The sequence below is a fragment of the Salmo trutta genome, unplaced genomic scaffold, assembly GCF_901001165.1.
Source record: "Salmo trutta unplaced genomic scaffold, fSalTru1.1, whole genome shotgun sequence".
NCBI classification, from domain to species: domain Eukaryota; kingdom Metazoa; phylum Chordata; class Actinopteri; order Salmoniformes; family Salmonidae; genus Salmo; species Salmo trutta.
The window spans coordinates 51,551-103,363 of NW_021822861.1; the positions used below are offsets into that span (position 1 = coordinate 51,551).

A 51,813-nucleotide genomic window follows, 5' to 3' on the forward strand; every position below is an offset into this window, starting at 1 on the left:
TTCCAAACTTCTTCCTTTTAAGAATGATGGAAGCCACTGTGTTCTTGGGTACCTTCAATGCTGCAGAAATGTATCGGTACCCTTCCCCACGTCTGTGCCTCGACACAATCCTGTCTCGGAGCTCTAGGGACAATTCCTTCCACCTCATGGCTTAGTTTATGCACTGTCAACTGTGGAACCTTATATAGATAGACAGGTGTGTGCCTTTTCAAATCATGACCAATCCATTGACTTTACCACAGGTGGACTCCAATCAAGTTGTAGAAACATCTCAAGGATGATCAATGGAAACAGGATGGACCTGAGCTCAATTTCCAGCCTCATAGCAAAGGGTCTGAAAACGTATGTAAATAAGGTATTTTTTAAATCTTTTTTTATGAATTAAAAATGATATGTTATCGCTTTGTCATTATGGGGTATTGTGTGTAGATAGATTTTATTTGACTTAATCCATTTTCAGAATAAGGCTGTAACGTAACAAAATGTGGAAAAAAGTAAGGGGTCTGAATACTTTCCGAATGCACCGTAGCTATGCAGGCTAGCTACTTTTCCTTTGCTAGCCAGCCAACTAAGTCTATCACACAATCACATCAAGCAGCTGAAATGACAGAAAACTGTCTGCACTTTTGTTTGTTTTACCTTGGATTATATTGCCATTTCTTTGGATATATCCATTATAATGACCCTGATAAATTAATTTGCCTGGCTCAGAGAAGCTGTCATTCTGGTCACATTCATACACATCGCACGGTGGAGGTCACCAAAAAAACGGCAACATTGATCCACAGGTCGGAGAGGCAGACAGCAAGGTTTAGACAAACCTCAACTGTTTCAAACCATATGCTAGCCTAGGGGCATTGGGAAATATTGTCTAGACCAGTGATATTTAAAGTCGGGGTCGGAGGGACTGCAGTGGGGATATATATATTCATTATTTAGGAACAAAAAATTATGAGTACAGATTATTGTATGAGACAATATAGAAACGTTTTTGAGAAAGTTAATTAAAAAAAAGTATTTGATTGGGTAATTGAAGGTTATTTGTTGATGTAAAAAAAAATGTAACGTACCGATTTTAAAGTTGTATTTGGGGTGGGATCACAAGAAATGATTGCAAAAAAATGGGGACCCCAGAAATTCTGTAGGAAAAAATGGTGTCCCTGCTGAAAAGGTTTGAATACCATTGGTCTAGACACATTTTTCCAGGGGAGATGACGTTTATAAATTGACTGGCTGGGCCGTGGGACAGTGGATGCGCATTTATAAATCTAATGGAACCGCTAACAGGCACTACCCGCAGATTGCTGGGATGGTGGTGCTTCAACTCCCTGCTATTAACCAATTAGCATCCAGGATCCAAACAACCTGTTTTATAACATTGCATTGCCTCCGGTTATTGAAAGACATGTCTAAGACTGGTCTATTCATGTATTCTGTAGGCCTATGTATTTGTTTCGTTTTTTTTCAGTTATCACTATCTGCCTCTGGTTATTGAAAGACAGGTCTAAGACTGGTCTATTCATGTATTCTGCAGGCCTATGTATTTGTTTCGTTTTTTTCAGTTATGACCCTGTTTCTGTCATCACTATCTGTTTTGTTAAAATTTGTTTCCGCGCGGTTTCGAACCGGGGACCTTTCACAAGTGAGGCGAACGTGATAACCACTACACTACGGAAACTACAAGAAAAAGAGTGGAAGTCATGGAAAATGTTAGGAATGCACACAAGTCTACCGCCCATAATATCCCAAATAGAGTACCACAGTAGGAGTCATAATACCCATAAGAACTAGCGGTCGAACAGGGAAATGGTTCCAATCGTTTTTCCACCATTCATATTCCCCACAGGGGATTTTAAAAACACTTAAAAAAGGCCTGTGTTTCTTGTTGGCTTACCCTGGCATGGTAACCGTGTAATTCTCTCTAGGACAAGGTGACTTTTATAAAAAATATTCGCCTGTATTTACCCCCCCAAAATTAAATGCTAATTAACTGCTAATGTGGCTATCATAAAGAACTACAAATGTATTATTTTTTGTGTTTCTAAAATCCCCTATGGGAAAAATGAATGGTGGAAAAATGGTTGGAACCATTTCCCTGTTTGACCGCTAGCTTTTATGGGTATTATGACACCTCCACTGTGGGGCTTTTCCCAGTTTTATTTGACAATTTGTATCATGTTAAATATTAGCCACTATCGGGAGCCACTGTCAGTAACAGCCACATTCATTTATTTTGGCATACTTTCATTCCGTTGACCTTTAATCTGTCACATCCTTGTGAATTGTTCCTGAGGGTTGCTAGCATTAGTGAATCATATTAAGCTAAAGTATTGCAATAATTTGGGACATGTAGCCTATTTGAATCATTATGGAACTCAGACCACACGTAGCAGGAATTTATTCAGAGCGCCCAAGCTAGCCACCCCAGCAGAGTGCGTTACGCGACTTAAAAGGGTAAGTCTGAATAGCAAATACTGAGAAGTGCGTAGGAAAAGAATGAATTCCTAAATTGGGATCGAGCCCTAAGTGAATAGGCTTACTGTCTAATTTGTTATAATGTGTTTCCGCCCGGTCTCGAACCGGGGACCTTTCGCGTGTTAGGCGAACGTGATAACCACTACACTACAGAAACTGCATGAGTAGGATACTAAGGGTGTGACTTTGGCTGGGTGGGTGGCTGGGTGGGTGGGGCATTTATCGCTCTCAGAACCTAATGAAGTCAGAAATGACTTAGTCCATTAACTAAGCAATAAGGCTTGAGATCCCGGGAATTATCGTGTGAATAACTCCTGAATAAGGGCTGATTCACCGTAGGGATGGTTTGGCTGAGCAGCTGGCTCTTGGAAGAGTCTTGGTGGTTCCAAACTTCTTCCTTTTAAGAATGATGGAAGCCACTGTGTTCTTGGGTACCTTCAATGCTGCAGAAATGTATCGGTACCCTTCCCCACGTCTGTGCCTCGACACAATCCTGTCTCGGAGCTCTAGGGACAATTCCTTCCACCTCATGGCTTAGTTTATGCACTGTCAACTGTGGAACCTTATATAGATAGACAGGTGTGTGCCTTTTCAAATCATGACCAATCCATTGACTTTACCACAGGTGGACTCCAATCAAGTTGTAGAAACATCTCAAGGATGATCAATGGAAACAGGATGGACCTGAGCTCAATTTCCAGCCTCATAGCAAAGGGTCTGAAAACGTATGTAAATAAGGTATTTTTTAAATCTTTTTTTATGAATTAAAAATGATATGTTATCGCTTTGTCATTATGGGGTATTGTGTGTAGATAGATTTTATTTGACTTAATCCATTTTCAGAATAAGGCTGTAACGTAACAAAATGTGGAAAAAAGTAAGGGGTCTGAATACTTTCCGAATGCACCGTAGCTATGCAGGCTAGCTACTTTTCCTTTGCTAGCCAGCCAACTAAGTCTATCACACAATCACATCAAGCAGCTGAAATGACAGAAAACTGTCTGCACTTTTGTTTGTTTTACCTTGGATTATATTGCCATTTCTTTGGATATATCCATTATAATGACCCTGATAAATTAATTTGCCTGGCTCAGAGAAGCTGTCATTCTGGTCACATTCATACACATCGCACGGTGGAGGTCACCAAAAAAACGGCAACATTGATCCACAGGTCGGAGAGGCAGACAGCAAGGTTTAGACAAACCTCAACTGTTTCAAACCATATGCTAGCCTAGGGGCATTGGGAAATATTGTCAAGACCAGTGATATTTAAAGTCGGGGTCGGAGGGACTGCAGTGGGGATATATATTCATTATTTAGGAACAAAAAATTATGAGTACAGATTATTGTATGAGACAATATAGAAACGTTTTTGAGAAAGTTAATAAAAAAAAGTATTTGATTGGGTAATTGAAGGTTATTTGTTGATGTAAAAAAAAATGTAACGTACCGATTTTAAAGTTGTATTTGGGGTGGGATCACAAGAAATGATTGCAAAAAAATGGGGACCCCAGAAATTCTGTAGGAAAAAATGGTGTCCCTGCTGAAAAGGTTTGAATACCATTGGTCTAGACACATTTTTCCAGGGGAGATGACGTTTATAAATTGACTGGCTGGGCCGTGGGACAGTGGATGCGCATTTATAAATCTAATGGAACCGCTAACAGGCACTACCCGCAGATTGCTGGGATGGTGGTGCTTCAACTCCCTGCTATTAACCAATTAGCATCCAGGATCCAAACAACCTTTTTTATAACATTGCATTGCCTCTGGTTATTGAAAGACATGTCTAAGACTGGTCTATTCATGTATTCTGTAGGCCTATGTATTTGTTTCGTTTTTTTTCAGTTATCACTATCTGCCTCTGGTTATTGAAAGACATGTCTAAGACTGGTCTATTCATGTATTCTGCAGGCCTATGTATTTGTTTAGTTTTTTTCAGTTATGACCCTGTTTCTGTCATCACTATCTGTTTTGTTAAAATTAGTTTCCACCCGGTTTCGAACCGGGGACCTTTCGCGTGTGAGGCGAACTTGATAACCACTACACTACGGAAACTACAAGAAAAAGAGTGGAAGTCATGGAAAATGTTAGGAATGCACACAAGTCTACCGCCCATAATATCCCAAATAGAGCACCACAGTAGGAGTCATAATACCCATAAGAACTAGCGGTCGAACAGGGAAATGGTTCCAATCGTTTTTCCACCATTCATATTCCCCACAGGGGATTTTAAAAACACTTAAAAAAGGCCTGTGTTTCTTGTTGGCTTACCCTGGCATGGTAACCGTGTAATTCTCTCTAGGACAAGGTGACTTTTATAAAAAATATTCGCCTGTATTTACCCCCCCAAAATTAAATGCTAATTAACTGCTAATGTGGCTATCATAAAGAACTACAAATGTATTATTTTTTGTGTTTCTAAAATCCCCTATGGGAAAAATGAATGGTGGAAAAATGGTTGGAACCATTTCCCTGTTTGACCGCTAGGTTTTATGGGTATTATGACACCTCCACTGTGGGGCTTTTCCCAGTTTTATTTGACAATTTGTATCATGTTAAATATTAGCCACTATCGGGAGCCACTGTCAGTAACAGCCACATACATTTATTTTGGCATACTTTCATTCCGTTGACCTTTAATCTGTCACATCCTTGTGAATTGTTCCTGAGGGTTGCTAGCATTAGTGAATCATATTAAGCTAAAGTATTGCAATAATTTGGGACACGTAGCCTATTTGAATCATTATGGAACTCAGACCACACGTAGCAGGAATTTATTCAGAGCGCCCAAGCTAGCCACCCCAGCAGAGTGCGTTACGCGACTTAAAAGGGTAAGTCTGAATAGCAAATACTGAGAAGTGCGTAGGAAAAGAATGAATTCCTAAATTGGGATCGAGCCCTAAGTGAATAGGCTTACTGTCTAATTTGTTAAAATGTGTTTCTGCCCGGTCTCGAACCAGGGACCTTTCACGTGTTAGGCGAACGTGATAACCGCTACACTACAGAAACTTCATGAGTAAGATACTAAGGGTGTGACTTTGGCTGGGTGGGTGGCTGGGTGGGTGGGCATTTATCGCTCTCAGAACCTAATGAAGTCAGAAATGACTTAGTCCATTAACTAAGCAATAAGGCTTGAGATCCCGGGAATTATCGTGTGAATAACTCCTGAATAAGGGCTGATTCACCGTAGGGATGGTTTGGCTGAGCAGCTGGCTCTTGGAAGAGTCTTGGTGGTTCCAAACTTCTTCCTTTTAAGAATGATGGAAGCCACTGTGTTCTTGGGTACCTTCAATGCTGCAGAAATGTATCGGTACCCTTCCCCACGTCTGTGCCTCGACACAATCCTGTCTCGGAGCTCTAGGGACAATTCCTTCCACCTCATGGCTTAGTTTATAATCTGACATGCACTGTCAACTGTGGAACCTTATATAGACAGACAGGTGTGTGCCTTTTCAAATCATGACCAATCCATTGAATTTACCACAGGTGGACTCCAATCAAGTTGTAGAAACATCTCAAGGATGATCAATGGAAACAGGATGGACCTGAGCTCAATTTCCAGCCTCATAGCAAAGGGTCTGAAAACGTATGTAAATAAGGTATTTTTTAAATCTTTTTTTATGAATTAAAAATGATATGTTATCGCTTTGTCATTATGGGGTATTGTGTGAAGATAGATTTTATTTGACTTAATCCATTTTCAGAATAAGGCTGTAACGTAACAAAATGTGGAAAAAAGTAAGGGGTCTGAATACTTTCCGAATGCACTGTAGCTATGCAGGCTAGCTACTTTTCCTTTGCTAGCCAGCCAACTAAATCTATCACACAATCACATCAAGCAGCTGAAATGACAGAAAACTGTCTGCACTTTTGTTTGTTTTACCTTGGATTATATTGCCATTTCTTTGGATATATCCATTATAATGACCCTGATAAATTAATTTGCCTGTCTCAGGGAAGCTGTCATTCTGGTCACATTCATACACATCGCACGGTGGAGGTCACCAAAAAAACGGCAACATTGATCCACAGGTCGGAGAGGCAGACAGCAAGGTTTAGACAAACCTCAACTGTTTCAAACCATATGCTAGCCTAGGGGCATTGGGAAATATTGTCTAGACCAGTGATATTTAAAGTCGGGGTCGGGGGGACTGCAGTGGGGATATATATATTCATTATTTAGGAACAAAAAATTATGAGTACAGATTATTGTATGAGACAATATAGAAACGTTTTTGAGAAAGTTAATTAGAAAAAAAGTATTTGATTGGGTAATTGAAGGTTATTTGTTGATGTAAAAAAAAATGTAACGTACCGATTTTAAAGTTGTATTTAGGGTGGGATCACAAGAAATGATTGCAAAAAAATGGGCACCCCAGAAATTCTGTAGGAAAAAATGGTGTCCCTGCTGAAAAGGTTTGAATACCATTGGTCTAGACACATTTTTCCAGGGGAGATGAAGTTTATAAATTGACTGGCTGGGCCGTGGGACAGTGGATGCGCATTTATAAATCTAATGGAACCGCTAACAGGCACTACACGCAGAATGCTGGGATGGTGGTGCTTCAACTCCCTGCTATTAACCAATTAGCATCCAGGATCCAAACAACCTGTTTAATAACATTGCATTGCCTCTGGTTATTGAAAGACATGTCTAAGACTGGTCTATTCATGTATTCTGTAGGCCTATGTATTTGTTTCGTTTTTTTTCAGTTATCACTATCTGCCTCTGGTTATTGAAAGACATGTCTAAGACTGGTCTATTCATGTATTCTGCAGGCCTATGTATTTGTTTCGTTTTTTTCAGTTATGACCCTGTTTCTGTCATCACTATCTGTTTTGTTAAAATTAGTTTCCACCCGGTTTCGAACCGGGGACCTTTCGCGTGTGAGGCGAACGTGATAACCACTACACTACGGAAACTACAAGAAAAAGAGTGGAAGTCATGGAAAATGTTAGGAATGCACACAAGTCTACCGCCCATAATATCCCAAATAGAGTACCACAGTAGGAGTCATAATACCCATAAGAACTAGCGGTCGAACAGGGAAATGGTTCCAATCGTTTTTCCACCATTCATATTCCCCACAGGGGATTTTAAAAACAATTAAAAAAGGCCTGTGTTTCTTGTTGGCTTACCCTGGCATGGTAACCGTGTAATTCTCTCTAGGACAAGGTGACTTTTATAAAAAATATTCGCCTGTATTTACCCCCCCAAAATTAAATGCTAATTAACTGCTAATGTGGCTATCATAAAGAACTACAAATGTATTATTTTTTGTGTTTCTAAAATCCCCTATGGGAAAAATGAATGGTGGAAAAATGGTTGGAACCATTTCCCTGTTTGACCGCTAGGTTTTATGGGTATTATGACACCTCCACTGTGGGGCTTTTCCCAGTTTTATTTGACAATTTGTATCATGTTAAATATTAGCCACTATCGGGAGCCACTGTCAGTAACAGCCACATTCATTTATTTTGGCATACTTTCATTCCGTTGACCTTTAATCTGTCACATCCTTGTGAATTGTTCCTGAGGGTTGCTAGCATTAGTGAATCATATTAAGCTAAAGTATTGCAATAATTTGGGACATGTAGCCTATTTGAATCATTATGGAACTCAGACCACACGTAGCAGGAATTTATTCAGAGCGCCCAAGCTAGCCACCCCAGCAGAGTGCGTTACGCGACTTAAAAGGGTAAGTCTGAATAGCAAATACTGAGAAGTGCGTAGGAAAAGAATGAATTCCTAAATTGGGATCGAGCCCTAAGTGAATAGGCTTACTGTCTAATTTGTTATAATGTGTTTCTGCCCGGTCTCGAACCGGGGACCTTTCGCGTGTTAGGCGAACGTGATAACCACTACACTACAGAAACTGCATGAGTAGGATACTAAGGGTGTGACTTTGGCTGGGTGGGTGGCTGGGTGGGTGGGGCATTTATCGCTCTCAGAACCTAATGAAGTCAGAAATGACTTAGTCCATTAACTAAGCAATAAGGCTTGAGATCCCGGGAATTATCGTGTGAATAACTCCTGAATAAGGGCTGATTCACCGTAGGGATGGTTTGGCTGAGCAGCTGGCTCTTGGAAGAGTCTTGGTGGTTCCAAACTTCTTCCTTTTAAGAATGATGGAAGCCACTGTGTTCTTGGGTACCTTCAATGCTGCAGAAATGTATCGGTACCCTTCCCCACGTCTGTGCCTCGACACAATCCTGTCTCGGAGCTCTAGGGACAATTCCTTCCACCTCATGGCTTAGTTTATGCACTGTCAACTGTGGAACCTTATATAGATAGACAGGTGTGTGCCTTTTCAAATCATGACCAATCCATTGACTTTACCACAGGTGGACTCCAATCAAGTTGTAGAAACATCTCAAGGATGATCAATGGAAACAGGATGGACCTGAGCTCAATTTCCAGCCTCATAGCAAAGGGTCTGAAAACGTATGTAAATAAGGTATTTTTTTAATTTTTTTTTTATGAATTAAAAATGATATGTTATCGCTTTGTCATTATGGGGTATTGTGTGTAGATAGATTTTATTTGACTTAATCCATTTTCAGAATAAGGCTGTAACGTAACAAAATGTGGAAAAAAGTAAGGGGTCTGAATACTTTCCGAATGCACCGTAGCTATGCAGGCTAGCTACTTTTCCTTTGCTAGCCAGCCAACTAAGTCTATCACACAATCACATCAAGCAGCTGAAATGACAGAAAACTGTCTGCACTTTTGTTTGTTTTACCTTGGATTATATTGCCATTTCTTTGGATATATCCATTATAATGACCCTGATAAATTAATTTGCCTGGCTCAGAGAAGCTGTCATTCTGGTCACATTCATACACATCGCACGGTGGAGGTCACCAAAAAAACGGCAACATTGATCCACAGGTCGGAGAGGCAGACAGCAAGGTTTAGACAAACCTCAACTGTTTCAAACCATATGCTAGCCTAGGGGCATTGGGAAATATTGTCTAGACCAGTGATATTTAAAGTCGGGGTCGGAGGGACTGCAGTGGGGATATATATATTCATTATTTAGGAACAAAAAATTATGAGTACAGATTATTGTATGAGACAATATAGAAACGTTTTTGAGAAAGTTAATAAAAAAAAGTATTTGATTGGGTAATTGAAGGTTATTTGTTGATGTAAAAAAAAATGTAACGTACCGATTTTAAAGTTGTATTTGGGGTGGGATCACAAGAAATGATTGCAAAAAAATGGGGACCCCAGAAATTCTGTAGGAAAAAATGGTGTCCCTGCTGAAAAGGTTTGAATACCATTGGTCTAGACACATTTTTCCAGGGGAGATGACGTTTATAAATTGACTGGCTGGGCCGTGGGACAGTGGATGCGCATTTATAAATCTAATGGAACCGCTAACAGGCACTACCCGCAGATTGCTGGGATGGTGGTGCTTCAACTCCCTGCTATTAACCAATTAGCATCCAGGATCCAAACAACCTGTTTTATAACATTGCATTGCCTCCGGTTATTGAAAGACATGTCTAAGACTGGTCTATTCATGTATTCTGTAGGCCTATGTATTTGTTTCGTTTTTTTTCAGTTATCACTATCTGCCTCTGGTTATTGAAAGACAGGTCTAAGACTGGTCTATTCATGTATTCTGCAGGCCTATGTATTTGTTTCGTTTTTTTCAGTTATGACCCTGTTTCTGTCATCACTATCTGTTTTGTTAAAATTTGTTTCCGCGCGGTTTCGAACCGGGGACCTTTCACGTGTGAGGCGAACGTGATAACCACTACACTACGGAAACTACAAGAAAAAGAGTGGAAGTCATGGAAAATGTTAGGAATGCACACAAGTCTACCGCCCATAATATCCCAAATAGAGTACCACAGTAGGAGTCATAATACCCATAAGAACTAGCGGTCGAACAGGGAAATGGTTCCAATCGTTTTTCCACCATTCATATTCCCCACAGGGGATTTTAAAAACACTTAAAAAAGGCCTGTGTTTCTTGTTGGCTTACCCTGGCATGGTAACCGTGTAATTCTCTCTAGGACAAGGTGACTTTTATAAAAAATATTCGCCTGTATTTACCCCCCCAAAATTAAATGCTAATTAACTGCTAATGTGGCTATCATAAAGAACTACAAATGTATTATTTTTTGTGTTTCTAAAATCCCCTATGGGAAAAATGAATGGTGGAAAAATGGTTGGAACCATTTCCCTGTTTGACCGCTAGGTTTTATGGGTATTATGACACCTCCACTGTGGGGCTTTTCCCAGTTTTATTTGACAATTTGTATCATGTTAAATATTAGCCACTATCGGGAGCCACTGTCAGTAACAGCCACATTCATTTATTTTGGCATACTTTCATTCCGTTGACCTTTAATCTGTCACATCCTTGTGAATTGTTCCTGAGGGTTGCTAGCATTAGTGAATCATATTAAGCTAAAGTATTGCAATAATTTGGGACATGTAGCCTATTTGAATCATTATGGAACTCAGACCACACGTAGCAGGAATTTATTCAGAGCGCCCAAGCTAGCCACCCCAGCAGAGTGCGTTACGCGACTTAAAAGGGTAAGTCTGAATAGCAAATACTGAGAAGTGCGTATGAAAAGCATGAATTCCTAAATTGGGATCGAGCCCTAAGTGAATAGGCTTACTGTCTAATTTGTTATAATGTGTTTCTGCCCGGTCTCGAACCGGGGACCTTTCGCGTGTTAGGCGAACGTGATAACCACTACACTACAGAAACTGCATGAGTAGGATACTAAGGGTGTGACTTTGGCTGGGTGGGTGGCTGGGTGGGTGGGGCATTTATCGCTCTCAGAACCTAATGAAGTCAGAAATGACTTAGTCCATTAACTAAGCAATAAGGCTTGAGATCCCGGGAATTATCGTGTGAATAACTCCTGAATAAGGGCTGATTCACCGTAGGGATGGTTTGGCTGAGCAGCTGGCTCTTGGAAGAGTCTTGGTGGTTCCAAACTTCTTCCTTTTAAGAATGATGGAAGCCACTGTGTTCTTGGGTACCTTCAATGCTGCAGAAATGTATCGGTACCCTTCCCCACGTCTGTGCCTCGACACAATCCTGTCTCGGAGCTCTAGGGACAATTCCTTCCACCTCATGGCTTAGTTTATGCACTGTCAACTGTGGAACCTTATATAGATAGACAGGTGTGTGCCTTTTCAAATCATGACCAATCCATTGACTTTACCACAGGTGGACTCCAATCAAGTTGTAGAAACATCTCAAGGATGATCAATGGAAACAGGATGGACCTGAGCTCAATTTCCAGCCTCATAGCAAAGGGTCTGAAAACGTATGTAAATAAGGTATTTTTTAAATCTTTTTTTATGAATTAAAAATGATATGTTATCGCTTTGTCATTATGGGGTATTGTGTGTAGATAGATTTTATTTGACTTAATCCATTTTCAGAATAAGGCTGTAACGTAACAAAATGTGGAAAAAAGTAAGGGGTCTGAATACTTTCCGAATGCACCGTAGCTATGCAGGCTAGCTACTTTTCCTTTGCTAGCCAGCCAACTAAGTCTATCACACAATCACATCAAGCAGCTGAAATGACAGAAAACTGTCTGCACTTTTGTTTGTTTTACCTTGGATTATATTGCCATTTCTTTGGATATATCCATTATAATGACCCTGATAAATTAATTTGCCTGGCTCAGAGAAGCTGTCATTCTGGTCACATTCATACACATCGCACGGTGGAGGTCACCAAAAAAACGGCAACATTGATCCACAGGTCGGAGAGGCAGACAGCAAGGTTTAGACAAACCTCAACTGTTTCAAACCATATGCTAGCCTAGGGGCATTGGGAAATATTGTCAAGACCAGTGATATTTAAAGTCGGGGTCGGAGGGACTGCAGTGGGGATATATATATTCATTATTTAGGAACAAAAAATTATGAGTACAGATTATTGTATGAGACAATATAGAAACGTTTTTGAGAAAGTTAATAAAAAAAAGTATTTGATTGGGTAATTGAAGGTTATTTGTTGATGTAAAAAAAAATGTGACGTACCGATTTTAAAGTTGTATTTGGGGTGGGATCACAAGAAATGATTGCAAAAAAATGGGGACCCCAGAAATTCTGTAGGAAAAAATGGTGTCCCTGCTGAAAAGGTTTGAATACCATTGGTCTAGACACATTTTTCCAGGGGAGATGACGTTTATAAATTGACTGGCTGGGCCGTGGGACAGTGGATGCGCATTTATAAATCTAATGGAACCGCTAACAGGCACTACCCGCAGATTGCTGGGATGGTGGTGCTTCAACTCCCTGCTATTAACCAATTAGCATCCAGGATCCAAACAACCTGTTTTATAACATTGCATTGCCTCCGGTTATTGAAAGACATGTCTAAGACTGGTCTATTCATGTATTCTGTAGGCCTATGTATTTGTTTCGTTTTTTTTCAGTTATCACTATCTGCCTCTGGTTATTGAAAGACAGGTCTAAGACTGGTCTATTCATGTATTCTGCAGGCCTATGTATTTGTTTCGTTTTTTTCAGTTATGACCCTGTTTCTGTCATCACTATCTGTTTTGTTAAAATTTGTTTCCGCGCGGTTTCGAACCGGGGACCTTTCAGCGTGTGAGGCGAACGTGATAACCACTACACTACGGAAACTACAAGAAAAAGAGTGGAAGTCATGGAAAATGTTAGGAATGCACACAAGTCTACCGCCCATAATATCCCAAATAGAGTACCACAGTAGGAGTCATAATACCCATAAGAACTAGCGGTCGAACAGGGAAATGGTTCCAATCGTTTTTCCACCATTCATATTCCCCACAGGGGATTTTAAAAACACTTAAAAAAGGCCTGTGTTTCTTGTTGGCTTACCCTGGCATGGTAACCGTGTAATTCTCTCTAGGACAAGGTGACTTTTATAAAAAATATTCGCCTGTATTTACCCCCCCAAAATTAAATGCTAATTAACTGCTAATGTGGCTATCATAAAGAACTACAAATGTATTATTTTTTGTGTTTCTAAAATCCCCTATGGGAAAAATGAATGGTGGAAAAATGGTTGGAACCATTTCCCTGTTTGACCGCTAGGTTTTATGGGTATTATGACACCTCCACTGTGGGGCTTTTCCCAGTTTTATTTGACAATTTGTATCATGTTAAATATTAGCCACTATCGGGAGCCACTGTCAGTAACAGCCACATTCATTTATTTTGGCATACTTTCATTCCGTTGACCTTTAATCTGTCACATCCTTGTGAATTGTTCCTGAGGGTTGCTAGCATTAGTGAATCATATTAAGCTAAAGTATTGCAATAATTTGGGACATGTAGCCTATTTGAATCATTATGGAACTCAGACCACACGTAGCAGGAATTTATTCAGAGCGCCCAAGCTAGCCACCCCAGCAGAGTGCGTTACGCGACTTAAAAGGGTAAGTCTGAATAGCAAATACTGAGAAGTGCGTAGGAAAAGAATGAATTCCTAAATTGGGATCGAGCCCTAAGTGAATAGGCTTACTGTCTAATTTGTTATAATGTGTTTCCGCCCGGTCTCGAACCGGGGACCTTTCGCGTGTTAGGCGAACGTGATAACCACTACACTACAGAAACTGCATGAGTAGGATACTAAGGGTGTGACTTTGGCTGGGTGGGTGGCTGGGTGGGTGGGGCATTTATCGCTCTCAGAACCTAATGAAGTCAGAAATGACTTAGTCCATTAACTAAGCAATAAGGCTTGAGATCCCGGGAATTATCGTGTGAATAACTCCTGAATAAGGGCTGATTCACCGTAGGGATGGTTTGGCTGAGCAGCTGGCTCTTGGAAGAGTCTTGGTGGTTCCAAACTTCTTCCTTTTAAGAATGATGGAAGCCACTGTGTTCTTGGGTACCTTCAATGCTGCAGAAATGTATCGGTACCCTTCCCCACGTCTGTGCCTCGACACAATCCTGTCTCGGAGCTCTAGGGACAATTCCTTCCACCTCATGGCTTAGTTTATGCACTGTCAACTGTGGAACCTTATATAGATAGACAGGTGTGTGCCTTTTCAAATCATGACCAATCCATTGACTTTACCACAGGTGGACTCCAATCAAGTTGTAGAAACATCTCAAGGATGATCAATGGAAACAGGATGGACCTGAGCTCAATTTCCAGCCTCATAGCAAAGGGTCTGAAAACGTATGTAAATAAGGTATTTTTTAAATCTTTTTTTATGAATTAAAAATGATATGTTATCGCTTTGTCATTATGGGGTATTGTGTGTAGATAGATTTTATTTGACTTAATCCATTTTCAGAATAAGGCTGTAACGTAACAAAATGTGGAAAAAAGTAAGGGGTCTGAATACTTTCCGAATGCACCGTAGCTATGCAGGCTAGCTACTTTTCCTTTGCTAGCCAGCCAACTAAGTCTATCACACAATCACATCAAGCAGCTGAAATGACAGAAAACTGTCTGCACTTTTGTTTGTTTTACCTTGGATTATATTGCCATTTCTTTGGATATATCCATTATAATGACCCTGATAAATTAATTTGCCTGGCTCAGAGAAGCTGTCATTCTGGTCACATTCATACACATCGCACGGTGGAGGTCACCAAAAAAACGGCAACATTGATCCACAGGTCGGAGAGGCAGACAGCAAGGTTTAGACAAACCTCAACTGTTTCAAACCATATGCTAGCCTAGGGGCATTGGGAAATATTGTCAAGACCAGTGATATTTAAAGTCGGGGTCGGAGGGACTGCAGTGGGGATATATATATTCATTATTTAGGAACAAAAAATTATGAGTACAGATTATTGTATGAGACAATATAGAAACGTTTTTGAGAAAGTTAATAAAAAAAAAGTATTTGATTGGGTAATTGAAGGTTATTTGTTGATGTAAAAAAAAATGTGACGTACCGATTTTAAAGTTGTATTTGGGGTGGGATCACAAGAAATGATTGCAAAAAAATGGGGACCCCAGAAATTCTGTAGGAAAAAATGGTGTCCCTGCTGAAAAGGTTTGAATACCATTGGTCTAGACACATTTTTCCAGGGGAGATGACGTTTATAAATTGACTGGCTGGGCCGTGGGACAGTGGATGCGCATTTATAAATCTAATGGAACCGCTAACAGGCACTACCCGCAGATTGCTGGGATGGTGGTGCTTCAACTCCCTGCTATTAACCAATTAGCATCCAGGATCCAAACAACCTTTTTTATAACATTGCATTGCCTCTGGTTATTGAAAGACATGTCTAAGACTGGTCTATTCATGTATTCTGTAGGCCTATGTATTTGTTTCGTTTTTTTTCAGTTATCACTATCTGCCTCTGGTTATTGAAAGACATGTCTAAGACTGGTCTATTCATGTATTCTGCAGGCCTATGTATTTGTTTAGTTTTTTTCAGTTATGACCCTGTTTCTGTCATCACTATCTGTTTTGTTAAAATTAGTTTCCACCCGGTTTCGAACCGGGGACCTTTCGCGTGTGAGGCGAACGTGATAACCACTACACTACGGAAACTACAAGAAAAAGAGTGGAAGTCATGGAAAATGTTAGGAATGCACACAAGTCTACCGCCCATAATATCCCAAATAGAGTACCACAGTAGGAGTCATAATACCCATAAGAACTAGCGGTCGAACAGGGAAATGGTTCCAATCGTTTTTCCACCATTCATATTCCCCACAGGGGATTTTAAAAACACTTAAAAAAGGCCTGTGTTTCTTGTTGGCTTACCCTGGCATGGTAACCGTGTAATTCTCTCTAGGACAAGGTGACTTTTATAAAAAATATTCGCCTGTATTTACCCCCCCAAAATTAAATGCTAATTAACTGCTAATGTGGCTATCATAAAGAACTACAAATGTATTATTTTTTGTGTTTCTAAAATCCCCTATGGGAAAAATGAATGGTGGAAAAATGGTTGGAACCATTTCCCTGTTTGACCGCTAGGTTTTATGGGTATTATGACACCTCCACTGTGGGGCTTTTCCCAGTTTTATTTGACAATTTGTATCATGTTAAATATTAGCCACTATCGGGAGCCACTGTCAGTAACAGCCACATACATTTATTTTGGCATACTTTCATTCCGTTGACCTTTAATCTGTCACATCCTTGTGAATTGTTCCTGAGGGTTGCTAGCATTAGTGAATCATATTAAGCTAAAGTATTGCAATAATTTGGGACATGTAGCCTATTTGAATCATTACGGAACTCAGACCACACGTAGCAGGAATTTATTCAGAGCGCCCAAGCTAGCCACCCCAGCAGAGTGCGTTACGCGACTTAAAAGGGTAAGTCTGAATAGCAAATACTGAGAAGTGCGTAGGAAAAGAATGAATTCCTAAATTGGGATCGAGCCCTAAGTGAATAGGCTTACTGTCTAATTTGTTATAATGTGTTTCCGCCCGGTCTCGAACCGGGGACCTTTCGCGTGTTAGGCGAACGTGATAAACACTACACTACAGAAACTGCATGAGTAGGATACTAAGGGTGTGACTTTGGCTGGGTGGGTGGCTGGGTGGGTGGGGCATTTATCGCTCTCAGAACCTAATGAAGTCAGAAATGACTTAGTCCATTAACTAAGCAATAAGGCTTGAGATCCCGGGAATTATCGTGTGAATAAGTCCTGAATAAGGGCTGATTCACCGTAGGGATGGTTTGGCTGAGCAGCTGGCTCTTGGAAGAGTCTTGGTGGTTCCAAACTTCTTCCTTTTAAGAATGATGGAAGCCACTGTGTTCTTGGGTACCTTCAATGCTGCAGAAATGTATCGGTACCCTTCCCCACGTCTGTGCCTCGACACAATCCTGTCTCGGAGCTCTAGGGACAATTCCTTCCACCTCATGGCTTAGTTTATGCTCTGACATGCACTGTCAACTGTGGAACCTTATATAGACAGACAGGTGTGTGCCTTTTCAAATCATGACCAATCCATTGAATTTACCACAGGTGGACTCCAATCAAGTTGTAGAAACATCTCAAGGATGATCAATGGAAACAGGATGGACCTGAGCTCAATTTCCAGCCTCATAGCAAAGGGTCTGAAAACGTATGTAAATAAGGTATTTTTTAAATCTTTTTTTATGAATTAAAAATGATATGTTATCGCTTTGTCATTATGGGGTATTGTGTGAAGATAGATTTTATTTGACTTAATCCATTTTCAGAATAAGGCTGTAACGTAACAAAATGTGGAAAAAAGTAAGGGGTCTGAATACTTTCCGAATGCACTGTAGCTATGCAGGCTAGCTACTTTTCCTTTGCTAGCCAGCCAACTAAGTCTATCACACAATCACATCAAGCAGCTGAAATGACAGAAAACTGTCTGCACTTTTGTTTGTTTTACCTTGGATTATATTGCCATTTCTTTGGATATATCCATTATAATGACCCTGATAAATTAATTTGCCTGTCTCAGGGAAGCTGTCATTCTGGTCACATTCATACACATCGCACGGTGGAGGTCACCAAAAAAACGGCAACATTGATCCACAGGTCGGAGAGGCAGACAGCAAGGTTTAGACAAACCTCAACTGTTTCAAACCATATGCTAGCCTAGGGGCATTGGGAAATATTGTCTAGACCAGTGATATTTAAAGTCGGGGTCGGGGGGACTGCAGTGGGGATATATATATTCATTATTTAGGAACAAAAAATTATGAGTACAGATTATTGTATGAGACAATATAGAAACGTTTTTGAGAAAGTTAATTAGAAAAAAAGTATTTGATTGGGTAATTGAAGGTTATTTGTTGATGTAAAAAAAAATGTAACGTACCGATTTTAAAGTTGTATTTAGGGTGGGATCACAAGAAATGATTGCAAAAAAATGGGCACCCCAGAAATTCTGTAGGAAAAAATGGTGTCCCTGCTGAAAAGGTTTGAATACCATTGGTCTAGACACATTTTTCCAGGGGAGATGAAGTTTATAAATTGACTGGCTGGGCCGTGGGACAGTGGATGCGCATTTATAAATCTAATGGAACCGCTAACAGGCACTACACGCAGAATGCTGGGATGGTGGTGCTTCAACTCCCTGCTATTAACCAATTAGCATCCAGGATCCAAACAACCTGTTTAATAACATTGCATTGCCTCTGGTTATTGAAAGACATGTCTAAGACTGGTCTATTCATGTATTCTGTAGGCCTATGTATTTGTTTCGTTTTTTTTCAGTTATCACTATCTGCCTCTGGTTATTGAAAGACATGTCTAAGACTGGTCTATTCATGTATTCTGCAGGCCTATGTATTTGTTTCGTTTTTTTCAGTTATGACCCTGTTTCTGTCATCACTATCTGTTTTGTTAAAATTAGTTTCCACCCGGTTTCGAACAGGGGACCTTCCACATGTGAGGCGAACGTGATAACCACTACACTACGGAAACTACAAGAAAAAGAGTGGAAGTCATGGAAAATGTTAGGAATGCCCACAAGTCTACCGCCCATAATATCCCAAATAGAGTACCACAGTAGGAGTCATAATACCCATAAGAACTAGCGGTCGAACAGGGAAATGGTTCCAATCTTTTTTCCACCATTCATATTCCCCACAGGGGATTTTAAAAACAATTAAAAAAGGCCTGTGTTTCTTGTTGGCTTACCCTGGCATGGTAACCGTGTAATTCTCTCTAGGACAAGGTGACTTTTATAAAAAATATTCGCCTGTATTTACCCCCCCAAAATTAAATGCTAATTAACTGCTAATGTGGCTATCATAAAGAACTACAAATGTATTATTTTAAGTGTTTCTAAAATCCCCTGTGGGAAAAATGAATGGTGGAAAAATGGTTGGAACTATTTCCCTGTTTGACCGCTAGGTTTTATGGGTATTATGACACCTCAACTGTGGGGCTTTTCCCAGTTTTATTTGACAATTTGTATCATGTTAAATATTAGCCACTATCGGGAGCCACTGTCAGTAACAGCCACATACATTTATTTTGGCATACTTTCATTCTGTTGACCTTTCTTTAATCTGTCACATCCTTGTGAATTGTTCCTGAGGGTTGCTAGCATTAGTGAATCATATTAAGCTAAAGTATTGCAATAATTTGGGACATGTAGCCTATTTGAATCATTATGGAACTCAGACCACACGTAGCAGGAATTTATTCAGAGCGCCCAAGCTAGCCACCCCAGCAGAGTGCGTTACGCGACTTAAAAGGGTAAGTCTGAATAGCAAATACTGAGAAGTGCGTAGGAAAAGCATGAATTCCTAAATTGGGATCGAGCCCTAAGTGAATAGGCTTACTGTCTAATTTGTTAAAATGTGCTTCCGCCCGGTCTCCTTTCGCGTGTTAGGCGAACGTGATAACCGCTACACTACGGAAACTGCATGAGTAGGATACTAAGGGTGTGACTTTGGCTGGGTGGGTGGGTGGGTGGGGCATTTATCGCTCTCAGAACCTAATGAAGTCAGAAATGACTTAGCTCATTAACTAAGCAATAAGGCTTGAGATCCTGGGAATTATCGTGTGAATAACTCCTGAATAAGCTCTCAGAACCTAATGAAGTCAGAAATGACTTAGTCCATTAACTAAGCAATAAGGCTTGAGATCCCGGGAATTATCGTGTGAATAACTCCTGAATAAGGGCTGATTCACCGTAGGGATGGTTTGGCTGAGCAGCCGGCTCTTGGAAGAGTCTTGGTGGTTCCAAACTTCTTCCTTTTAAGAATGATGGAAGCCACTGTGTTCTTGGGTACCTTCAATGCTGCAGAAATGTATCGGTACCCTTCCCCACGTCTGTGCCTCGACACAATCCTGTCTCGGAGCTCTAGGGACAATTCCTTCCACCTCATGGCTTAGTTTATGCTCTGACATGCACTGTCAACTGTGGAACCTTATATAGACAGACAGGTGTGTGCCTTTTCAAATCATGACCAATCCATTGAATTTACCACAGGTGGACTCCAATCAAGTTGTAGAAACATCTCAAGGATGATCAATGGAAACAGGATGGACCTGAGCTCAATTTCCAGCCTCATAGCAAAGGGTCTGAAAACGTATGTAAATAAGGTATTTTTTAAATATTTTTTTATGAATTAAAAATGATATGTTATCGCTTTGTCATTATGGGGTATTGTGTGTAGATAGATTTTATTTGACTTAATCCATTTTCAGAATAAGGCTGTAACGTAACAAAATGTGGAAAAAAGTAAGGGGTCTGAATACTTTCCGAATGCACTGTAGCTATGCAGGCTAGCTACTTTTCCTTTGCTAGCCAGCCAACTAAATCTATCACACAATCACATCAAGCAGCTGAAATGACAGAAAACTGTCTGCACTTTTGTTTGTTTTACCTTGGATTATATTGCCATTTCTTTGGATATATCCATTATAATGACCCTGATCAATTAATTTGCCTGGCTCAGAGAATCAAATCAAATCAAATCAAATCAAATCAAATTTATTTATATAGCCCTTCGTACATCAGCTGAAATCTCAAAGTGCTGTACAGAAACCCAGCCTAAAACCCCAAACAGCAAGCAATGCATGTGAAAGAAGCACGGTGGCTGGGAAAAACTCCCTAGGAAAAACTCCTGAGAAAGGCCAAAAACCTAGGAAGAAACCTAGAGAGGAACCAGGCTATGAGGGGTGGCCAGTCCTCTTCTGGCTGTGCCGGGTGGATATTATAACAGAACATAGTCAAGATGTTAAAATGTTCGTAAATGACCAGCATGGTCAAATAATAATAATCATAGTAATTGTCGAGGGTGCAACAAGCACGTCCGGTGAACAGGTCAGGGTTCCGTAGCCGCAGGCAGAACAGTTGAAACTGGAGCAGCAGCATGGCCAGGTGGACTGGGGACAGCAAGGAGTCATCGTGCCAGGTAGTCCTAGGGCTCAGGTCCTCCGAGAGAAAGAAAGAAAGAAAGAAAGAGAGAATTAGAGAGAGCATATTTACATTCACACAGGACACCGGATAAGACAAGAGAATACTCCAGATGTAACAGACTGACCCTAGCCCCCCGACACATAAACTACTGCAGCATAAATACTGGAGGCTGAGAGAAGCTGTCATTCTGGTCACATTCATACACATCGCAAGGTGGAGGTCACCAAAAAAACGGCAACATTGATCCACAGGTCGGAGAGGCAGACAGCAAGGTTTAGACAAACCTCAACTGTTTCAAACCATATGCTAGCCTAGGGGCATTGGGAAATATTGTCTAGACCAGTGATATTTAAAGTCGGGGTCGGGGGGACTGCAGTGGGGATATATATATTCATTATTTAGGAACAAAAAATTATGAGTACAGATTATTGTATGAGACAATATAGAAACGTTTTTGAGAAAGTTAATTAGAAAAAAAGTATTTGATTGGGTAATTGAAGGTTATTTGTTGATGTAAAAAAAAATGTAACGTACCGATTTTAAAGTTGTATTTAGGGTGGGATCACAAGAAATGATTGCAAAAAAATGGGCACCCCAGAAATTCTGTAGGAAAAAATGGTGTCCCTGCTGAAAAGGTTTGAATACCATTGGTCTAGACACATTTTTCCAGGGGAGATGAAGTTTATAAATTGACTGGCTGGGCCGTGGGACAGTGGATGCGCATTTATAAATCTAATGGATCCGCTAACAGGCACTACCCGCAGAATGCTGGGATGGTGGTGCTTCAACTCCCTGCTCTTAACCAATTAGCATCCAGGATCCAAACAACCTGTTTTATAACTTTGCATTACCTCTGGTTATTGAAAGACATGTCTAAGACTGGTCTATTCATGTATTCTGTAGGCCTATGTATTTGTTTCGTTTTTTTTCAGTTATCACTATCTGCCTCTGGTTATTGAAAGACATGTCTAAGACTGGTCTATTCATGTATTCTGCAGGCCTATGTATTTGTTTCGTTTTTTTCAGTTATGACCCTGTTTCTGTCATCACTATCTGTTTTGTTAAAATTTGTTTCCGCCCGGTTTCGAACCGGGGACCTTTCGCGTGTGAGGCGAACGTGATAACTACTACACTACAGAAACTACAAGAAAAAAATTGGAAGTCATGGAAAATGTTAGGAATGCCCACAAGTCTACCGCCCATAATATCCCAAATAGAGTACCACAGTAGGAGTCATAATACCCAGAAGAACTAGCGGTCGAACAGGGAAATGGTTCCAATCGTTTTTCCACCATTCATATTCCCCACAGGGGATTTTAAAAACAATTAAAAAAGGCCTGTGTTTCTTGTTGGCTTACCCTGGCATGGTAACCGTGTAATTCTCTCTAGGACAAGGTGACTTTTATAAAAAATATTCGCCTGTATTTACCCCCCCAAAATTAAATGCTAATTAACTGCTAATGTGGCTATCATAAAGAACTACAAATGTATTATTTTAAGTGTTTCTAAAATCCCCTGTGGGAAAAATGAATGGTGGAAAAATGGTTGGAACTATTTCCCTGTTTGACCGCTAGGTTTTATGGGTATTATGACACCTCAACTGTGGGGCTTTTCCCAGTTTTATTTGACAATTTGTATCATGTTAAATATTAGCCACTATCGGGAGCCACTGTCAGTAACAGCCACATACATTTATTTTGGCATACTTTCATTCTGTTGACCTTTCTTTAATCTGTCACATCCTTGTGAATTGTTCCTGAGGGTTGCTAGCATTAGTGAATCATATTAAGCTAAAGTATTGCAATAATTTGGGACATGTAGCCTATTTGAATCATTATGGAACTCAGACCACACGTAGCAGGAATTTATTCAGAGCGCCCAAGCTAGCCACCCCAGCAGAGTGCGTTACGCGACTTAAAAGGGTAAGTCTGAATAGCAAATACTGAGAAGTGCGTAGGAAAAGCATGAATTCCTAAATTGGGATCGAGCCCTAAGTGAATAGGCTTACTGTCTAATTTGTTAAAATGTGCTTCCGCCCGGTCTCCTTTCGCGTGTTAGGCGAACGTGATAACCGCTACACTACGGAAACTGCATGAGTAGGATACTAAGGGTGTGACTTTGGCTGGGTGGGTGGGTGGGGCATTTATCGCTCTCAGAACCTAATGAAGTCAGAAATGACTTAGCTCATTAACTAAGCAATAAGGCTTGAGATCCTGGGAATTATCGTGTGAATAACTCCTGAATAAGCTCTCAGAACCTAATGAAGTCAGAAATGACTTAGTCCATTAACTAAGCAATAAGGCTTGAGATCCCGGGAATTATCGTGTGAATAACTCCTGAATAAGGGCTGATTCACCGTAGGGATGGTTTGGCTGAGCAGCCGGCTCTTGGAAGAGTCTTGGTGGTTCCAAACTTCTTCCTTTTAAGAATGATGGAAGCCACTGTGTTCTTGGGTACCTTCAATGCTGCAGAAATGTATCGGTACCCTTCCCCACGTCTGTGCCTCGACACAATCCTGTCTCGGAGCTCTAGGGACAATTCCTTCCACCTCATGGCTTAGTTTATGCTCTGACATGCACTGTCAACTGTGGAACCTTATATAGACAGACAGGTGTGTGCCTTTTCAAATCATGACCAATCCATTGAATTTACCACAGGTGGACTCCAATCAAGTTGTAGAAACATCTCAAGGATGATCAATGGAAACAGGATGGACCTGAGCTCAATTTCCAGCCTCATAGCAAAGGGTCTGAAAACGTATGTAAATAAGGTATTTTTTAAATATTTTTTTATGAATTAAAAATGATATGTTATCGCTTTGTCATTATGGGGTATTGTGTGTAGATAGATTTTATTTGACTTAATCCATTTTCAGAATAAGGCTGTAACGTAACAAAATGTGGAAAAAAGTAAGGGGTCTGAATACTTTCCGAATGCACTATAGCTATGCAGGCTAGCTACTTTTCCTTTGCTAGCCAGCCAACTAAATCTATCACACAATCACATCAAGAAGCTGAAATGACAGAAAACTGTCTGCACTTTTGTTTGTTTTACCTTGGATTATATTGCCATTTCTTTGGATATATCCATTATAATGACCCTGATAAATTAATTTGCCTGTCTCAGGGAAGCTGTCATTCTGGTCACATTCATACACATCGCACGGTGGAGGTCACCAAAAAAACGGCAACATTGATCCACAGGTCGGAGAGGCAGACAGCAAGGTTTAGACAAACCTCAACTGTTTCAAACCATATGCTAGCCTAGGGGCATTGGGAAATATTGTCTAGACCAGTGATATTTAAAGTCGGGGTCGGGGGGACTGCAGTGGGGATATATATATTCATTATTTAGGAACAAAAAATTAATAGTACAGATTATTGTATGAGACAATATAGAAACGTTTTTGAGAAAGTTAATTAGAAAAAAAGTATTTGATTGGGTAATTGAAGGTTATTTGTTGATGTAAAAAAAAATGTAACGTACCGATTTTAAAGTTGTATTTAGGGTGGGATCACAAGAAATGATTGCAAAAAAATGGGCACCCCAGAAATTCTGTAGGAAAAAATGGTGTCCCTGCTGAAAAGGTTTGAATACCATTGGTCTAGACACATTTTTCCAGGGGAGATGAAGTTTATAAATTGACTGGCTGGGCCGTGGGACAGTGGATGCGCATTTATAAATCTAATGGAACCGCTAACAGGCACTACACGCAGAATGCTGGGATGGTGGTGCTTCAACTCCCTGCTATTAACCAATTAGCATCCAGGATCCAAACAACCTGTTTAATAACATTGCATTACCTCTGGTTATTGAAAGACATGTCTAAGACTGGTCTATTCATGTATTCTGTAGGCCTATGTATTTGTTTCGTTTTTTTTCAGTTATCACTATCTGCCTCTGGTTATTGAAAGACATGTCTAAGACTGGTCTATTCATGTATTCTGCAGGCCTATGTATTTGTTTCGTTTTTTTCAGTTATGACCCTGTTTCTGTCATCACTATCTGTTTTGTTAAAATTTGTTTCCGCCCGGTTTCGAACCGGGGACCTTTCGCGTGTGAGGCGAACGTGATAACCACTACACTACAGAAACTACAAGAAAAAAATTGGAAGTCATGGAAAATGTTAGGAATGCCCACAAGTCTACCGCCCATAATATCCCAAATAGAGTACCACAGTAGGAGTCATAATACCCAGAAGAACTAGCGGTCGAACAGGGAAATGGTTCCAATCGTTTTTCCACCATTCATATTCCCCACAGGGGATTTTAAAAACAATTAAAAAAGGCCTGTGTTTCTTGTTGGCTTACCCTGGCATGGTAACCGTGTAATTCTCTCTAGGACAAGGTGACTTTTATAAAAAATATTCGCCTGTATTTACCCCCCCAAAATTAAATGCTAATTAACTGCTAATGTGGCTATCATAAAGAACTACAAATGTATTATTTTAAGTGTTTCTAAAATCCCCTATGGGAAAAATGAATGGTGGAAAAATGGTTGGAACCATTTCCCTGTTTGACCGCTAGGTTTTATGGGTATTATGACACCTCCACTGTGGGGCTTTTCCCAGTTTTATTTGACAATTTGTATCATGTTAAATATTAGCCACTATCGGGAGCCACTGTCAGTAACAGCCACATACATTTATTTTGGCATACTTTCATTCCGTTGACCTTTCTTTAATCTGTCACATCCTTGTGAATTGTTCCTGAGGGTTGCTAGCATTAGTGAATCATATTAAGCTAAAGTATTGCAATAATTTGGGACATGTAGCCTTTTTGAATCATTATGGAACTCAGACCACACGTAGCAGGAATTTATTCAGAGCGCCCAAGCTAGCCACCCCAGCAGAGTGCGTTACGCGACTTAAAAGGGTAAGTCTGAATAGCAAATACTGAGAAGTGCGTAGGAAAAGCATGAATTCCTAAATTGGGATCGAGCCCTAAGTGAATAGGCTTACTGTCTAATTTGTTAAAATGTGCTTCCGCCCGGTCTCCTTTCGCGTGTTAGGCGAACGTGATAACCGCTACACTACGGAAACTGCATGAGTAGGATACTAAGGGTGTGACTTTGGCTGGGTGGGTGGGTGGGTGGGGCATTTATCGCTCTCAGAACCTAATGAAGTCAGAAATGACTTAGCTCATTAACTAAGCAATAAGGCTTGAGATCCTGGGAATTATCGTGTGAATAACTCCTGAATAAGCTCTCAGAACCTAATGAAGTCAGAAATGACTTAGTCCATTAACTAAGCAATAAGGCTTGAGATCCCGGGAATTATCGTGTGAATAACTCCTGAATAAGGGCTGATTCACCGTAGGGATGGTTTGGCTGAGCAGCCGGCTCTTGGAAGAGTCTTGGTGGTTCCAAACTTCTTCCTTTTAAGAATGATGGAAGCCACTGTGTTCTTGGGTACCTTCAATGCTGCAGAAATGTATCGGTACCCTTCCCCACGTCTGTGCCTCGACACAATCCTGTCTCGGAGCTCTAGGGACAATTCCTTCCACCTCATGGCTTAGTTTATGCTCTGACATGCACTGTCAACTGTGGAACCTTATATAGACAGACAGGTGTGTGCCTTTTCAAATCATGACCAATCCATTGAATTTACCACAGGTGGACTCCAATCAAGTTGTAGAAACATCTCAAGGATGATCAATGGAAACAGGATGGACCTGAGCTCAATTTCCAGCCTCATAGCAAAGGGTCTGAAAACGTATGTAAATAAGGTATTTTTTAAATATTTTTTTATGAATTAAAAATGATATGTTATCGCTTTGTCATTATGGGGTATTGTGTGTAGATAGATTTTATTTGACTTAATCCATTTTCAGAATAAGGCTGTAACGTAACAAAATGTGGAAAAAAGTAAGGGGTCTGAATACTTTCCGAATGCACTGTAGCTATGCAGGCTAGCTACTTTTCCTTTGCTAGCCAGCCAACTAAATCTATCACACAATCACATCAAGCAGCTGAAATGACAGAAAACTGTCTGCACTTTTGTTTGTTTTACCTTGGATTATATTGCCATTTCTTTGGATATATCCATTATAATGACCCTGATCAATTAATTTGCCTGGCTCAGAGAAGCTGTCATTCTGGTCACATTCATACACATCGCAAGGTGGAGGTCACCAAAAAAACGGCAACATTGATCCACAGGTCGGAGAGGCAGACAGCAAGGTTTAGACAAACCTCAACTGTTTCAAACCATATGCTAGCCTAGGGGCATTGGGAAATATTGTCTAGACCAGTGATATTTAAAGTCGGGGTCGGGGGGACTGCAGTGGGGATATATATATTCATTATTTAGGAACAAAAAATTATGAGTACAGATTATTGTATGAGACAATATAGAAACGTTTTTGAGAAAGTTAATTAGAAAAAAAGTATTTGATTGGGTAATTGAAGGTTATTTGTTGATGTAAAAAAAAATGTAACGTACCGATTTTAAAGTTGTATTTAGGGTGGGATCACAAGAAATGATTGCAAAAAAATGGGCACCCCAGAAATTCTGTAGGAAAAAATGGTGTCCCTGCTGAAAAGGTTTGAATACCATTGGTCTAGACACATTTTTCCAGGGGAGATGAAGTTTATAAATTGACTGGCTGGGCCGTGGGACAGTGGATGCGCATTTATAAATCTAATGGAACCGCTAACAGGCACTACACGCAGAATGCTGGGATGGTGGTGCTTCAACTCCCTGCTATTAACCAATTAGCATCCAGGATCCAAACAACCTGTTTATAACATTGCATTGCCTCTGGTTATTGAAAGACATGTCTAAGACTGGTCTATTCATGTATTCTGTAGGCCTATGTATTTGTTTCGTTTTTTTTCAGTTATCACTATCTGCCTCTGGTTATTGAAAGACATGTCTAAGACTGGTCTATTCATGTATTCTGCAGGCCTATGTATTTGTTTCGTTTTTTTCAGTTATGACCCTGTTTCTGTCATCACTATCTGTTTTGTTAAAATTAGTTTCCGCCCGGTTTCGAACAGGGGACCTTTCGCAGTGTGAGGCGAACGTGATAACCACTACACTACGGAAACTACAAGAAAAAGAGTGGAAGTCATGGAAAATGTTAGGAATGCCCACAAGTCTACCGCCCATAATATCCCAAATAGAGTACCACAGTAGGAGTCATAATACCCAGAAGAACTAGCGGTCGAACAGGGAAATGGTTCCAATCGTTTTTCCACCATTCATATTCCCCACAGGGGATTTTAAAAACAATTAAAAAAGGCCTGTGTTTCTTGTTGGCTTACCCTGGCATGGTAACCGTGTAATTCTCTCTAGGACAAGGTGACTTTTATAAAAAATATTCGCCTGTATTTACCCCCCCAAAATTAAATGCTAATTAACTGCTAATGTGGCTATCATAAAGAACTACAAATGTATTATTTTAAGTGTTTCTAAAATCCCCTATGGGAAAAATGAATGGTGGAAAAATGGTTGGAACCATTTCCCTGTTTGACCGCTAGGTTTTATGGGTATTATGACACCTCCACTGTGGGGCTTTTCCCAGTTTTATTTGACAATTTGTATCATGTTAAATATTAGCCACTATCGGGAGCCACTGTCAGTAACAGCCACATACATTTATTTTGGCATACTTTCATTCCGTTGACCTTTCTTTAATCTGTCACATCCTTGTGAATTGTTCCTGAGGGTTGCTAGCATTAGTGAATCATATTAAGCTAAAGTATTGCAATAATTTGGGACATGTAGCCTATTTGAATCATTATGGAACTCAGACCACACGTAGCAGGAATTTATTCAGAGCGCCCAAGCTAGCCACCCCAGCAGAGTGCGTTACGCGACTTAAAAGGGTAAGTCTGAATAGCAAATACTGAGAAGTGCGTAGGAAAAGCATGAATTCCTAAATTGGGATCGAGCCCTAAGTGAATAGGCTTACTGTCTAATTTGTTAAAATGTGCTTCCGCCCGGTCTCCTTTCGCGTGTTAGGCGAACGTGATAACCGCTACACTACGGAAACTGCATGAGTAGGATACTAAGGGTGTGACTTTGGCTGGGTGGGTGGGTGGGGCATTTATCGCTCTCAGAACCTAATGAAGTCAGAAATGACTTAGCTCATTAACTAAGCAATAAGGCTTGAGATCCTGGGAATTATCGTGTGAATAACTCCTGAATAAGCTCTCAGAACCTAATGAAGTCAGAAATGACTTAGTCCATTAACTAAGCAATAAGGCTTGAGATCCCGGGAATTATCGTGTGAATAACTCCTGAATAAGGGCTGATTCACCGTAGGGATGGTTTGGCTGAGCAGCCGGCTCTTGGAAGAGTCTTGGTGGTTCCAAACTTCTTCCTTTTAAGAATGATGGAAGCCACTGTGTTCTTGGGTACCTTCAATGCTGCAGAAATGTATCGGTACCCTTCCCCACGTCTGTGCCTCGACACAATCCTGTCTCGGAGCTCTAGGGACAATTCCTTCCACCTCATGGCTTAGTTTATGCTCTGACATGCACTGTCAACTGTGGAACCTTATATAGACAGACAGGTGTGTGCCTTTTCAAATCATGACCAATCCATTGAATTTACCACAGGTGGACTCCAATCAAGTTGTAGAAACATCTCAAGGATGATCAATGGAAACAGGATGGACCTGAGCTCAATTTCCAGCCTCATAGCAAAGGGTCTGAAAACGTATGTAAATAAGGTATTTTTTAAATATTTTTTTATGAATTAAAAATGATATGTTATCGCTTTGTCATTATGGGGTATTGTGTGTAGATAGATTTTATTTGACTTAATCCATTTTCAGAATAAGGCTGTAACGTAACAAAATGTGGAAAAAAGTAAGGGGTCTGAATACTTTCCGAATGCACTGTAGCTATGCAGGCTAGCTACTTTTCCTTTGCTAGCCAGCCAACTAAATCTATCACACAATCACATCAAGCAGCTGAAATGACAGAAAACTGTCTGCACTTTTGTTTGTTTTACCTTGGATTATATTGCCATTTCTTTGGATATATCCATTATAATGACCCTGATCAATTAATTTGCCTGGCTCAGAGAAGCTGTCATTCTGGTCACATTCATACACATCGCAAGGTGGAGGTCACCAAAAAAACGGCAACATTGATCCACAGGTCGGAGAGGCAGACAGCAAGGTTTAGACAAACCTCAACTGTTTCAAACCATATGCTAGCCTAGGGGCATTGGGAAATATTGTCTAGACCAGTGATATTTAAAGTCGGGGTCGGGGGGACTGCAGTGGGGATATATATATTCATTATTTAGGAACAAAAAATTATGAGTACAGATTATTGTATGAGACAATATAGAAACGTTTTTGAGAAAGTTAATTAGAAAAAAAGTATTTGATTGGGTAATTGAAGGTTATTTGTTGATGTAAAAAAAAATGTAACGTACCGATTTTAAAGTTGTATTTAGGGTGGGATCACAAGAAATGATTGCAAAAAAATGGGCACCCCAGAAATTCTGTAGGAAAAAATGGTGTCCCTGCTGAAAAGGTTTGAATACCATTGGTCTAGACACATTTTTCCAGGGGAGATGAAGTTTATAAATTGACTGGCTGGGCCGTGGGACAGTGGATGCGCATTTATAAATCTAATGGAACCGCTAACAGGCACTACACGCAGAATGCTGGGATGGTGGTGCTTCAACTCCCTGCTATTAACCAATTAGCATCCAGGATCCAAACAACCTGTTTAATAACATTGCATTGCCTCTGGTTATTGAAAGACATGTCTAAGACTGGTCTATTCATGTATTCTGTAGGCCTATGTATTTGTTTCGTTTTTTTTCAGTTATCACTATCTGCCTCTGGTTATTGAAAGACATGTCTAAGACTGGTCTATTCATGTATTCTGCAGGCCTATGTATTTGTTTCGTTTTTTTCAGTTATGACCCTGTTTCTGTCATCACTATCTGTTTTGTTAAAATTTGTTTCCGCCCGGTTTCGAACCGGGGACCTTTCGCGTGTGAGGCGAACGTGATAACCACTACACTACAGAAACTACAAGAAAAAAATTGGAAGTCATGGAAAATGTTAGGAATGCCCACAAGTCTACCGCCCATAATATCCCAAATAGAGTACCACAGTAGGAGTCATAATACCCAGAAGAACTAGCGGTCGAACAGGGAAATGGTTCCAATCGTTTTTCCACCATTCATATTCCCCACAGGGGATTTTAAAAACAATTAAAAAAGGCCTGTGTTTCTTGTTGGCTTACCCTGGCATGGTAACCGTGTAATTCTCTCTAGGACAAGGTGACTTTTATAAAAAATATTCGCCTGTATTTACCCCCCCAAAATTAAATGCTAATTAACTGCTAATGTGGCTATCATAAAGAACTACAAATGTATTATTTTAAGTGTTTCTAAAATCCCCTATGGGAAAAATGAATGGTGGAAAAATGGTTGGAACCATTTCCCTGTTTGACCGCTAGGTTTTATGGGTATTATGACACCTCCACTGTGGGGCTTTTCCCAGTTTTATTTGACAATTTGTATCATGTTAAATATTAGCCACTATCGGGAGCCACTGTCAGTAACAGCCACATACATTTATTTTGGCATACTTTCATTCCGTTGACCTTTCTTTAATCTGTCACATCCTTGTGAATTGTTCCTGAGGGTTGCTAGCATTAGTGAATCATATTAAGCTAAAGTATTGCAATAATTTGGGACATGTAGCCTTTTTGAATCATTATGGAACTCAGACCACACGTAGCAGGAATTTATTCAGAGCGCCCAAGCTAGCCACCCCAGCAGAGTGCGTTACGCGACTTAAAAGGGTAAGTCTGAATAGCAAATACTGAGAAGTGCGTAGGAAAAGCATGAATTCCTAAATTGGGATCGAGCCCTAAGTGAATAGGCTTACTGTCTAATTTGTTAAAATGTGCTTCCGCCCGGTCTCCTTTCGCGTGTTAGGCGAACGTGATAACCGCTACACTACGGAAACTGCATGAGTAGGATACTAAGGGTGTGACTTTGGCTGGGTGGGTGGGTGGGGCATTTATCGCTCTCAGAACCTAATGAAGTCAGAAATGACTTAGCTCATTAACTAAGCAATAAGGCTTGAGATCCTGGGAATTATCGTGTGAATAACTCCTGAATAAGCTCTCAGAACCTAATGAAGTCAGAAATGACTTAGTCCATTAACTAAGCAATAAGGCTTGAGATCCCGGGAATTATCGTGTGAATAACTCCTGAATAAGGGCTGATTCACCGTAGGGATGGTTTGGCTGAGCAGCCGGCTCTTGGAAGAGTCTTGGTGGTTCCAAACTTCTTCCTTTTAAGAATGATGGAAGCCACTGTGTTCTTGGGTACCTTCAATGCTGCAGAAATGTATCGGTACCCTTCCCCACGTCTGTGCCTCGACACAATCCTGTCTCGGAGCTCTAGGGACAATTCCTTCCACCTCATGGCTTAGTTTATGCTCTGACATGCACTGTCAACTGTGGAACCTTATATAGACAGACAGGTGTGTGCCTTTTCAAATCATGACCAATCCATTGAATTTACCACAGGTGGACTCCAATCAAGTTGTAGAAACATCTCAAGGATGATCAATGGAAACAGGATGGACCTGAGCTCAATTTCCAGCCTCATAGCAAAGGGTCTGAAAACGTATGTAAATAAGGTATTTTTTAAATATTTTTTTATGAATTAAAAATGATATGTTATCGCTTTGTCATTATGGGGTATTGTGTGTAGATAGATTTTATTTGACTTAATCCATTTTCAGAATAAGGCTGTAACGTAACAAAATGTGGAAAAAAGGAAGGGGTCTGAATACTTTCCGAATGCACTGTAGCTATGCAGGCTAGCTACTTTTCCTTTGCTAGCCAGCCAACTAAATCTATCACACAATCACATCAAGCAGCTGAAATGACAGAAAACTGTCTGCACTTTTGTTTGTTTTACCTTGGATTATATTGCCATTTCTTTGGATATATCCATTATAATGACCCTGATCAATTAATTTGCCTGGCTCAGAGAAGCTGTCATTCTGGTCACATTCATACACATCGCAAGGTGGAGGTCACCAAAAAAACGGCAACATTGATCCACAGGTCGGAGAGGCAGACAGCAAGGTTTAGACAAACCTCAACTGTTTCAAACCATATGCTAGCCTAGGGGCATTGGGAAATATTGTCTAGACCAGTGATATTTAAAGTCGGGGTCGGGGGGACTGCAGTGGGGATATATATATTCATTATTTAGGAACAAAAAATTATGAGTACAGATTATTGTATGAGACAATATAGAAACGTTTTTGAGAAAGTTAATTAGAAAAAAAGTATTTGATTGGGTAATTGAAGGTTATTTGTTGATGTAAAAAAAATGTAACGTACCGATTTTAAAGTTGTATTTAGGGTGGGATCACAAGAAATGATTGCAAAAAAATGGGCACCCCAGAAATTCTGTAGGAAAAAATGGTGTCCCTGCTGAAAAGGTTTGAATACCATTGGTCTAGACACATTTTTCCAGGGGAGATGAAGTTTATAAATTGACTGGCTGGGCCGTGGGACAGTGGATGCGCATTTATAAATCTAATGGAACCGCTAACAGGCACTACACGCAGAATGCTGGGATGGTGGTGCTTCAACTCCCTGCTATTAACCAATTAGCATCCAGGATCCAAACAACCTGTTTAATAACATTGCATTGCCTCTGGTTATTGAAAGACATGTCTAAGACTGGTCTATTCATGTATTCTGTAGGCCTATGTATTTGTTTCGTTTTTTTTCAGTTATCACTATCTGCCTCTGGTTATTGAAAGACATGTCTAAGACTGGTCTATTCATGTATTCTGCAGGCCTATTTATTTGTTTCGTTTTTTTCAGTTATGACCCTGTTTCTGTCATCACTATCTGTTTTGTTAAAATTTGTTTCCGCCCGGTTTCAAACCAGGGACCTTTTGCGTGTGAGGCGAACGTGATAACCACTACACTACTGAAACTACAAGAAAAAGAGTGGAAGTCATGGAAAATGTTAGGAATGCCCACAAGTCTACCGCCCATAATATCCCAAATAGAGTACCACAGTAGGAGTCATAATACCCATAAGAACTAGCGGTCGAACAGGGAAATGGTTCCAATCGTTTTTCCACCATTCATATTCCCCACAGGGGATTTTAAAAACAATTAAAAAAGGCCTGTGTTTCTTGTTGGCTTACCCTGGCATGGTAACCGTGTAATTCTCTCTAGGACAAGGTGACTTTTATAAAAAATATTCGCCTGTATTTACCCCCCCAAAATGAAATGCTAATTAACTGCTAATGTGGCTATCATAAAGAACTACAAATGTATTATTTTAAGTGTTTCTAAAATCCCCTATGGGAAAAATGAATGGTGGAAAAATGGTTGGAACCATTTCCCTGTTTGACCGCTAGGTTTTATGGGTATTATGACACCTCCACTGTGGGGCTTTTCCCAGTTTTATTTGACAATTTGTATCATGTTAAATATTAGCCACTATCGGGAGCCACTGTCAGTAACAGCCACATACATTTATTTTGGCATACTTTCATTCCGTTGACCTTTCTTTAATCTGTCACATCCTTGTGAATTGTTCCTGAGGGTTGCTAGCATTAGTGAATCATATTAAGCTAAAGTATTGCAATAATTTGGGACATGTAGCCTATTTGAATTGACAAACCTCAACTGTTTCAAACCATATGCTAGCCTAGGGGCATTGGGAAATATTGTCTAGACCAGTGATATTTAAAGTCGGGGTCGGGGGGACTGCAGTGGGGATATATATATTCATTATTTAGGAACAAAAAATTATGAGTACAGATTATTGTATGAGACAATATAGAAACGTTTTTGAGAAAGTTAATTAGAAAAAAAGTATTTGATTGGGTAATTGAAGGTTATTTGTTGATGTAAAAAAAAATGTAACGTACCGATTTTAAAGTTGTATTTGGGGTGGGATCACAAGAAATGATTGCAAAAAAATGGGGACCCCAGAAATTCTGTAGGAAAACATGGTGTCCCTGCTGAAAAGGTTTGAATACCATTGGTCTAGACACATTTTTCCAGGGGAGATGAAGTTTATAAATTGACTGGCTGGGCCGTGGGACAGTGGATGCGCATTTATAAATCTAATGGAACCGCTAACAGGCACTACCCGCAGAATGCTGGGATGGTGGTGCTTCAACTCCCTGCTATTAACCAATTAGCATCCAGGATCCAAACAACCTGTTTTATAAAATTGCATTGCCTCTGGTTATTGAAAGACATGTCTAAGACTGGTCTTTTCATGTATTCTGTAGGCCTATGTATTTGTTTCGTTTTTTTTCAGTTATCACTATCTGCCTCTGGTCTAAGATTGGTCTATTCATGTATTCTGCAGGCCTATTTATTTGTTTCGTTTTTTCAGTTATGACCCTGTTTCGGTCATCACTATCTGTTTTGTTAAAAGTTGTTTCCGCCCGGTTTCGAACCAGGGACCTTTCGCGTGTGAGGCGAACGTGATAACCACTACACTACAGAAACTACAAGAAAAAGAGTGGAAGTCATGGAAAATGTTAGGAATGCCCACAAGTCTACCGCCCATAATATCCCAAATAGAGTACCACAGTAGGAGTCATAATACCCATAAGAACTAGCGGTCGAACAGGGAAATGGTTCCAATCGTTTTTCCACCATTCATATTCCCCACAGGGGATTTTAAAAACAATTAAAAAAGGCCTGTGTTTCTTGTTGGCTTACCCTGGCATGGTAACCGTGTAATTCTCTCTAGGACAAGGTGACTTTTATAAAAAATATTCGCCTGTATTTACCCCCCCAAAATGAAATGCTAATTAACTGCTAATGTGGCTATCATAAAGAACTACAAATGTATTATTTTAAGTGTTTCTAAAATCCCCTATGGGAAAAATGAATAGTGGAAAAATGGTTGGAACCATTTCCCTGTTTGACCGCTAGGTTTTATGGGTATTATGACACCTCCACTGTGGGGCTTTTCCCAGTTTTATTTGACAATTTGTATCATGTTAAATATTAGCCACTATCGGGAGCCACTGTCAGTAACAGCCACATACATTTATTTTGGCATACTTTCATTCCGTTGACCTTTCTTTAATCTGTCACATCCTTGTGAATTGTTCCTGAGGGTTGCTAGCATTAGTGAATCATATTAAGCTAAAGTATTGCAATAATTTGGGACATGTAGCCTATTTGAATTGACAAACCTCAACTGTTTCAAACCATATGCTAGCCTAGGGGCATTGGGAAATATTGTCTAGACCAGTGATATTTAAAGTCGGGGTCGGGGGGACTGCAGTGGGGATATATATATTCATTATTTAGGAACAAAAAATTATGAGTACAGATTATTGTATGAGACAATATAGAAACGTTTTTGAGAAAGTTAATTAGAAAAAAAGTATTTGATTGGGTAATTGAAGGTTATTTGTTGATGTAAAAAAAAATGTAACGTACCGATTTTAAAGTTGTATTTGGGGTGGGATCACAAGAAATGATTGCAAAAAAATGGGGACCCCAGAAATTCTGTAGGAAAACATGGTGTCCCTGCTGAAAAGGTTTGAATACCATTGGTCTAGACACATTTTTCCAGGGGAGATGAAGTTTATAAATTGACTGGCTGGGCCGTGGGACAGTGGATGCGCATTTATAAATCTAATGGAACCGCTAACAGGCACTACCCGCAGAATGCTGGGATGGTGGTGCTTCAACTCCCTGCTATTAACCAATTAGCATCCAGGATCCAAACAACCTGTTTTATAACATTGCATTGCCTCTGGTTATTGAAAGACATGTCTAAGACTGGTCTTTTCATGTATTCTGTAGGCCTATGTATTTGTTTCGTTTTTTTTTCAGTTATCACTATCTGCCTCTGGTCTAAGATTGGTCTATTCATGTATTCTGCAGGCCTATTTATTTGTTTCGTTTTTTTCAGTTATGACCCTGTTTCGGTCATCACTATCTGTTTTGTTAAAAGTTGTTTCCGCCCGGTTTCGAACCAGGGACCTTTCGCGTGTGAGGCGAACGTGATAACCACTACACTACAGAAACTACAAGAAAAAGAGTGGAAGTCATGGAAAATGTTAGAAATGCCCACAAGTCTACCGCCCATAATATCCCAAATAGAGTACCACAGTAGGAGTCATAATACCCATAAGAACTAGCGGTCGAACAGGGAAATGGTTCCAATCGTTTTTCCACCATTCATATTCCCCACAGGGGATTTTAAAAACAATTCAAAAAGGCCTGTGTTTCTTGTTGGCTTACCCTGGCATGGTAACCGTGTAATTCTCTCTAGGACAAGGTGACTTTTAGAAAAAATATTCGCCTGTATTTACCCCCCCAAAATTAAATGCTAATTAACTGCTAATGTGGCGATCATAAAGAACTACAAATGTATTATTTTAAGTGTTTCTAAAATCCCTTATGGGAAAAATGAATGGTGGAAAAATGGTTGGAACCATTTCCCTGTTTGACCGCTAAGTTTTATGGGTATTATGACACCTCCACTGTGGGGCTTTTCCCAGTTTTATTTGACAATTTGTATCATTTTAAATATTAGCCACTATCGGGAGCCACTGTCAGTAACAGCCACATACATTTATTTTGGCATACTTTCATTCCGTTGACCTTTCTTTAATCTGTCACATCCTTGTGATTTGTTCCTGAGGGTTGCTAGCATTAGTGAATCATATTAATCTAAAGTATTGCAATAATTTGGGACATGTAGCCTATTTGAATCATTATGGAACTCAGACCACACGTAGCAGGAATTTATTCAGAGCGCCCAAGCTAGCCACCCCAGCAGAGTGCGTTACGCGACTAGAAAGGTTAAGTCTGAATAGCAAACACTGAGAAGTGCGTAGGAAAAGCATGAATTCCTAAATTGGGATCGAGCCCTAAGTGAATAGGCTTACTGTCTAATTTGTTAAAATGCGTTTCCGCCCGGTCTCGAACCTAGGGACCTTTCGCGTGTTAGGCGAACGTGATAACCTCTACACTACGGAAACTGCATGAGTAGGATACTAAGGGTGTGACTTTGGCTGGGTGGGTGGCTGGGTGGGTGGGGCATTTATCGCTCTCAGAACCTAATGAAGTCAGAAATGACTTAGTCCATTAACTAAGCAATAAGGCTTGAGATCCCGGGAATTATCGTGTGAATAACTCCTGAATAAGGGCTGATTCACCGTAGGGATGGTTTGGCTGAGCAGCCGGCTCTTGGAAGAGTCTTGGTGGTTCCAAACTTGTTCCTTTTAAATATGATGGAAGCCACTGTGTTCTTGGGTACCTTCAATGCTGCAGAAATGTATCGGTACCCTTCCCCACGTCTGTGCCTCGACACAATCCTGTCTCGGAGCTCTAGGGACAATTCCTTCCACCTCATGGCTTAGTTTATGCTCTGACATGCACTGTCAACTGTGGAACCTTATATAGACAGACAGGTGTGTGCCTTTTCAAATCATGACCAATCCATTGAATTTACCACAGGTGGACTCCAATCAAGTTGTAGAAACATCTCAAGGATGATCAATGGAAACAGGATGGACCTGAGCTCAATTTCCAGCCTCATAGCAAAGGGTCTGAAAACGTATGTAAATAAGGTATTTTTTAAATATTTTTTTATGAATTAAAAATGATATGTTATCGCTTTGTCATTATGGGGTATTGTGTGTAGATAGATTTTATTTGACTTAATCCATTTTCAGAATAAGGCTGTAACGTAACAAAATGTGGAAAAAAGTAAGGGGTCTGAATACTTTCCGAATGCACTGTAGCTATGCAGGCTAGCTACTTTTCCTTTGCTAGCCAGCCAACTAAATCTATCACACAATCACATCAAGCAGCTGAAATGACAGAAAACTGTCTGCTCTTTTGTTTGTTTTACCTTGGATTATATTGCCATTTCTTTGGATATATCCATTATAATGACCCTGATCAATTAATTTGCCTGGCTCAGAGAAGCTGTCATTCTGGTCACATTCATACACATCGCACGGTGGAGGTCACCAAAAAAACGGCAACATTGATCCACAGGTCGGAGAGGCAGACAGCAAGGTTTAGACAAACCTCAACTGTTTCAAACCATATGCTAGCCTAGGGGCATTGGGAAATATTGTCTAGACCAGTGATATTTAAAGTGGGGGTCGGGGGGACTGCAGTGGGGATATATATATTCATTATTTAGGAACAAAAAATTAAGAGTACAGATTATTGTATGAGACAATATAGAAACGTTTTTGAGAAAGTTAATTAGAAAAAAAGTATTTGATTGGGTAATTGAAGGTTATTTGTTGATGTAAAAAAAAATGTAACGTACCGATTTTAAAGTTGTATTTGGGGTGGGATCACAAGAAATGATTGCAAAAAAATGGGCACCCCAGAAATTCTGTAGGAAAAATGGTGTCCCTGCTGAAAAGGTTTGAATACCATTGGTCTAGACACATTTTTCCAGGGGAGATGAAGTTTATAAATTGACTGGCTGGGCCGTGGGACAGTGGATGCGCATTTATAAATCTAATGGAACCGCTAACAGGCACTACACGCAGAATGCTGGGATGGTGGTGCTTCAACTCCCTGCTATTAACCAATTAGCATCCAGGATCCAAACAACCTGTTTAATAACATTGCATTGCCTCTGGTTATTGAAAGACATGTCTAAGACTGGTCTATTCATGTATTCTGTAGGCCTATGTATTTGTTTCGTTTTTTTTCAGTTATCACTATCTGCCTCTGGTTATTGAAAGACATGTCTAAGACTGGTCTATTCATGTATTCTGCAGGCCTATTTATTTGTTTCGTTTTTTTCAGTTATGACCCTGTTTCGGTCATCACTATCTGTTTTGTTAAAATGTGTTTCCGCCCGGTTTCGAACCAGGGACCTTTCGCGTGTGAGGCGAACGTGATAACCACTACACCACAGAATCTACAAGAAAAAGAGTGGAAGTCATGGAAAATGTTAGGAATGCCCACAAGTCTACCGCCCATAATATCCCAAATAGAGTACCACAGTAGGAGTCATAATACCCATAAGAACTAGCGGTCGAACAGGGAAATGGTTCCAATCGTTTTTCCACCATTCATATTCCCCACAGGGGATTTTAAAAACAATTAAAAAAGGCCTGTGTTTCTTGTTGGCTTACCCTGGCATGGTAACCGTATAATTCTCTCTAGGACAAGGTGACTTTTATAAAAAATATTTGCCTGTATTTACCCCCCCAAAATTAAATGCTAATTAACTGCTAATGTGGCTATCATAAAGAACTACAAATGTATTATTTTAAGTGTTTCTAAAATACCCTATGGGAAAAATGAATGGTGGAAAATGGTTGGAATCATTTCCCTGTTTGACCGCTAGGTTTTATGGGTATTATGACACCTCCACTGTGGGGCTTTTCCCATTTTTATTTGACAATTTGTATCATGTTAAATATTAGCCACTATCGGGAGCCACTGACAGTAACAGCCACATACATTTATTTTGGCATACTTTCATTCCGTTGACCTTTCTTTAATCTGTCACATCCTTGTGAATTGTTCCTGAGGGTTGCTAGCATTAGTGAATCATATTAAGCTAAAGTATTGCTATAATTTGGGACATGTAGCCTATTTGAATTGACAAACCTCAACTGTTTCAAACCATATGCTAGCCTAGGGGCATTGGGAAATATTGTCTAGACCAGTGATATTTAAAGTGGGGGTCGGGGGGACTGCAGTGGGGATATATATATTCATTATTTAGGAACAAAAAATTATGAGTACAGATTATTGTATGAGACAATATAGAAACGTTTTTGAGAAAGTTAATTAGAAAAAAAGTATTTGATTGCGTAATTGAAGGTTATTTTTTGATGTAAAAAAAAATGTAACGTACCGATTTTAAAGTTGTATTTGGGGTGGGATCACAAGAAATGATTGCAAAAAAATGGGGACCCCAGAGATTCTGTAGGAAAAAATGGTGTCCCTGCTGAAAAGGTTTGAATACCATTGGTCTAAACACATTTTTCCAGGGGAGATGAAGTTTATAAATTGACTGGCTGGGCCGTGGGACAGTGGATGCGCATTTATAAATCTAATGGAACCGCTAACAGGCACTACCCGCAGAATGCTGGGATGGTGGTGCTTCAACTCCCTGCTATTAACCAATTAGCATCCAGGATCCAAACAACCTGTTTTATAACATTGCATTGCCTCTGGTTATTGAAAGACATGTCTAAGACTGGTCTATTCATGTATTCTGTAGGCCTATGTATTTGTTTCGTTTTTTTTTCAGTTATCACTATCTGCCTCTGGTTATTGAAAGACATGTCTAAGACTGGTCTATTCATGTATTCTGCAGGCCTATTTATTTGTTTCGTTTTTTTCAGTTATGACCCTGTTTCGGTCATCACTATCTGTTTTGTTAAAATCTGTTTCCGCCCGGTTTCGAACCAGGGACCTTTCGCGTGTGAGGCAAACGTGATAACCACTACACTACAGAAACTACAAGAAAAAGAGTGGAAGTCATGGAAAATGTTAGGAATGCCCACAAGTCTACCGCCCATAATATCCCAAATAGAGTACCACAGTAGGAGTCATAATACCCATAAGAACTAGCGGTTCGAACAGGGAAATGGTTCCAATCGTTTTTCCACCATTCATATTCCCCACAGGGGATTTTAAAAACAATTAAAAAAGGCCCGTGTTTCTTCTTGGCTTACCCTGGCATGGTAACCGTGTAATTCTCTCTAGGACAAGGTGACTTTTATAAAAAATATTTGCCTGTATTTACCCCCCCAAAATTAAATGCTAATTAACTGCTAATGTGGCTATCATAAAGAACTACAAATGTATTATTTTAAGTGTTTCTAAAATACCCTATGGGAAAAATGAATGGTGGAAAAATGGTTGGAACCATTTCCCTGTTTGACCGCTAGGTTTTATGGGTATTATGACACCTCCACTGTGGGGCTTTTCCCAGTTTTATTTGACAATTTGTATCATGTTAAATATTAGCCACTATCGGGAGCCACTGTCAGTAACAGCCACATACATTTATTTTGGCATACTTTCATTCCGTTGACCTTTCTTTAATCTGTCACATCCTTGTGAATTGTTCCTGAGGGTTGCTAGCATTAGTGAATCATATTAAGCTAAAGTATTGCAATAATTTGGGACATGTAGCCTATTTGAATTGACAAACCTCAACTGTTTCAAACCATATGCTAGCCTAGGGGCATTGGGAAATATTGTCTAGACCAGTGATATTTGAAGTGGGGGTCGGGGGGACTGCAGTGGGGATATATATATTCATTTTTTAGGAACAAAAAATTATGAGTACAGATTATTGTATGAGACAATATAGAAACGTTTTTGAGAAAGTTAATTTGAAAAAAAGTATTTGATTGGGTAATTGAAGGTTATTTTTTGATGTAAAAAAAAATGTAACGTACCGATTTTAAAGTTGTATTTGGGGTGGGATCACAAGAAATGATTGCAAAAAAATGGGGACCCCAGAAATTCTGTAGGAAAAAATGGTGTCCCTGCTGAAAAGGTTTGAATACCATTGGTCTAAACACATTTTTCCAGGGGAGATGAAGTTTATAAATTGACTGGCTGGGCCGTGGGACAGTGGATGCGCATTTATAAATCTAATGGAACCGCTAACAGGCACTACCCGCAGAATGCTGGGATGGTGGTGCTTCAACTCCCTGCTATTAACCAATTAGCATCCAGGATCCAAACAACCTGTTTTATAACATTGCATTGCCTCTGGTTATTGAAAGACATGTCTAAGACTGGTCTTTTCATGTATTCTGTAGGCCTATGTATTTGTTTCGTTTTTTTTCAGTTATCACTTTCTGCCTCTGGTCTAAGATTGGTCTATTCATGTATTCTGCAGGCCTATTTATTTGTTTCGTTTTTTTCAGTTATGACCCTGTTTCGGTCATCACTATCTGTTTTGTTAAAATTTGTTTCCGCCCGGTTTCGAACCAGTGACCTTTCGCGTGTGAGGCGAACGTGATAACCACTACACTACGGAAACTACAAGGAAAAGAGTGGAAGTCATGGAAAATGTTAGGAATGCCCACAAGTCTACCGCCCATAATATCCCAAATAGAGTACCACAGTAGGAGTCATAATACCCATAAGAACTAGCGGTCGAACAGGGTAATGGTTCCAATCGTTTTTCCACCATTCATATTCCCCACAGGGGATTTTAAAAACAATTAAAAAAGGCCTGTGTTTCTTGTTGGCTTACCCTGGCATGGTAACCGTGTAATTCTCTCTAGGACAAGGTGACTTTTATAAAAAATATTTTCCTGTATTTACCCCCCCAAAATTAAATGCTAATTAACTGCTAATGTGGCTATCATAAAGAACTACAAATGTATTATTTTAAGTGTTTCTAAAATCCCCTATGGGAAAAATGAATGGTGGAAAATGGTTGGAACCATTTCCCTGTTTGACCGCTAGGTTTTATTTGTATTATGACACCTCCACTGTGGGGCTTTTCCCAGTTTTATTTGACAATTTGTATCATGTTAAATATTAGCCACTATCGGGAGCCACTGTCAGTAACAGCCACATACATTTATTTTGGCATACTTTCATTCCGTTGACCTTTCTTTAATCTGTCACATCCTTGTGAATTGTTCCTGAGGGTTGCTAGCATTAGTGAATCATATTAAGCTAAAGTATTGCAATAATTTGGGACATGTAGCCTATTTGAATTGACAAACCTCAACTGTTTCAAACCATATGCTAGCCTAGGGGCATTGGGAAATATTGTCTAGACCAGTGATATTTAAAGTGGGGGTATATATATTCATTATTTAGGAACAAAAATTATGAGTGCAGATTATTGTATGAGACAATATAGAAACGTTTTTGAGAAAGTTAATTAGAAAAAAAGTATTTGATTGGGTAATTGAAGGTTATTTGTTGATGTAAAAAAAATGTAACGTACCGATTTTAAAGTTGTATTTGGGGTGGGATCACAAGAAATGATTGCAAAAAAATGGGGACCCCAGAAATTCTGTAGGAAAACATGGTGTCCCTGCTGAAAAGGTTTGAATACCATTGGTCTAGACACATTTTTCCAGGGGAGATGAAGTTTATAAATTGACTGGCTGGGCCGTGGGACAGTGGATGCGCATTTATAAATCTAATGGAACCGCTAACAGGCACTACCCGCAGAATGCTGGGATGGTGGTGCTTCAACTCCCTGCTATTAACCAATTAGCATCCAGGATCCAAACAACCTGTTTTATAACATTGCATTGCCTCTGGTTATTGAAAGACATGTCTAATACTGGTCTTTTCATGTATTCTGTAGGCCTATGTATTTGTTTCGTTTTTTTTCAGTTATCACTATCTGCCTCTGGTCTAAGATTGGTCTATTCATGTATTCTGCAGGCCTATTTATTTGTTTCGTTTTTTTCAGTTATGACCCTGTTTCTGTCATCACTATCTGTTTTGTTAAAATTTGTTTCCGCCCGGTTTCGAACCAGGGACCTTTCGCGTGTGAGGCGAACGTGATAACCACTACACTACGGAAACTACAAGAAAAAGAGTGGAAGTCATGGAAAATGTTAGGAATGCCCACAAGTCTACCGCCCATAATATCCCAAATAGAGTACCACAGTAGGAGTCATAATACCCATAAGAACTAGCGGTCGAACAGGGAAATGGTTCCAATCGTTTTTCCACCATTCATATTCCCCACAGGGGATTTTAAGAATATTAAAAAAGGCCTGTGTTTCTTGTTGGCTTACCCTGGCATGGTAACCGTGTAATTCTCTCTAGGACAAGGTGACTTTTATAAAAAATATTTTCCTGTATTTACCCCCCCAAAATTAAATGCTAATTAACTGCTAATGTGGCTATCATAAAGAACTACAAATGTATTATTTTAAGTGTTTCTAAAATCCCCTATGGGAAAAATGAATGGTGGAAAATGGTTGGAACCATTTCCCTGTTTGACCGCTAGGTTTTATTTGTATTATGACACCTCCACTGTGGGGCTTTTCCCAGTTTTATTTGACAATTTGTATCATGTTAATATTAGCCACTATCGGGAGCCACTGTCAGTAACAGCCACATACATTTATTTTGGCATACTTTCATTCCGTTGACCTTTCTTTAATCTGTCACATCCTTGTGAATTGTTCCTGAGGGTTGCTAGCATTAGTGAATCATATTAAGCTAAAGTATTGCAATAATTTGGGACATGTAGCCTATTTGAATTGACAAACCTCAACTGTTTCAAACCATATGCTAGCCTAGGGGCATTGGGAAATATTGTCTAGACCAGTGATATTTAAAGTGGGGGTATATATATTCATTATTTAGGAACAAAAAATTATGAGTGCAGATTATTGTATGAGACAATATAGAAACGTTTTTGAGAAAGTTAATTAGAAAAAAAGTATTTGATTGGGTAATTGAAGGTTATTTGTTGATGTAAAAAAAAATGTAACGTACCGATTTTAAAGTTGTATTTGGGGTGGGATCACAAGAAATGATTGCAAAAAAATGGGGACCCCAGAAATTCTGTAGGAAAACATGGTGTCCCTGCTGAAAAGGTTTGAATACCATTGGTCTAGACACATTTTTCCAGGGGAGATGAAGTTTATAAATTGACTGGCTGGGCCGTGGGACAGTGGATGCGCATTTATAAATCTAATGGAACCGCTAACAGGCACTACCCGCAGAATGCTGGGATGGTGGTGCTTCAACTCCCTGCTATTAACCAATTAGCATCCAGGATCCAAACAACCTGTTTTATAACATTGCATTGCCTCTGGTTATTGAAAGACATGTCTAATACTGGTCTTTTCATGTATTCTGTAGGCCTATGTATTTGTTTCGTTTTTTTTCAGTTATCACTATCTGCCTCTGGTCTAAGATTGGTCTATTCATGTATTCTGCAGGCCTATTTATTTGTTTCGTTTTTTTCAGTTATGACCCTGTTTCTGTCATCACTATCTGTTTTGTTAAAATTTGTTTCCGCCCGGTTTCGAACCAGGGACCTTTCGCGTGTGAGGCGAACGTGATAACCACTACACTACGGAAACTACAAGAAAAAGAGTGGAAGTCATGGAAAATGTTAGGAATGCCCACAAGTCTACCGCCCATAATATCCCAAATAGAGTACCACAGTAGGAGTCATAATACCCATAAGAACTAGCGGTCGAACAGGGAAATGGTTCCAATCGTTTTTCCACCATTCATATTCCCCACAGGGGATTTTAAAAACAATTAAAAAAGGCCTGTGTTTCTTGTTGGCTTACCCTGGCATGGTAACCGTGTAATTCTCTCTAGGACAAGGTGACTTTTATAAAAAATATTTTCCTGTATTTACCCCCCCAAAATTAAATGCTAATTAACTGCTAATGTGGCTATCATAAAGAACTACAAATGTATTATTTTAAGTGTTTCTAAAATCCCCTATGGGAAAAATGAATGGTGGAAAATGGTTGGAACCATTTCCCTGTTTGACCGCTAGGTTTTATTTGTATTATGACACCTCCACTGTGGGGCTTTTCCCAGTTTTATTTGACAATTTGTATCATGTTAAATATTAGCCACTATCGGGAGCCACTGTCAGTAACAGCCACATACATTTATTTTGGCATACTTTCATTCCGTTGACCTTTCTTTAATCTGTCACATCCTTGTGAATTGTTCCTGAGGGTTGCTAGCATTAGTGAATCATATTAAGCTAAAGTATTGCAATAATTTGGGACATGTAGCCTATTTGAATTGACAAACCTCAACTGTTTCAAACCATATGCTAGCCTAGGGGCATTGGGAAATATTGTCTAGACCAGTGATATTTAAAGTGGGGGTATATATATTCATTATTTAGGAACAAAAAATTATGAGTGCAGATTATTGTATGAGACAATATAGAAACGTTTTTGAGAAAGTTAATTAGAAAAAAGTATTTGATTGGGTAATTGAAGGTTATTTGTTGATGTAAAAAAAAATGTAACGTACCGATTTTAAAGTTGTATTTGGGGTGGGATCACAAGAAATGATTGCAAAAAAATGGGGACCCCAGAAATTCTGTAGGAAAACATGGTGTCCCTGCTGAAAAGGTTTGAATACCATTGGTCTAGACACATTTTTCCAGGGGAGATGAAGTTTATAAATTGACTGGCTGGGCCGTGGGACAGTGGATGCGCATTTATAAATCTAATGGAACCGCTAACAGGCACTACCCGCAGAATGCTGGGATGGTGGTGCTTCAACTCCCTGCTATTAACCAATTAGCATCCAGGATCCAAACAACCTGTTTTATAACATTGCATTGCCTCTGGTTATTGAAAGACATGTCTAATACTGGTCTTTTCATGTATTCTGTAGGCCTATGTATTTGTTTCGTTTTTTTTCAGTTATCACTATCTGCCTCTGGTCTAAGATTGGTCTATTCATGTATTCTGCAGGCCTATTTATTTGTTTCGTTTTTTTTCAGTTATGACCCTGTTTCTGTCATCACTATCTGTTTTGTTAAAATTTGTTTCCGCCCGGTTTCGAACCAGGGACCTTTCGCGTGTGAGGCGAACGTGATAACCACTACACTACGGAAACTACAAGAAAAAGAGTGGAAGTCATGGAAAATGTTAGGAATGCCCACAAGTCTACTGCCCATAATATCCCAAATAGAGTACCACAGTAGGAGTCATAATACCCATAAGAACTAGCGGTCGAACAGGGAAATGGTTCCAATCGTTTTTCCACCATTCATATTCCCCACAGGGGATTTTAAAAACAATTAAAAAAGGCCTGTGTTTCTTGTTGGCTTACCCTGGCATGGTAACCGTGTAATTCTCTCTAGGACAAGGTGACTTTTATAAAAAATATTTGCCTGTATTTACCCCCCCAAAATTAAATGCTAATTAACTGCTAATGTGGCTATCATAAAGAACTACAAATGTATTATTTTAAGTGTTTCTAAAATACCCTATGGGAAAAATGAATGGCCGCTAGGTTTATGGGTATTATGACACCTCCACTGTGGGGCTTTTCCCAGTTTTATTTGACAATTTGTATCATGTTAAATATTAGCCACTATCGGGAGCCACTGTCAGTAACAGCCACATACATTTATTTTGGCATACTTTCATTCCGTTGACCTTTCTTTAATCTGTCACATCCTTGTGAATTGTTCCTGAGGGTTGCTAGCATTAGTGAATCATATTAAGCTAAAGTATTGCAATAATTTGGGACATGTAGCCTATTTGAATTGACAAACCTCAACTGTTTCAAACCAAATGCTAGCCTAGGGGCATTGGGAAATATTGTCTAGACCAGTGATATTTAAAGTCGGGGTCGGGGGGACTGCAGTGGGGATATATATATTCATTATTTAGGAACAAAAAATTATGAGTACAGATATTGTATGAGACAATATAGAAACGTTTTTGAGAAAGTTAATTAGAAAAAAGTATTTGATTGGGTAATTGAAGGTTATTTGTTGATGTAAAAAAAAATGTAACGTACCGATTTAAAGTTGTATTTGGGGTGGGATCACAAGAAATGATTGCAAAAAAATGGGGACCTCAGAAATTCTGTAGGAAAACATGGTGTCCCTGCTGAAAAGGTTTGAATACCATTGGTCTAGACACATTTTTCCAGGGGAGATGAAGTTTATAAATTGACTGGCTGGGCCGTGGGACAGTGGATGCGCATTTATAAATCTAATGGAACCGCTAACAGGCACTACCCGCAGAATGCTGGGATGGTGGTGCTTCAACTCCCTGCTATTAACCAATTAGCATCCAGGATCCAAACAACCTGTTTTATAACATTGCATTGCCTCTGGTTATTGAAAGACATGTCTAAGACTGGTGTTTTCATGTATTCTGTAGGCCTATGTATTTGTTTAGTTTTTTTTCAGTTATCACTATCTGCCTCTGGTTATTGAAAGACAGGTCTAAGACTGGTCTATTCATGTATTCTGCAGGCCTATGTATTTGTTTCGTTTTTTTCAGTTATGACCCTGTTTCTGTCATCACTATCTGTTTTGTTAAAATTTGTTTCCGCCAGGTTTCGAACCAGGGACCTTTCACGTGTGAGGCGAACGTGATAACCACTACACTACGGAAACTACAAGAAAAAGAGTGGAACTCATGGAAAATGTTAGGAATGCCCACAAGTCTACCACCCATAATATCCCAAATAGAGTACCACAGTAGGAGTCATAATACCCATAAGAACTAGCGGTTGAACAGGGAAATGGTTCCAATCGTTTTTCCACCATTCATATTCCCCACAGGGGATTTTAAAAACAATTAAAAAAGGCCTGTGTTTCTTGTTGGCTTACCCTGGCATGGTAACCGTGTAATTCTCTCTAGGACAAGGTGACTTTTATAAAAAATATTCGCCTGTATTTACCCCCCCAAAATTAAATGCTAATTAACTGCTAATGTGGCTATCATAAAGAACTACAAATGTATTATTTTAAGTGTTTCTAAAATCCCCTATGGGAAAAATGAATGGTGGAAAATGGTTGGAACCATTTCCCTGTTTGACCGCTAGGTTTTATGGGTATTATGACACCTCCACTGTGGGGCTTTTCCCAGTTTTATTTGACAATTTGTATCATGTTAAATATTAGCCACTATCGGGAGCCACTGTCAATAACAGCCACATACATTTATTTTGGCATACTTTCATTCCGTTGACCTTTCTTTAATCTGTCACATCCTTGTGAATTGTTCCTGAGGGTTGCTAGCATGAGTGAATCATATTAAGCTAAAGTAAAGTGTTTCCACCCAGTCTCGAACCAGGGACCTTTTGCGTGTTAGGCAAATGTGATTACCGCTACACTACGGAAACTGCATGAGTAGGATACTAAGGGTGTGACTTTGGCTGGCTGGCTGGGTGGGTTGGGTGGGTGGGGGCATTTATCGCTCTCAGAACCTAACGAAGTCAGAAATGACTTAGTCCATTAACTAAGCAATAAGGCTTCAGATCCCCGGGAATTATCGTGTGTGAATACCTCCTGAATAAGGGCTGATTCACCGTAGGGATGGTTTGGCTGAGCAGCCGGCTCTTGGAAGAGTCTTTGGTGGGTTCCAAACTTCTTCCTTTTAAGAATGATGGAAGCCACTGTGTTCTTGGGTACCTTCAATGCTGCAGAAATGTATCGGTACCCTTCCCCACGTCTGTGCCTCGACACAATCCTGTTCTCGGAGCTCTAGGGACAATTCCTTCCACCTCATGGCTTAGTTATCTGCTCTGACATGCACTGTCAACTGTGGAACCTTATATAGACAGACAGGTGTGTGCCTTTTCAAATCATGACCAATCCATTGAATTTACCACAGGTGGACTCCAATCAAGTTGTAGAAACATCTCAAGGATGATCAATGGAAACAGGATGGACCTGAGCTCAATTTCCAGCCTCATAGCAAAGGGTCTGAAAACGTATGTAAATAAGGTATTTTTTTAATCTTTTTTATGAATTAAAATGATATGTTATCGCTTTGTCATTATGGGGTATTGTGTGTAGATAGATTTTATTTGACTTAATCCATTTTCAGAATAAGGCTGTAACGTAACAAAATGTGGGAAAAAAGTAAGGGGTCTGAATACTTTCCGAATGCACTGTAGCTATGCAGGCTAGCTACTTTTCCTTTGCTAGCCAGCCAACTAAATCTAGCACACAATCACATCAAGCAGCTGAAATGACAGAAAACTGTCTGCACTTTGTTTGTTTTACCTTGGATTATATTGCCATTCTTTTGGATATATCCATTATAATGACCCTGATAACTAATTTGCCTGGCTCAGAGAAGCTGTCATTCTGGTCACAATCATACACATCGCACGGTGGAGGTCACCAAAAAAACGGCAACATTGATCCACAGGTCTGAGAGGCAGACAGCAAGGTTTAGACAAACCTCAACTGTTTCAAACCATATGCTAGCCTAGGGGCATTGGGAAATATTGTCTAGACCAGTGATATTTAAAGTCGGGGGGACTGCAGTGGGGATATATATATATTCATTATTTAGGAACAAAAAATTATGAGTACAGATTATTGTATGAGACAATATAGAAACGTTTTTTAGAAAGTTAATTAGAAAAAAAGTATTTGATTGGGTAATTGAAGGTTATTTGTTGATGTAAAAAAAAATGTAACGTACCGATTTCAAAGTTGTATTTGGGGTGGGATCACAAGAAATGATTGCAAAAAAATGGGGACCCCAGAAATTCTGTAGGAAAAAATGGTGTCCCTGCTGAAAAGGTTTGAATACCATTGATCTAGACACATTTTTCCAGGGGAGATGAAGTTTATAAATTGACTGGCTGGGCCGTGGGACAGTGGATGCGCATTTATAAATCTAATGGATCCGCTAACAGGCACTACCCGCAGAATGCTGGGATGGTGGTGCTTCAACTCCCTGCTATTAACCAATTAGCATCCAGGATCCAAACAACCTGTTTTATAACTTTGCATCGCCTCTGGTTATTGAAAGACATGTCTAAGACTGGTCTATTCATGTATTCTGTAGGCCTATGTATTTCTTCGTTTTTTTTT

At 39.7% G+C, this 51,813-nt stretch overlaps 21 non-coding genes across 21 annotated transcripts; all 21 read right to left on the minus strand.

Annotated features, from left to right (window-relative positions):
* Window positions 1–2,559: 2,559 nt before the first annotated feature.
* trnav-aac (transfer RNA valine (anticodon AAC)) lies at window positions 2,560–2,632 on the minus strand. The gene has a single exon. It is a non-coding gene; the product is annotated as a tRNA-Val (tRNA).
* Window positions 2,633–5,414: 2,782 nt separating this feature from the next.
* Window positions 5,415–5,487, minus strand: trnav-aac (transfer RNA valine (anticodon AAC)). Its single transcript has one exon. It is a non-coding gene; the product is annotated as a tRNA-Val (tRNA).
* Window positions 5,488–7,328: 1,841 nt separating this feature from the next.
* trnav-cac (transfer RNA valine (anticodon CAC)) lies at window positions 7,329–7,401 on the minus strand. Its single transcript has one exon. It is a non-coding gene; the product is annotated as a tRNA-Val (tRNA).
* Window positions 7,402–8,282: 881 nt separating this feature from the next.
* Window positions 8,283–8,355, minus strand: trnav-aac (transfer RNA valine (anticodon AAC)). The gene has a single exon. It is a non-coding gene; the product is annotated as a tRNA-Val (tRNA).
* Window positions 8,356–10,186: 1,831 nt separating this feature from the next.
* On the minus strand, window positions 10,187–10,259 carry trnav-cac (transfer RNA valine (anticodon CAC)). Its single transcript has one exon. It is a non-coding gene; the product is annotated as a tRNA-Val (tRNA).
* Window positions 10,260–11,140: 881 nt separating this feature from the next.
* On the minus strand, window positions 11,141–11,213 carry trnav-aac (transfer RNA valine (anticodon AAC)). The gene has a single exon. It is a non-coding gene; the product is annotated as a tRNA-Val (tRNA).
* Window positions 11,214–13,998: 2,785 nt separating this feature from the next.
* Window positions 13,999–14,071, minus strand: trnav-aac (transfer RNA valine (anticodon AAC)). Its single transcript has one exon. It is a non-coding gene; the product is annotated as a tRNA-Val (tRNA).
* Window positions 14,072–15,902: 1,831 nt separating this feature from the next.
* Window positions 15,903–15,975, minus strand: trnav-cac (transfer RNA valine (anticodon CAC)). Its single transcript has one exon. It is a non-coding gene; the product is annotated as a tRNA-Val (tRNA).
* An 881-nt stretch (window positions 15,976–16,856) lies between these two features.
* Window positions 16,857–16,929, minus strand: trnav-aac (transfer RNA valine (anticodon AAC)). The gene has a single exon. It is a non-coding gene; the product is annotated as a tRNA-Val (tRNA).
* A 5,436-nt stretch (window positions 16,930–22,365) lies between these two features.
* Window positions 22,366–22,438, minus strand: trnav-cac (transfer RNA valine (anticodon CAC)). The gene has a single exon. It is a non-coding gene; the product is annotated as a tRNA-Val (tRNA).
* Window positions 22,439–25,317: 2,879 nt separating this feature from the next.
* Window positions 25,318–25,390, minus strand: trnav-cac (transfer RNA valine (anticodon CAC)). The gene has a single exon. It is a non-coding gene; the product is annotated as a tRNA-Val (tRNA).
* Window positions 25,391–31,225: 5,835 nt separating this feature from the next.
* Window positions 31,226–31,298, minus strand: trnav-cac (transfer RNA valine (anticodon CAC)). Its single transcript has one exon. It is a non-coding gene; the product is annotated as a tRNA-Val (tRNA).
* A 4,418-nt stretch (window positions 31,299–35,716) lies between these two features.
* trnav-cac (transfer RNA valine (anticodon CAC)) lies at window positions 35,717–35,789 on the minus strand. Its single transcript has one exon. It is a non-coding gene; the product is annotated as a tRNA-Val (tRNA).
* A 1,469-nt stretch (window positions 35,790–37,258) lies between these two features.
* On the minus strand, window positions 37,259–37,331 carry trnav-cac (transfer RNA valine (anticodon CAC)). Its single transcript has one exon. It is a non-coding gene; the product is annotated as a tRNA-Val (tRNA).
* A 2,800-nt stretch (window positions 37,332–40,131) lies between these two features.
* On the minus strand, window positions 40,132–40,204 carry trnav-cac (transfer RNA valine (anticodon CAC)). The gene has a single exon. It is a non-coding gene; the product is annotated as a tRNA-Val (tRNA).
* A 1,483-nt stretch (window positions 40,205–41,687) lies between these two features.
* trnav-cac (transfer RNA valine (anticodon CAC)) lies at window positions 41,688–41,760 on the minus strand. The gene has a single exon. It is a non-coding gene; the product is annotated as a tRNA-Val (tRNA).
* Window positions 41,761–43,229: 1,469 nt separating this feature from the next.
* Window positions 43,230–43,302, minus strand: trnav-cac (transfer RNA valine (anticodon CAC)). The gene has a single exon. It is a non-coding gene; the product is annotated as a tRNA-Val (tRNA).
* A 1,444-nt stretch (window positions 43,303–44,746) lies between these two features.
* Window positions 44,747–44,819, minus strand: trnav-cac (transfer RNA valine (anticodon CAC)). The gene has a single exon. It is a non-coding gene; the product is annotated as a tRNA-Val (tRNA).
* A 1,444-nt stretch (window positions 44,820–46,263) lies between these two features.
* On the minus strand, window positions 46,264–46,336 carry trnav-cac (transfer RNA valine (anticodon CAC)). The gene has a single exon. It is a non-coding gene; the product is annotated as a tRNA-Val (tRNA).
* A 1,446-nt stretch (window positions 46,337–47,782) lies between these two features.
* On the minus strand, window positions 47,783–47,855 carry trnav-cac (transfer RNA valine (anticodon CAC)). Its single transcript has one exon. It is a non-coding gene; the product is annotated as a tRNA-Val (tRNA).
* Window positions 47,856–49,301: 1,446 nt separating this feature from the next.
* On the minus strand, window positions 49,302–49,374 carry trnav-cac (transfer RNA valine (anticodon CAC)). Its single transcript has one exon. It is a non-coding gene; the product is annotated as a tRNA-Val (tRNA).
* Window positions 49,375–51,813: the final 2,439 nt, after the last annotated feature.